Source organism: Pelobates fuscus, chromosome 6 (assembly GCF_036172605.1).
Source record: "Pelobates fuscus isolate aPelFus1 chromosome 6, aPelFus1.pri, whole genome shotgun sequence".
Classification (NCBI taxonomy): Eukaryota; Metazoa; Chordata; class Amphibia; order Anura; family Pelobatidae; genus Pelobates; species Pelobates fuscus.
Window position 1 is genome coordinate 306,569,159 of NC_086322.1, and position 72,089 is coordinate 306,641,247.

Consider the following 72,089-nt stretch of genomic DNA (forward strand, 5'->3'; position numbering starts at 1 on the left):
GAACATTATAGGCCAGGGGTGTCTAAAAGTTAGATCCTCAGATGCTGTAGAACTACAACTCCCATGATGCTTTGTGTCTTGTCTTTGCATGCCTTTAGAATGGCAAGGCATCATGGAAGTTGTAGTTTTAAAACATCTGGAGATCTACCTTTTGTGCACCCCTGCTGTAGGCACTCTCAATGTATCACGATGAAGTAGTCAGGGTGCCAAGAATGTAAATTCTCACTTCCTTAGTTTTAAATGAACACTAATAAACAAACATGTATTCCTGACATCATAGTGTTTAACTAGTTAAGTGACCAACCCTCTCCGATCGCATGGGGAAGGTGAGGTTTCTTACCTTTTCTCCCCCTCCGCACCAGTCTCCCCACGGCTGGCCAATCTTAAGGACTAAATGGTTAATACATTTAATAAAAATCTCCCAGCATGCAACTGTAACTAGTAAATTTGTATCGTTCAATGTCTGCAATATTGGTAGCTGACTGCAGAGCTCGCAGAGGAAGTCAGGTGTCTCAGATTTCTTCTTTGTTTTGTTTTTTTCATTCCCCCCTTTGTAGGCAGCTCTTCTTCCCCCTATATCGAGACGTGTAGAATAGCGTGACTCGTTTTCTGTCTATTTACCATCATCACTTTATTTGGAGACACTCGTTTTCTATGTACTGTTAGACAATTACAATCCTCGACATCACAGGATTTATCTTGTACTCTAGCGCCACCTAGCTGTATAACTGTGGCAGAACAAAACCAGTACTTCCCGGCTGCAGTATTTTTAGGAAACCTGCTAATTTTATTATATGTTATAATTGGGAAACTAAAACATTTCTTAATTGTATGCTTCACTGCAAAAGCCATTTCTTGATGTGTTCCCAACTTCATGCAATAAAAAGTAGCCCGTCTATCTATTTATAGCTTCAAATTGTAGGTTTGTTTTACCGCCAGCAGTAATCTGTAATACATGGGGAACAGAACAAAAATATTAAAATGTTACCAAGATAAAATGTCATTTTCACTGCCTTTAACATAAATAATGTTTGACCACTGTATACACATTTTTTGTGAATAAAAAAATAAAATCAGAGGGATATTTACTAAAGTCATAATTCAAAGTTAATTTCATATTTACGGCCAGGGGAGTAAAACGGGAAGCATAACGGACTGCGAGAATTGTTTCTGCTTTATTTTGGCCGTAACGAGACATAGTCACCAAAACATCTTTATCTTAATGGAGCAGTTTTGGTGTATTGATCATGCCTCTGCAGTCTCGCTGCTCAATTCTCTGTTACTTAAGAGTTTAATTCACTTTTGTTTCTATTTTATGCAGCCTTAGCTACACCTCCCCTGGCTGCGACTGACACAGCCTGCATGAAAACAAAATGGTTTCATTTTCAATCAGACGTAACTTTCTCTTAAAAGTGTGTATGTCCTGCAGGGTCTTGCAAGCTATTAACAGAACAAGAGATATGAAATTCTAAATTAAACAGAATTTGCAATAAAGGAAGTGTAAACATTAGATCTCACTTTACAGGAAGTGTTTAGGAAGGCTGTGAAAGTCACATGCAGGGAGGTGTGACTGCGGCTGTATAAACAAAGTGATTTAACTCCTAAATGGCAGAGAATTGAGCAGTGGGACTGCAGGGGCATGATCTATGCACCAAAACTGCTTCATTAAGCTAAAGTTGTTTTGGTGAATATAGTGTCCCTTTAAATTTATAATTCACTTTGATTTCTCACTCTAGTAAATAACCCTGTAAATAGGGGGAGTGGATTTCGGTGTATTCTAATTCCCGTCCTGTCTAAGAATGTCTGCACAATCACCTCACTCTTCCTGTAAGGCTTTCAGAGTCAAGTATGTTGCACGGAAAACAGAAAGTGAAACTAATTATTCATGCAAGTGATTTGTTTTCGCTCCAAACAGATACAGTCTGAAACTGCCCCTTCTTGGTGTATTCTGACGGATCTTTACTCCTCCACAATCTTTCCCCAAGTATTTCTACAAGAAGACAAATGTAAGAGATACATCTCTGGTCCAAAAAAAAAGAGCAGAAATATATCTAAAAGTAACCGTTTATGCACAGGCAAAACCAAAACAAAATAAAAATTATATATATTAGAAAAAAAAAAAAAAGAGTTTCAAAAGTAATAAATAGTGTAAACAATTATATATAAAGAAAAGGCACAGACTATTGACCAACTCTTTTGGTAAATCTCCACCAATATATCAAAGTATTTTTGTAAATAATTGGATAAAGCGACAGTCTTGGGTATGGCCTGTTGTGCTATTTCAGCAGTTGGATGCCAATCCCTCTCGCCATCGTGGTCAACCAACAAACCAGAAGTTTGTGCAGAGAGCTCCAATTCTCCCAGGGTTAAACTAGGGCAGGAAGCTACAGTGTATCTACCATCTGGTTACACTTGTCACTCATACCATTATTAAGTCGCATGGAGATTAGTAGTGTCATAAAATAAAATGGGAATTGTAGAAACCGACAAGTTCTCTCTGTAATGGCAAAAGGTGAGCTAAAACCAGCTTGAGATCTGAGCGGGAACCCACCAAAGGGTAAGTTATTTGAAATGTCCGTTCTCAGTACTCTCTTGCACCTTCTGTTTGCTCACCCCCAGTTTAAAGGGTAATCCCGAAGATGAGCCATTGCTCACTGTGCATAGAGGGGGGATATTGGCTAACCAGGGGAGGGCTGGCAGCCTCAGGTCTGGGGGGCAAATCCAGTCAAGTCATTGCACCCCTGAATCAGCTCACCATCCATGGCCACCTTTTCCTGGTTTTATAACGGATATTGATATTATGCTAATTAGTAGCTCTTTGCCATACCCACTCCTTCGCGGCTCCGACTTTCAATGTTGTTAGAGCGCAGGCTGAGAATCTCTGAGCCTGTGCTCTGACTCACTAACTGAGCACCGGAACCACAAGGGATATGATCTGACTGCACCTACTGCTGGTGCGCACCAATGGACCACCAGGGAATCGTTTAAATTAAATATGCTGGTGTCCAAAACTTGTGAGCTGTGTTGGCCGCCGGGTGCCTCTGTTGTTATTGCGCCCTACATGACCCCACAGCTTGCATACCTCAAAGGCTGGCCCTGCTGACAGACACACTGGCACTCACTCTCAATAACATACACACACAAACCCTGACAAACACTCACTGACAGGCAGACATATACACACACACACTGACAGGCAGACACACACACACATTCACTGACAGACACTTACTTGACAGACACACTTGCTGACACACACACACACACACACACACTGTGTGTGTCATCTTAACAACATTATGGGCCCCCAGGCAAAGCAGTGCACTGGGGCCCTGCCTACACAACTTACAGGAATAAAAATGTAAATTATAGATACAACAAAGATTATATTTAGAAGTACCTCCAACAAATGCAATTCATACATTCAATACATACACACAGACTGTTGAATGCAGTCACACACCGACTGCTGAATGCATACACACGACGACTGATGAATACACGCATACAGACTGACGGACACACACACACACACACAGACTGCTGAGTACACATAGAGAGTGCTGAATACATACACAGTCCGCTGAATACAAACATACACACAGACGGCTGAATACATACACAGACGGCTGAATACATACACAGATGGCTGAACACACACACAGACTGCTGAATACACACACACTGCAGTGAGGGGGTGCAGTGTATGTGTGTACGGGTGCGGTGTGTGTGGGGTGCTGTGTGTGTGGAATGCTATGTGAGTGTGGGGTTCTTTGTGTGTGTGTGGAGTGCTATGTGAGTGGGGTGCTGCGTGTGTGTGGAGTGCTATATGTGTGTTGGGTGCTGTGTGTGTGTTTGAGGGGTGCAAGTAGCAAATGTTTTTTGGCTTTCTTTTAATACTACTATACGTTAAATAAAATCTATATGTCCCCCCCACCCTTTGGTGAAAGAGGCTGGGACACAGCCAGCCCTGGTGGTCCAGTTGTGAATTCTGTACAGCCTGCAGCTTGTCTGGCTGCAGGCTGTCTCCTGTCCTCCTGCCCGCAGAATGCTGTGTGGAGCATTGCAATGGTAATGAGCTGCAACGCTCCACACAGCCTGCTTGCGGGAGGAACGATCTGCCTTACAGGTCGGCCTCTCCTGCAGCCCTGGGTCCTAGGCAGCTACCTCTCTCCCCGATTGAATTAAGATCTCCCTCACCGGCACAAGGCCAGAAAACAAGGCCACCTCTCCGTTGGCTGGCAGGGGAGTTCAAAGGATCTCCCCTGTCGGCCGGGCATGCTGGGCAGCGCGGTAGGGCCCCATGCGGAAAGACGGCCCTGACAGACACACACACACACTTCCACACACACACACACACTTCCAGACACACACACTCTTCCAGACACACACACACACACACTTCCACACACACACTTCCACACACACACACACACACACACACACTTCCAGACACACACACACACACACACTTCCAGACACACACACACACACACACTCTTCCAGACACACACACACACACACACTCTTCCAGACACACACACACACACTTCCAGACACACACACACACACTTCCAGACACACACACACACTCTTCCAGACACACACACACACTCTTCCAGACACACACACACTTACACACACACACACACACTTACACACACACACACACTTACACACTTCCACACACACACACTTCCACACACACACACACTTCCACACACACACACACACTTCCACACACACACACACACACTTCCACACACACACACACACTTCCACACACTTCCACACACACACACACTTCCACACACACACACACACACTTCCACACACACACACACACTTCCACACACACACACACACACACTTCCACACACACACACACACACACACTTCCACACACACACACACACACTTCCAGACACACACACCACACACTTCCACACACACACACAAACTTCCACACACACACACACACACACACTTCCACACACACACACACACACACTTCCACACACACACTTCCACACACACACACACACACACACACACACACTTCCACACACAAACACACTTCCACACACACACACACTTCCACACACACACACACTTCCACACACACACACACACACTTCCACACACAAACACACTTCCACACACACACTTCCACACACACACACTTCCACACACACACACACACACACACACTTCCACACACACACACTTCCAGACACACACACACTTCCAGACACACACACTTACTTACTTTCAGACACACACTCACAAATGTATTTTATTTCTTGTTGCTCCTACCTTTAGGAGTCCTCTGGGTCCTTTCCCCGGAGTCCAGTGACTTCCATCATATTCCTGCTCCTCTCTGCTCCCTCGCGCAGTTTAGTGATGCGGGGCCAGAATTACGTCATATTCCGGCTCCCGGCATCACCAGAGAGGGCGCGCGAGGGAGCATGAAGATCATCAGCAGAGCTCAAAGATCATCAGCAGAGCTCCCTCGCCGCCGCTTGCCTGAACACCGGCCGGTATATTGCTGCAGAGTAGGCACCTGCCATCTGGGACAAGCAGGTGCCTACTCTGCCTTGCTACTGGGGCACCGTAAGTGGCCAGCTGGCCACCTGCTGGGCTCCATGTGACATGCTATCAGCCTGCTCCGCGCGGCACCCCCTCCTCCTGGCGCCCAGGACCGGCCCTGCAGTGGCCATTTTTCTAATTATTTAGGGCGGCCTAGGGGGCAATTGCCTCCCTGCCCCCCGGCCCAGCCCGCCCCTGTGGCTAACTGATGTCCAAGTATTGGCTATACTTAACTGACGGCCCAAAAAGGATAAAACAATCATCTACGGTAGCTGTATCTCTCGTGCAGAGACGGCCGGCTTGCTTTTGGATTTGTGCCGCTATTTTGGGTGGGATCAGTCTGATCAACAAACGGTTTAGGTTCTCTTTGTAATGGCCCAAGATGAGCTAAAACCAGCTTGAGATTTGAGCGGGGACCCACCGAAGGGCAAATTACTTAAGTTGTTGTCCGTTCTCGATATTCTCTTGTATACTGTTTTTTTTTTTTTTGAGAACCCACAGGTTGGAACTGAAATTTAGGTAAAAAGCAACCAAAGTGTAAGAACTCTCAAACTTCGACTAAAATTTTCAAACTGGAAAAATAGCTAAAGTTTTCATAATTCCCAGGTTAATGAATAAATCTAACTGCTTCCGAAACAGAGAAGGCTAAAACATATATTACTAGAACGACACACCATAAAGAAGAGGGTAATATAGTTAAGCGCCAAACTCTCTTGATCTTATTGTAGTGGTAGTGTTGATAGCAATTTGTCTTTTTTTTTTTTTTTTTTTAAGTTTAATTACCTCACATTTTTATTTTTTTAAACCTCGATTGCTCAAACTCAAAATTTTCCAAAAATATCTCACAGGAAAATCTATATACAAACTATGAAATTACCCAAAAGATGCAAGATTGTAGTTCAATTCTCCTTTAGTAGGGGGAGCTGTGCTGCAAGCTCTGTGCTCTCACAGCTCAGTCTGTGAAAGTGAAGGACACCGACTCGCAATGTGTGAACATGATATACAGATATAACGACTGCTTAATGGACAATCTCTGTGCTGCAGATTCAATCATAGGAAAATGAGCCGGAACCAGAATTGATTTAGGGTCACATCCTCTAAAATGGAGTTTGCATGTTAATACCTCGCAAAGGAGAACACTATCTTACAAACAAACAAAATAAAAAGTGAGCTTTATTGCCAAAAAAAAACAACCTGTAAGCGGAGAATTCTATTTGGGCACTTTTACAGCCCTAACTTGCATGATCCTCAGAAAAAGTACCCAGAAAGAACACGCGTTTACTATTTTGTATATAATATACCGGTAACTTTTTTTTTTTTTTAACCAAAAACAAACACTGCTGTATGTTGAGGCAAATAAGAGCTTTTAGATTTAAGGAAAAAAGAAAACAAAAAAAAAACTGCTTATATTAAAAGCAGTCACTTTCAATTTTCTGACAACAGCAAAGTGCTTTAAATAACCAAAAACTTATAATTAACATATAAGTTACAAGACCATTTTTCACAAATTCTAAATGTCAAAGTATAGAAGTAATAAAGTGCTTGGCTTTTTCGACAGACTACACTTTAACAGGGACCATTACTAGGAGGTAACGGGCTGTGCAGCGGCTTTGAAACCCAGAAAGTGTCTGCCATATTGGTTCTATCCATAATCATTTTTAACAGGCTCAATAGTCCTATAAGGTCAGTCTGGAATACAGTCTGCTGGACACAGAATAGAATCTGCTTCACTCTGGTCAAGGTTGTAATTTTGCTTTGATGCATCGGGTTGAGGGGACGATGAAAAGACTGGAGAAGATTGTGCAGACTCTCCGCCAGTGTCCCCATCTTCACTAATTACAGTCACTTCTGTGTAATCCTCTTGTATTATAGCTTCAAAGTCCGTGCATGTCATGCCTGTGCTGGAGATGAATGTTACATGATCCGGAGAATCCTGACCATCCACAGTTCCATTAGATATGATCTCCTCGTGTAGATCAGTACTGCAATTGTGATCAGGAGTACTAGGGAGAACTGTGTGAGGAGTGGGCCCTGGAGATCTCATTGGTTGTGGCGATGCCATTAAGTTGACCTGACTCAACATCTCAAGTTGGTTGCTGGCAACATGCTTTGAAAGGTTTGCGATCAGGTTACAAGATACAGGTGAAGTCTCTACATCGTTCTTTTCTGACCCTTGAACCATAATTTTTACTCTTTGGTCACTGAATGGCAAAACTTCAGTGTCCCTAAGAGGAACCTTGAGCTGTCTGTTATTGGCTTGCCTTGGACCTTCCGTTGGAATCTGAACCACAGAGATTTCCGATGGCTTCTGGAGTATAAATGTGTTGTGTTGTTTCTTATGACTCCGGAGAGAGTCTTCTCTAACAAAGGATGCGTCACAAAGATCGCATTTAAAAGCTTTTTTTGCATCCACTTTATTACTCTTGCGCGGCTTAAATGGCCTTGGTAGGCCTTCTTCTCTCTTGGACAAATCGACCTTCTGAGATTTTACTTCTTCATTGTGACATTTTTTGATGTGTGTGGTCAGGTTGCTTCGCTGTTTTGTATCAAAATTACAGAAATGGCATTTGAAGGGGCGATCCTTGGAGTGAATTATTTCGTGGACTTTCAGAGCGGCCTTATTAGCACAAGAGTAGGTGCATTCCGGACACTTCACTGGCTGTTCCGGTAGATGGGATCGTAAGTGCTGTCGCAAATCGGCTTTACTCCCACACTGGAAATCGCACTCCGCACACTTATAAGTGGTGTCAGCATTGTGTTTCATCTTGATGTGGGATTTCAAATTCCCTTTCATGGCACAGAAAAAGTCACAAAAGTCACATCTGTAGGGCTTTTCCCCAGTATGGACGCGCATATGCCTCTTCAAATCAGAGTTGATTTTGAACTTGGCGTTACAGAGGATACATTGGAAAGGTGCATCGCCTGGAATAAAAATGATAAAGTGTTAAAGTAAAAGTTAAACATGCAGATTATATAATTATCTAGAGCTAGAAATTAATGGACAAAGCAAGGATGGAACAAGTGGATCCATCACTCATTACCAATTGAAAAGCATAAAGGTATCAAACACTCGACATTCCAACAGTCAGAGTTATTGTGGCACATCATAGAACATGGGGCAAAGAGCCCAATGGAATGGAGATCTGGCAACATTAAAGATACACGGAGACAAACTAGAACAATGCAATTTCTATATGGTTACACCAGGAAGAACATCTACCTCGTCACTAAATTCAGGAGACACAAACAGGGGGGTTGCTGGCTTCTCTTTCCTCCTATTTACAATGAATTAATACAGACAATCTGAATTATCATACACGTTCCTAGTATTGCGAGTTTGTAGAAAAATTAGATATATAAAAATGGTGTAGAAAACTATAGGAATAAAAAGATGAAAGAGTATAAGGATAGCAAAATAATAAATCAATAAATGGCTACTGTTAAAAAGAAGTAAAGAATGAACGTGGAAAGAGAAAGGAAATGTATCTAAAGGTGAGGAAAAGAGAAATAAGGGAATGTGAAAGTGGATTAAACGTTAATGGGTTTAGCTATAAATCGGAGCCAGTGAGCAGCACTGGGCAAAGACCACAAAACCGAAAAAAAACACAATGCGTCAACTACAGAGGGCACAGAATAGACACCTATTAATAGATTGAATAAAGTTAAAGGAGGAAATATAGAAAATAAAACAGGAAACCATAACTGCAATGAACGTATTCAGCCTTCACGAACGTGGAATTACAGAGCGATTCTGGCAGGAAGTCTCTTCAGTTTACACATTCTTCATTTTTTCAGCACAATATAATCTTAACCTCGTAGCATGAAACGCAGTTTCCAAAATGATTGCAGCACTCAGTGTATACAATCTCTGCAGTACGTTAAGAGTATTTTAATTAAAATAACAGTAGGAGAGCAATTTGTTGCCTCGCATTATATTGAAAAAACAAAACAAAAACAAGAAAAAAATAAAAACAACCAAAAAACTGATTTTTACTTTCTATGTATTCTGCTCATATCATGAATGTTTGACCTTTGTAAATAAAGATGTAACTTGCGCACATAAATATCACACTTAGTGGCACTAAAATCCTTAGTAAACATATCGAGCTCTCCATCAGCATTTCTTATTTTTAGGTTAAATGCACACTCTGTCAGGGTTGTGTCTGCCTTACCTGTGTCCCCCGGCATTCTCTGCGATGCTGCAGACTCTCACGGTGCCGGTTTTATGGGTCCAAATCTCACTGATTGAATTTGGGTCCAAATGGCGATTTCGCTGGACCGAATTTAGTGCATAATTAACATAGAAACATAGAATGTGACGGCAGATAAGAACCATTCGGCCCATCTAGTCTGCCCAATTTTCTAAATACTTTCATTAGTCCCTGGCCTTATCTTATAGTTAGGATAGCCTTATGCCTATCCCACGCATGCTTAAACTCCTTTACTGTGTTAACATCTACCACTTCAGCTGGAAGGCTATTCCATGCATCCACTAACCTCTCTGTAAAGTAATACTTCCTGATATTATTTTTAAACCTTTGCCTCTCTAGGACTAAAACTCGCGTATCCTTTTCCTGGTATCCGATTTTTCCTGTTCATACGTTTCTCCTGTTCTCTGTACTCTTTTGACCTTGGTTTGTTTAGTCGTTTATCCTCTACGTTAGTACGGCCACTATAAGGACCGCTACACGGAAAGCCTCTTTGTTATGTAATAGGTCTGTACGTTTAGGATCCACACAGATACTAACCCTATGTACAAACAAACTAAAGAACAATACAAAAAAGGAGGACCACACTATAATCATTATTGATTATCCGATTTACGATATTTTAAAGAGCGGATTGTGCTGAAACCCTGCATTTCACAGTGTCAATGTGACTTATTTTCACAGTGTCACACGCGTCCTAGTTTATATAACAGTGACATTCAAATGCCCAGATCGAAGCCGCAGCACCGAGACTATGCTCAGCACTTTCAAAGACAACAAGTAGGAAAATAAAGATAGACATCGAGGTGTCAGACACGTCCTAGTCAGGGTAACGCAAACAGCAGGCAGGACACCTGGTAATGCTGAGGATTTTTAATACATTACTTGTGATCATCAAGTAATCCGACCCCCATTCCAATTTGTTAGTCTCACTTCACAAATGTCAGATTTGAAATTATAGGGAGAGAAATAATTAAGAAATGCAGATAGTATACAATGTCTATCCAGGCTATTTAGATCCTTTAGCCAGTCAGCACAGTGCCACCTGCTGGCAACACAGTGCACGCAACTGAACTTTTTGTAAGTGAAACTGGCTATGGCTAAACTTCAAATTGCTGAGAATTTAGAAATCAAGGGGATTTTAGCTTTACCAGAATAAATGATTTTTTTTTTTGCCGTGATATTAAGTCCTACATTCACAAAGCGCGAACTTGGTAAAGGGTATCAGGAAATGGTAAATAATATGATATAACTGCAATTTCTTCCCACGATGGTTCATCTGGCGCTTAATAGCACTCAAGAGGACAAAACATTATAGGAAAGAAATTTACATAAATATAATCTCTTTGGAGTCTGACAGCCAAAGTCAATGAGATCCTATAGCCCTTATTATGCAGCACAACCTTAGCAGCTTACCCCTTGCAGTGAGGCAGCCGAGAGGCGCATATTGCTTGGCCCCTGTGCAGTTATTGCAAGCTTCAAAATCTAATTCCTATGCTACAAAGACAGGTCTAAAAGCTACCGGTCACCACAATTCTCCTACAATGGCAGAGCTCCAGGAATGGACAGGAGAGCAGCACATGCAATCACAGAGCATTCAGTAACTCAAAGTATTGGGCTACACATTAGCCGTGAACTCCATTTTCGCCCATGCACAGATCTACATGTATGAGGAAGAGAGAGAAATTTAGGTCTCAATTAATATTTTTGGATAAATGAAAAAAAAAAAATTAAAAATTATATATATATTTTTTTATAGATTATATATTTTTGAAAAAAAAAATCAGTTTACAATCTTACCAAAAATATTAAATTGAGTCCTTACTTGTGATCTCCCTCTCATATAACATAAAAAAGCCCAGAGTAATAAATCACAATGTAACATACACCCTAATGTGTGTCTTAAATGACTAAAAATACTTATAAGCAAAAATATTGCAAGTTCTGGACAATTGCCGATGTAAAGCCTATGGAAACAAACATATGTAACACATAGTGTACACTGTATGTACAAAGAAAAGTACTGTATTAAACAAGGGTTGCACTCACAGATTACAGAGCCACAGCCAGGCTCTGTATAAAATGCCCAATGGTGCCCTTAGGGCAATTGGAGAACACCCGTGGATAGCTCACAATGTAGGGTCTGTAATAGGACCAACTTCAGCTGCAACAGGAATCGATAAAATAGATTTATTGGCAAAAGGACAAGTATGAAAACAATATATTTTAAATAATCCGTATGGGAAAGTTTGTAGTCCTGTAAGCAGAGAACAGACACGCTTCAATTCTAAGTAAGTCTTTCTCAATGTCTCTCTCATATACGCCTGTAGTCCATCTGTAACATTGCTGCTATGAAACAGAGGATTAAATAATCAGCGACGGGGTGGGAGCGGCGGTCCATGGCGCACTAACCAACGGCTAGTGGGCAGGTGGAAATCGTGAGCCTTGATTATTGACCTCTGCACACGGGTTAGAGGAAGAAAGTAAAGCAGCAATTTGTTGAAGCGACTCGCTTTGGAGACTCACTATCGCCCGGCTACTTAATAGCAGTTTAACAAACAATGTGTGGGGATTTTTTTTTGTTTCAGAACTCAAAATGTTTACGTTAGGCCTCGCAAACGAAGTCATGGCTGCGTAGTGAGAGCTTTGCAACGAACTCCAATACATTCTACATTAGTAAAAATAACCGGGATAACTTTCACTTTTGATTAGGTTGCAGAGAATAATGGGACGCAAATAGCTGGACAGTCACAGACAGCAATAGCTGGACAGTCACAGATAGCAATAGCTGGACAGTAACAGACAGCAATAGCTGGACAGTCACAGACAGCAATAGCTGGACAGTCACAGACAGCAATAGCTGGACAGTTACAGACAGCAATAGCTGGACAGTCACAGACAGCAATAGCTGGACAGTCACAGACAGCAATAGCTGGACAGTCAAAGACAGCAATAGCTGGACAGTCACAGATAGCAATAGATGGACAGTCTCAGATAGCAATAGCTGGACAGTCACAGACAGCAATAGCTGGACAGTCACAGACAGCAATAGCTGGACAGTCACAGACAGCAATAGCTGGATGTAACGGACCGTTTCAGCATAAAAGGGGAAAATTTGTTTAGGCGATAATCCCCTTTAGATAGACCAGCAGCTACTATAAGCACCAAGTTCCCGAACTCCCAAACTGCACGGATTCACCAACTCTCGAACAGCAGACACACGAACCCTGGAAGCAGCCGAACAGGAAAAGCAATACAAACAGCTTACACTCCTGGCAGTCGGCATACAGTCCCCTTTCCCCCAAGAAAGAGACACACTACAGCTTCAGGGTTAAACAGCAACAACACTGATTTATTCACACACAGGCTTATATGAGATTCTCCCATGCAAGGGAGGGGTTTACAGTACACCAATCCAGTTTAAGGTACAACCCACACATCTCCTCCCTCCAACATATCTGTTAACACAATTAACAGGGACATAGTTTTACCCAAGTTTTGGATGTACCCTAAATACTTGGGGTACATCCACAAATCCAATATCTCCAGATAGCCCTAGTCTGGGGGAACAACATACGTTAAAATCAGCCCATTCGGATAAACGGTTCGGGAGTTATGGGACTTTAAAGTATTGACCGACCGCATGGGTAAAGTATCCGAAAACAGTTCCATGCATTTTGGCCCTGCGGTCGGTCACAAACAAGTGAATGAAACAGACGAATTACTGGTGTTATAGAGACTAAGGGGGATTCGCATGAATCCCCTAGTTCGTGAGTTTCTTTCTACCGAACGGCGGGCCGTTCGGTAGTTTCCCCACGAAATCCTGGAAGTCTGGAGGTCTCAGCGGTGTTTGCCTAGTCGAGTGTCCGATTTTAGTTCCAGACGCTCGACGGCAAAACACCGCTGTTCGGTAGTTAAAGATGGCCGCCGCCACGTGTTAGTTTCCTGAATGGCGGCCACCCAGAGGACAAAGACCACACTGCACTGATTGCCAATTACCCATTTGCAACATTGTTGCAAACGGTAATTGGAGGCACACTTAGTCCTGGGTGGTCTGGTTGTTCGGTAGTTTCCTCAATACAATGAATGGAGTGATTCTACCGAACAATCAGATGAATGCTGCATATATATAACCCAGGTTAACTGCACACATAAATACATACATGACATTAAAGGATTAAAGGCAGGATTACTGTACTACGCTCCACAGTCTTAAAGGTACAGTATCCCAAAAGTCCCAATAGGTCCACGGATGGCCCGTAAAGGCCCAGTAGCAGTAATATAGATTATTACATGCCCAAATATAGTTTTTATAGTACAATATGTCCAGGGGCCATAGTCGCAGGGCAGGAGGCTAGCAACCCGGCTTCTCCAGTTCACAGTGGCGAAGTTGGTTTCGCCACAATTCTCCTTTACCAATTAGACTAACAGGGTACCTGACCTCCTGCCGGTCAGTGCCCTGGTTAGTCCAGCAACCCACCCACAAAACAGAAACAGCAGGGCAGCCTACCCACAATAAACAGTTACCACACCTGGGTGAGGGAGAATTTTGTCCAAGTTCAGGCGCCTCACCACGGCTGTGTGGGTGACTGATAGGCTGCCTTGGTGGGTTGCTGAGGGGGCAGAGACCAGCGGTACTCTGTCCTGTTGCCAGCACTACCACAGGGGTAGTCTGGTTGGAGCCTGGTTGCTGGAGACCGATTGTCTCCCCTTTGGATATATGGCTCTGTGGCTGGGGGACAGGACCGACCGTCCCTACCCCGGGTGTTGTAAGTGCAGAGACTACGGTCCCATCTGCACAGATGTGGGGCTTAACATCTCCCCTTGGTAGGTTAGGCTGCCGCTGGAGAGAGGGTGTCACAAGCTCCTCTCTCTGGACGGTAAACTGCTGCTGGGGAGAGGGGTTAGCAGGCTCCTCTCCCTGCCACTCTCTCTGCTGGTGGAAAGGGGGACCAGCTGTCTCCCCTTTCATTCTCTTGTCCGGCTGCTGGGGTGCGAGACTGACTGTCTCTGCTCCCTGCAGGACACACTGCCGCTGGGGAGGATGTACGACACCATCAGCTCCCTGGGGTACACACTGCCGCTGGGGAGGAAGGACGGCACCTTCGGCTCCCTGGGACACACACTGCCGCTGGGGAGGATGGACGACACCATCAGCTCCCTGGTGTACACACTGCCGCTGGGAAGGATGGACGACACCATCAGCTCCCTGGGGTACACACTGCCGCTGGGGAGGGAGGACGCTGCTCTCCTCTCCCTTCACTTCACACTGCCTTCTTGGCATATCACTTTGCTGCTGGGGGGCAGGAACAACTACCTCTGCCCCCTGTAACTCAGCCTGCCGCTGGGGAGGAAGGACTGCACCTTTGGCTCCCTGGGACACACACGGCCGCTGGGGAGGATGGACGACACCATCAGCTCCCTGGGGTACACACTGCCGCTGGGGAGGGAGGACGCTGCTCTCCTCTCCCTTCACTTCACACTGCCTTCTTGGCATATCACTTTGCTGCTGGGGGGCAGGAACAACTACCTCTGCCCCCTGTAACTCAGCCTTCCGCTGGGGAGGAAGGACTGCACCTTTGGCTCCCTGGGACACACACGGCCGCTGGGGAGGATGGACGACACCATCAGCTCCCTGGGGTACACACTGCTGCTGGGGAGGGAGGACGCTGCTCTCCTCTCCCTTCACTTCACACTGCCTTCTTGGCATATCACTTTGCTGCTGGGGGGCAGGAACAACTATCTCTGCCCCCTGTAACTCAGCCTGCCGCTGGGGAGGAAGGACTGCACCTTTGGCTCCCTGGGACACACACGGCCGCTGGGGAGGATGGACGACACCATCAGCTCCCTGGGGTACACACTGCCGCTGGGGAGGGAGGACGCTGCTCTCCTCTCCCTTCACTTCACACTGCCTTCTTGGCATATCACTTTGCTGCTGGGGGGCAGGAACAACTACCTCTGCCCCCTGTAACACAGCCTGCCGCTGGGGAGGAAGGACGGCACCTTCTGCTCCCTGGGACACACACGGCCGCTGGGGAGGATGGACGACACCATCAGCTCCCTGGGGTACACACTGCCGCTGGGGAGGAAGGACTGTACCTTCTGCTCCCTGGGACACACACTGCCGCTGGGGAGGATGGACGACACCATCAGCTCCCTGGGGTACACACTGTCGCTGGGGAGGAAGGACTGTACCTTCTGCTCCCTGGGGCACACACTGCCGCTGGGGAGGATGGACGACACCATCAGCTCCCTGGGGCACACACTGCCGCTGGGGAGGGAGGACTGCAAACCCCCTGGCCCTCTCTGATTCCCACGGCAAGTATCCTCGCACTACTTTCTTCACACGCTGTACTATATCCTCTGAGAGGTTGGGTCTGCATAAAGCCAGCACCGCGGTGACCTCTCTGTCAAACTCCTCCTGAGTGTAGCTGGGTGCCATGCTTGCTCTGCTGCAGTTGGTTCCTTGTAGATAGGGGCGCTGTACGGGTACTGGCGTTGCCCTCACTTTGTAATCCAGGAATGGTGTTGTCTGTAGCTGTCCCTCTGGTTGTAGGAATGATCCCGCCGCTTGCCACCAATTGTAACGGACCGTTTCAGCATAAAAGGGGAAAATTCGTTTAGGCAATAATCCCCTTTAGATAGACCAGCAGCTACTATAAGCACCAAGTTCCCGAACTCCCAAACTGCACGGATTCACCAACTCTCGAACAGCAGACACACGAACCCTGGAAGCAGCCGAACAGGAAAAGCAATACAAACAGCTTACACTCCTGGCAGTCGGCATACAGTCCCCTTTCCCCCAAGAAAGAGACACACTACAGCTTCAGGGTTAAACAGCAACAACACTGATTTATTCACACACAGGCTTATATGAGATCCTCCCATGCAAGGGAGGGGTTTACAGTACACCAATCCAGTTTAAGGTACAACCCACACATCTCCTCCCTCCAACATATCTGTTAACACAATTAACAGGGACATAGTTTTACCCAAGTTTTGGATGTACCCTAAATACTTGGGGTACATCCACAAATCCAATATCTCCAGATAGCCCTAGTCTGGGGGAACAACATACGTTAAAATCAGCCCATTCGGATAAACGGTTCGGGAGTTATGGGACTTTAAAGTATTGGCCGACCGCATGGGTAAAGTTTCCGAAAACAGTTCCATGCATTTTGGCCCTGCGGTCGGTCACAAACAAGTGAATGAAACAGACGAATTACTGGTGTTATAGAGACTAAGGGGGATTCGCATGAATCCCCTAGTTCGTGAGATTCTTTCTACCGAACGGCGGGCCGTTCGGTAGTTTCCCCACGAAATCCTGGAAGTCTGGAGGTCTCAGCGGTGTTTGCCTAGTCGAGTGTCCGATTTTAGTTCCAGACGCTCGACGGCAAAACACCGCTGTTCGGTAGTTAAAGATGGCCGCCGCCACGTGTTAGTTTCCTGAATGGCGGCCACCCAGAGGACAAAGACCACACTGCACTGATTGCCAATTACCCATTTGCAACATTGTTGCAAACGGTAATTGGAGGCACACTTAGTCCTGGGTGGTCTGGTTGTTCGGTAGTTTCCTCAATACAATGAATGGAGTGATTCTACCGAACAATCAGATGAATGCTGCATATATATAACCCAGGTTAACTGCACACATAAATACATACATGACATTAAAGGATTAAAGGCAGGATTACTGTACTACGCTCCACAGTCTTAAAGGTACAGTATCCCAAAAGTCCCAATAGGTCCACGGATGGCCCGTAAAGGCCCAGTAGCAGTAATATAGATTATTACATGCCCAAATATAGTTTTTATAGTACAATATGTCCAGGGGCCATAGTCGCAGGGCAGGAGGCTAGCAACCCGGCTTCTCCAGTTCACAGTGGCGAAGTTGGTTTCGCCACACTGGACAGTTACAGACAGCAATAGCTGGACAGTTACAGACAGCAATAGCTGGACAGTTACATACAGCAAATAGCTGGACAGTTACAGATAGCAAATAGCTGGCCAGTTACAGATAGCAAATAGCTGGACAGTTACAGATAGCAAATAGCTGGACAGTTACAGACAGCAATAGCTGGACAGTTACAGACAGCAATAGCTGGACAGTTACAGACAGCAATAGCTGGACAGTTCCAGATAGCAATAGCTGGACAGTTCCAGATAGCAATAGCTGGACAGTCACAGACAGCAATAGCTGGACAGTTACAGACAGCAATAGCTGGACAGTTACAGATAGCAATAGCTGGACAGTCACAGACAGCAATAGCTGGCCAGTAACAGATAGCAATAGCTGGACAGTAACAGACAGCAATAGCTGGGCAGTTACAGACAGCAAATAGCTGGGCAGTTACAGACAGCAAATAGCTGGGCAGTTACAGACAGCAAATAGCTGGGCAGTTACAGACAGCAAATAGCTGGGCAGTTGCAGATAGCAAATAGCTGGACAGTTACATATAGCAAATAGCTGGACAGTTACAGACAGCAATAGCTGGACAGTTACAGACAGCAATAGCTGGACAGTTACAGACAGCAATAGCTGGACAGTCACAGACAGCAATAGCTGGACAGTTACAGACAGCAAATAGCTGGACAGTTACAGACAGCAAATAGCTGGACAGTTACAGACAGCAAATAGCTGGACAGTTACAGACAGCAAATAGCTGGACAGTCACAGACAGCAAATAGCTGTACAGTCACAGACAGCAAATAGCTGGACAGTCACAGATAGCAATAGCTGGACAATAACAGATAGCAATAGCTGGACAGTAACAGATAGCAATAGCTGGACAGTAACAGACAGCAATAGCTGGACAGTCACAGATAGCAATAGCTGGACAGTTACAGATAGCAATAGCTGGACAGTTACAGATAGCAATAGCTGGACAGTCACAGACAGCAATAGCTGGACAGTTACAGACAGCAATAGCTGGACGGTAACAGACAGCAATAGCTGGACAGTTACAGACAGCAATAGCTGGACAGTTACAGACAGCAATAGCTGGACAGTTACAGACAGCAATAGCTGGACAGTTACAGACAGCAATTGCTGGACAGTCACAGATAGCAATAGCTGGACAGTTACAGACAGCAATAGCTGGACAGTCACAGACAGCAATAGCTGGAAAGTCACAGACAGCAATAGCTGGGCAGTTATAGATAGCAAATAGCTGGACAGTTACAGATAGCAATAGCTGGACAGTCACAGACAGCAATAGCTGGACAGTAACAGACAGCAAAAGCTGGACAGTTACAGATAGCAATAGCTGGACAGTTGCAGATAGCAAATAGCTGGGCAGTTGCAGATAGCAAATAGCTGGGCAGTTGCAGATAGCAAATAGCTGGACAGTTACATATAGCAAATAGCTGGACAGTTACAGACAGCAATAGCTGGACAGTTACAGACAGCAATAGCTGGACAGTAACAGACAGCAATAGCTGGACAGTTACAGACAGCAATAGCTGGACAGTTACAGACAGCAATAGCTGGACAGTTACAGACAGCAATAGCTGGACAGTTACAGACAGCAATAGCTGGACAGTCACAGACAGCAATAGCTGGACAGTTACAGACAACAATAGCTGGACAGTCACAGACAGCAATAGCTGGGCAGTTACAGATAGCAAATAGCTGGACAGTTACAGATAGCAATAGCTGGACAGTCACAGACAGCAATAGCTGGACAGTAACAGACAGCAATAGCTGGACAGTTACAGATAGCAATAGCTGGACAGTAACAGATAGCAATAGCGGGACAGTCACAGACAGCAATAGCTGGACAGTTACAGACAGAAATAGCTGGACAGTAACAGACAGCAATAGCTGGACAGTTACAGATAGCAATAGCTGGACAGTCACAGATAGCAATAGCTGGACAGTCACAGACAGCAATAGCTTGACAGTTACAGACAGCAATAGCTGGACAGTTACAGATAGCAATAGCTGGACAGTCACAGATAGCAATAGCTGGACAGTTACAGACAGCAATAGCTGGACAGTCACAGACAGCAATAGCTGGACAGTCACAGACAGCAATAGCTGGACAGTCAAAGACAGCAATAGCTGGACAGTCAAAGACAGCAATAGCTGGACAGTCACAGATAGCAATAGCTGGACAGTCACAGACAGCAATAGCTGGACAGTTACAGATATCAATAGCTGGACAGTTAAAAATAGCAATAGCTGGACAGTTACAGACAGCAATAGCTGGACAGTTACAGATAGCAATAGCTGGACAGTTACAGACAGCAATAGCTGGACAGTCACAGACAGCAATAGCTGGACAGTTACAGATAGCAATAGCTGGACAGTTACAGATAGCAATAGCTGGACAGTTACAGATAGCAATAGCTGGACAGTCACAGACAGCAATAGCTGGTCAGTCACAGATAGCAATAGCTGGACAGTTACAGATAGCAATAGCTGGGCAGTTACAGACAGCAATAGCTGGACAGTTACAGATAGCAATATCGGGACAGTCACAGACAGCAATAGCTGGACAGTTACAGACAGCAATAGCTGGGCAGTTACAGACAGCAATAGCTGGACAGTTACAGACAGCAATAGCTGGACAGTTACAGACAGCAATAGCTGGACAGTTACAGACAACAATAGCTGGACAGTCACAGATAGCAATAGCTGGACAGTTACAGACAGCAATAGCTGGACAGTCACAGACAGCAATAGCTGGACAGTCACAGACAGCAATAGCTGGACAGTCAAAGACAGCAATAGCTGGACAGTCACAGATAGCAATAGCTGGACAGTCACAGACAGCAATAGCTGGACAGTTACAGATATCAATAGCTGGACAGTTAAAAATAGCAATAGCTGGACAGTTACAGACAGCAATAGCTGGACAGTTACAGATAGCAATAGCTGGGCAGTTACAGACAGCAATAGCTGGGCAGTTACAGACAGCAATAGCTGGACAGTTAATGATAGCAATATCTGGACAGTCACAGACAGCAATAGCTGGACAGTTACAGACAGCAATAGCTGGACAGTCACAGATAGCAATAGCTGGACAGTTACAGACAGCAATAGCTGGACAGTTACAGATAGCAATAGCTGGACAGTCACAGACAGCAATAGCTGGACAGTTACAGATAGCAATAGCTGGACAGTTACAGATAGCAATAGCTGGACAGTTACAGATAGCAGTAGCTGGACAGTTACAGATAGCAATAGCTGGGCAGTTACAGACAGCAAATAGCTGGACAGTTACAGACAGCAATAGCTGGACAGTCACAGACAGCAATAGCTGGACAGTTACAGATAGCAAATAGCTGGACAGTCACAGACAGCAATAGCTGGACAGTTACAGATAGCAATAGCTGGAAAGTTACAGATGTGTCCAAATGTAGCCGTCCGACTCCAGGTACTACAAGGCAGCTCCTAAAACGTTCAGGGGAGCATAGGTTGCCCGTGATGGGCGTTTTAGCCCAACAGCTACAATTTGCAACAGGGGCCTCAAAAAATGTAAGAGATCTCATAAAACCGTTTGGTCCATTACTGAATGGACACTCGATTTACACTCAGAGATGCAAAAATGGAGAAAGTTACGATAATCAACTCTAACCCCCTGGTGCAGAGAACGGGACTGGCAGGACTTACCTGTGTGGGAGCGCAGGTGCACTGTAAGCTGGCTGGAGTTCCGGCTCGCGTAGGGGCAGATCTGACACTTGAAAGGACGTTCGTTGGTGTGGATGCGCTGGTGCTTACACAGGCTGCTGCTGTCGGCTGCACAGTAGTCGCATTCTTTACACTTGTATGGTTTTTCTCCTGTGTGAGATCGCATGTGTGTCTTTAACTTGTCTTTCCGGCTGAAACACTTCCCACACGTCTCACACTTGTGAGGTTTGTCACCTGAACGTATAGAAGGTTTATGGAGAATATGAGTGAGCAGTTTGGGAAAAACAAAACAAAAAGGACCCAGAATTATCCTGGTGCCCAACACAAACAGTCCATGTGGAAGTGAACAAAATACATTGTATCTAAATGCAAAGTTACCCGTGTGCGTCCTTAGATGGCGCTCCATGTCTTTCATGCCGTACGCAGTCTTGAAGGGACAACCTAGCAGAAAAACAAAGATTTTATTTTTTTCCAATTGTTCTAAAGCAGAAAGTAAAAATGAAGCCTTTGCATTTGCATTCCAGCTGCTGAAGACAATTTAGTGCAAATGATTTAAGATCTCGTTTGTATCATTTTAGGTGAAAGGAATCAGTATTTCTGTAGAATCCATGATTTATCTTGGCATTCTTATTAGAATATAACCCCAGCGACCCATTTTACAATAACAGGTATGATATACGGAGGTAAATTCTGCAAAATACCTTCATTAAACGCTTCCAGTATCAGAGCTTTCTCTACCGCACTGGGAAAGGCTACAGTAAACTGTCCAATGGGGAAGGACCTGGCGTCTGAGGAATATCATGTTTCAATCAAAGGGAGGAACCCACTAAAATACATTGGGATCCTAGTTAAGGGTCCTGACCCAGTGGGTTAAGAAATTATGCTCTAGAGCAGTGGTTCCCAAACTTTTTAGGTACAAGGTACCGTTAATATTTCAGTATTTTTTCAAGACGCCCCAAGTCAAAATTTCTAGGTTGTATATCTGTACAGCGCTGCCGCATTTAATGGCGCTATAGTGTAATGTACAGTGTTGGTGTTTGAAGGGGTGCTTGTATATAATTAATGTGTTTTAATACGGGGTGTGTTTGTATGTAATGTTTGTGTTTGATTGCAGGGGTGTGTCTGAATGTAATATTCACTTTTAAATGCGGATGTTCATTTGTGTGAAGTATTTGTGTTTGAGTGAAGGAGTGTGTTTGTATGTAACATTTGAGTTCGATTGCAAGAGTGTGCTTGTATGTTGTGCTGGTGTTTTACTGCTTGGATGTATGCACATACACTACCACATACATACTTACACGGATATTCATGCACATTAACACACAGATGCATATAAATACACCGACACATACACACAGGCTGTCACTTCCTCCCTGCCGGCCGACATTACAGGGGCCCGGTCGCGGTCTAAAAAGGACCACGGCACTCGACCAGGCTCCTGTTGATCAGTAATGTTTCCCCAGCACCCCTGTGTGCACGTCAGTTTGGGAACCGCTGCTCTAGAGAATAACACAACAGGAAATTAATATACATCAAAAATATTTTCTCAGGTGGCATCTAACAAAAAAAAAAAACTTAACAATTAAGTTAGGTACTATTCATGCATAGTTTCATCATTAACAACAACAACAAAGAAATAGATAAAACAAAGTGCAGCATCCACAAGAAAGATATGCAACCGCTTATCTAACTTAGTAGCTATTTTAATCTAGTCCTGCTTCACTAGAATAAATGAATTAATAAACACACCATACGACCATGTGGCTTTGCACGTCGAGATACATGTCATTTTAAGGCAGCTTCAATGGTTTTCTGTTAAATCATACAGGTGTGCCTGGGCCACAGAAAAATGTAAATAAATAAATAGTCAAAAAAAAAATCATCGCTTCTGCAATTACCAGATTATTTTTAGGTGCCGATCAATAGAGAGAACAGCAACCGATTATCTTGTCCACATTTCCTATAAGATCGAGTATTTCACTACCGTGGCAGTAAGAGGTCTCCTAAAAATGGAATCGTCTCTGACAATGTCGGCCCATTGGCGGGGACACGTGCGGATTATTTAGATTTTTTTATTTTATTGAATTTAAAACTAAAAGTAAAAAAACACCTTGTGGAGAAAAAACAAAAACAAACAAACAAAAGAAAAAGATAAGTAAACCATGTATTCCCCTTCCTTCACCTTCGTAGCTGCAGCTCTGCTTCCTCTGCGAGCGTGGGACGGGGATCTTCCTGGAATGACATTTTGTAGCTATTGTGACTGCGCTCGTACCCTGAGCCTCTGAACCGTCACTCGGCAAAAAGGTTTGATATCCGTGCTCGAAAACAAATTCTGGAGCAGAGACTAGAGAACAGAAAAAGGAAAGTACAGATCAACCTCTACCACTTCAGCTGGGTCACCATGCCAAGTAATGCCAACCAAATCCTTCCTCGGAATGTTTCCGTTTAAAGGGACTCTATAGCCAACATATAAAAGCAAGAAAGACAGGTCCCCCAGCCTTCTTTCTTGCTTTTATATGAACTTGTCATAAAAAAAAAAGAAATCCGAGTAAGTTTTAATAATAAAACTTACCTCTGTTCCAGCACCGACCTCCCCGCAAGGCCATGCCCCCTTTTTCATCAAAATGACGAAATCGCGGGGCTCAATCAGACGCTTCTCTCAGAGAAGCGTCATCGCGATGTGGTGCGCATGCGCGGCTTCGCGCTGCACCAATCGCGTTCTTCATAGAGCAGCATTGAATGCCGCCCTATAAGGACACTCAGCGCTATACTGCGCGGAATGTGCGTTCGCTCGCTGAGCTGAGTGACAGCTCAGCTCGCTGTGTGCCCGCCCCCCTCCTACTCCATACTTTGCAAACACACATATTGTTAAGCATACACACACTCTATTTCTACTTCTATTCATCTATATTTCTTTCAATCTTTTTCTAATTCTTTCTATCTATCCCTTTCTATCTATCTAATTCTTTCTATCTATCCCTTTCTATCTATCTAATTCTTTCTATCTATTTCTATCTATATCTATCTATTCCTTTCTATCTATCTAATTCTTTCTTTCTATCTATATCTATCTATCTAATTCTTTCTATCTATCTATTTCTTTCTATCTATATCTATCTATCTAATTCTTTCTATCCATCTATTTCGATCTAATTCTTTCTATTTCTATCTATTTCTTTCTATCTATATCTATCTCTTTCTATCTAATTCTTTCTATCTATCTATATCTATCTCTTTCTATCTAATTATTTCTAACTATTTCTTTCTATATCTATCTATTTCTAACTATTTCTTTCTATATCTATCTATTTCTATCTATTCCTTTCTATCTATCTAATTCTTTCTTTCTATCTATATCTATCTATCTAATTCTTTCTATCTATCTATTTCTTTCTATCTATATCTATCTATCTAATTCTTTCTATCCATCTATATCTATCTATTTCGATCTAATTCTTTCTATTTCTTTCTATCTATATCTATCTAATTCTTTCTATCTATCTATATCTATCTCTTTCTATCTAATTTTTTCTAACTATTTCTTTCTATATCTATCTATTTCTAACTATTTCTTTCTATATCTATCTATTTCTATCTATTCCTTTCTATCTATCTATCTATCTATCTATCTCTTTATATCTAATTCTTTCTATCTATATCTATTCCTTTCTATCTCATTCTTTCTATCTATCTAATTCTTCTATCTATATCTACCTAATTCTTTCTATCTATATCTATCTAATTTTTCTATCTATATCTATCTATTTCTTCTATCTATCCCTTTCTATCTACCTAATTCTTTCTATCTATATCTATCTATTTCTATCTATTCATTTCTATCTATTCCTTTCTATCTACCTAATTCTTTCTATCTATCTATCTATCTATCTATCACTTTCTATCTAATTATTTCTATTTATTTCTATCTAATTATTTTTATTTATATCTATCTTTCTATTTATCTAATTCTTTCTATCTATATCTATCTATTCCTTTATATCTAATTCTATCTATCTCTTTCTATCTAATTATTTATATTTCTTTCTTTCTATCTATTCCTTGCTATCTACCTAATTCTTTCTATCTATCTATCTATATCTATTTCTATCTAATTATATTTTTATCCATCTCTTTCTATCTATCTATATCTATCTATTCCTTTCTATCTATAGCTATCTATTCCTATCTAATTCTATCTATTTCTTTCTATCTATATCTATTTCTAACTATCTATATTTCTATCTATATCTATTTCTAACTATCTATATTTCTATCTCTCTTTCTATCTATCTATCTAATTCATTCTCTCTCTCTCTTTCGATCTATCTATATCTAATTCTTTCTATTTCTATCTATCTATTTCTTTCTATCTATCTATATTTAAATCTATCCACTCCCATCATCCAAATCCATCCACTCCCATCATCCATCCATTCCCATCCCCAAATCCATCCACTCCCATCATCCATCCACTGCCATCATCCATCCACTGCCATCATCCAAATCCATCCACTCCCATCATCCATCCACTGCCATCATCCAAATCCATTCACTTCCATCATCCATCCACTCCCATCATCCAAATCCATCCCCAAGTCCATCCACTCCCATCATCCATCCATCCTCACCCACTCACCCTTAGTCATCCACCCACACTCACTAAATAAGTTTACTGACTGTTTGAATCCTCTCCTCCTCCTCCTCCTCCTCTTCGGTCTTCAGCCTGTCCGCTCAAGCCACTCCCACGCAGTGCTGACAGCCTCAGCACACAAAGCGCGTGCACAGTGCTCAGGGTGCGTGCGTGAATACGTCAGACGTGAATGAGGCCTTTTTAGGGCTTCTAAACTCGGAAGTCCCTCTGGTGGCCGTCTGAGTGACTGTGTAACGGACCGTTTCACTTACAAGAGGATAAAACCCAGTTTAGGCGATAATCCCCTTTCCAGATGCACAGACAGCTACTGCAAACACCATTCTCCCGACTGGAACCACACGAACACTGGAACAGCTGAACAAGAAAAGCAGACATCGGCTTACACTCTTGGCAGTCAGCCTACAATCCCATTCCCCCAAAGACCGAGACGACACATCGCTTTGAGGGTTAAGCAGAACTCAAGACTGGGACACCCAGTCTGGCTTTTATTACCAACAAGTACATACAGGACACTCCCAGGGGGAGGATGAAATTAACCAATCACATGGATGTACCTCCCACACATTTCCTCCCCTTAGATTAACACTTAACACAATTATACTGTACACCTTTTTCCCCAATTCCTGGATGTACCCCAAATACATATGCTACACCTCCAAAACAGGTATCCCCTGATAGCCCTTATTCAGGGGGACAACATATGCAAGAATCAGCCCATTCGGATAAATGGTTCAGGAGTTATGGGACTTTAAAGTATTGACCGACCGCATGGGTAAAGTATCCGAAAACAGTTCCATGCATTTTGGCCCTGCGGTCGGTCACAAACAGGTGAATGAAACATACGAATTGTCTGTGTTATAGAGACTAAGGGGGATTCGTATGAATCCCCTAGTTCATACGTTTCTTTCTACCGAACGGCGGGCCGTTCGGTAGTTTCCCCACGAAATCCTGGAAGTCTGGAGGTCTCAGCGGTGTTTGCCTAGTCGAGTGTCCGATTTCAGTTCCAGACACTCGACGGCAAAACACAGCTGTTCGGTAGTTAAAGATGGCCGCCGCCACGTGGTTGTTTCCTGAATGGCGGCCACCCAGAGGACACAGAACACATTACATGATTGCCAATTACCCGTTTGCAACATTGTTGCAAACTGTAATTGGAGGCACACTTATTCCTGGGTGGTCTGGTTGTTCGGTAGTTTCCTCAATACAATGAATGGAGTGGTTCTACCGAACAATCAGATGAAGGCTGCATATATATATATATAACCCAGGTTAACTGCATACATAAATACATATACAATATACAGGCAGTACAATAGGATATGCTTCACAGTCTTAAAGGGACAGTAGTCCCAAAATGTCCCTTGCTGATTTTAAAGGGCCAGTAGCAGCAATATAAATTAGTACATGCCCAAATATAGTCTTTAAAGTGCAATATGTCCAGGGGCCATAGTCAGCGGGCAGGAGGCTAGCAGCCAGGCCTCTCCAGTTCACAGTGGCGAAGCTGGTTTCGCCACATTTCTCCCCTTGGCCAATTAGACTAACAGGGTACCTGACTTTCTGCCGGTCAGTGCCCTGGTTAGTCCAGCAACCCACCCACAAAACAGAAATAACAGAGCAGCCCACCCACACTAACCGGTTACTACATCTGGGTGAGGAAGGATTTTGTCCAAGTTCTGGTGTTTCACCACTGCTGGGTGGGAGACGGGTAGGCTGCCTTGGTGGGTTGCTGAGGGGGCAGAGACCAGCGGTACTCTGTCCTGTTGCCAGCACTACCACGGGAGTAGTCTGGTGGGCGTCTGGTTGCTGGAGACTGGCTGTCTCCCCTTTAGGTGCGCAGCTCGACTGCCGGAGGGGGAGACCGACTGTCTCCCCTTTGGATCCATCACATTGAGGCTGGGGAACAGGACCGACCGTCCCTATCCCTTGTGCTGTAAGTGCAGAGACTACGGTCCCATCTGCACAGTTGTGGGGCTTAACATCTCCCCTTGGTGAGTTAGGCTGCCGCTGGAGAGAGGGTGTAACAAGCTCCTCTCTCTGGACGGTAAACTGCCGCTGGGGAGGGGGGTTAGCAGGCTCCTCTCCCTGCCACTCTCTCTGCTGGTGGAAAGGGGGACCAGCTGTCTCCCCTTTCATTCTCTTGTCCGGCTGCTGGGGTGCGAGACTGACTGTCTCTGCTCCCTGCAGGACACACTGCCGCTGGGGAGGATGGACGACACCCTCAGCTCCCTGGGGCACACACTGCCGCTGGGGGGGGGAGGACGCTGCTCTCCTCTCCCTTCGCTTCACACTGCCGTTTTGGCATCTCACTTTGCTGCTGGGGGGCAGGAACAACAACCTCTGCCCCCTGTAACTCAGCCTGCCGCTGGGGAGGAAGGACTGCAACTTCGGCTCCCTTGGACACACACGGCTGCTGGGGAGGACGGACGACACCATCAGCTCCCTGGGGCACACATTGCCGCTGGGGAGGGAGGACGCTGTTCTCCTCTCCCTTCCCTTCACACTGCCTTCTTGGCATATCACTTTGCTGCTGGGGGGCAGGAACAACAACCTCTGCCCCCTGTAACTCAGCCTGCCGCTGGGGAGGAAGGACTGCACCTTCTGCTCCCTGGGGTGTACGCTGCCACTGGGGAGGAAGGACGACACCTTCATCTCCCTGGGGTACACACTGCCGCTGGGGAGGGAGGACGCTGCTCTCCTCTCCCTTCACTTCACACTGCCCTCCCGGCACATCACTTTGCTGCTGGGGGGCAGGAACAACAACCTCTGCCCCCTGTAACTCAGCCTGCCGCTGGGGAGGAAGGACGACACCTTCATCTCCCTGGGGTGTACGCTGCCACTGGGGAGGAAGGACGACACCTTCATCTCCCTGGGGTACACACTGCCGCTGGGGAGGGAGGACGCTGCTCTCCTCTCCCTTCACTTCACACTGCCCTCCCGGCACATCACTTTGCTGCTGGGGGGCAGGAACAACAACCTCTGCCCCCTGTAACACAGCCTGCCGCTGGGGAGGAAGGACTGCACCTTCGGCTCCCTGGGTTACACACTGCCGCTGGGGAGGAAGGACGACACCTTCATCTCCCTGGGGTTGCTCACAGGACCAGTCTAGGAACTCTGCTACCTCGGGTACTGCTGGTTGCTGTTGGGTGGGAGGACCGGTTGTCTCTTCCCAGGCCTCATTGATGAGTCGCCGGTAATCCCCCTCCAGGTTCCATTCCTGGGTAACTAAATATCGTAGGTCTGCCTCGAGGTCAATAGCGCCAAAGAGACCCAGCATGTTCTCTCGGATGCCGTACAGGTCCCAAAAACGATAGTCGGTATCTTCCCCAAAGTCCTCGTCACCACTATTATCCCAAAATAGACCGGGGCCAGTGTAATCTCCGCCTTCTGGGAACTCATACTCTGCCATCCTGGGGACACACTGAGCCGCGTACCACTGTAGCGCCTGGTATGCGTCGTCGAGCACCAGTTCTGCGTATACTAGAATCTCGAGTCTAGTCACCCACTTTTCTGTGGTCTGTTTTCTCAGGAGGGGCATCCGCTCTGCCATTCTAGCCAGAATTCGCTGCCTTCTGCTGCGGCGTTGATCCCCTCGTGAATACTGTACTTCCTCTAGGGCTTCGTCCCACAATCCGGCTCTGGCAGTCTCTCTGTACATCAACATGTCCTCTTCTGACACTGCTCCAGACCTCCGGAATACGGAACCGTACAATCTATCCTGCAACTTCTCCTCCATTTTCTGAGTTCCTTTGTAGATAGGGTCGCTGTACGGATACTAGCGTTGCCCTCAATTTGTAATCCAGAAATGGTGTTGTCTGTAGCTGTCCCTCTGGTTGTAGGAACGATCCCACCGCTGCCACCAATTGTAACGGACCGTTTCACTTACAAGAGGATAAAACCCAGTTTAGGCGATAATCCCCTTTCCAGATGCACAGACAGCTACTGCAAACACCATTCTCCCGACTGGAACCACACGAACACTGGAACAGCTGAACAAGAAAAGCAGACATCGGCTTACACTCTTGGCAGTCAGCCTACAATCCCATTCCCCCAAAGACCGAGACGACACATCGCTTTGAGGGTTAAGCAGAACTCAAGACTGGGACACCCAGTCTGGCTTTTATTACCAACAAGTACATACAGGACACTCCCAGGGGGAGGATGAAATTAACCAATCACATGGATGTACCTCCCACACATTTCCTCCCCTTAGATTAACACTTAACACAATTATACTGTACACCTTTTTCCCCAATTCCTGGATGTACCCCAAATACATATGCTACACCTCCAAAACAGGTATCCCCTGATAGCCCTTATTCAGGGGGACAACATATGCAAGAATCAGCCCATTCGGATAAATGGTTCAGGAGTTATGGGACTTTAAAGTATTGACCGACCGCATGGGTAAAGTATCCGAAAACAGTTCCATGCATTTTGGCCCTGCGGTCGGTCACAAACAGGTGAATGAAACATACGAATTGTCTGTGTTATAGAGACTAAGGGGGATTCGTATGAATCCCCTAGTTCATACGTTTCTTTCTACCGAACGGCGGGCCGTTCGGTAGTTTCCCCACGAAATCCTGGAAGTCTGGAGGTCTCAGCGGTGTTTGCCTAGTCGAGTGTCCGATTTCAGTTCCAGACACTCGACGGCAAAACACCGCTGTTCGGTAGTTAAAGATGGCCGCCGCCACGTGGTTGTTTCCTGAATGGCGGCCACCCAGAGGACACAGAACACATTACATGATTGCCAATTACCCGTTTGCAACATTGTTGCAAACTGTAATTGGAGGCACACTTATTCCTGGGTGGTCTGGTTGTTCGGTAGTTTCCTCAATACAATGAATGGAGTGGTTCTACCGAACAATCAGATGAAGGCTGCATATATATATATAACCCAGGTTAACTGCATACATAAATACATATACAATATACAGGCAGTACAATAGGATATGCTTCACAGTCTTAAAGGGACAGTAGTCCCAAAATGTCCCTTGCTGATTTTAAAGGGCAAGTAGCAGCAATATAAATTAGTACATGCCCAAATATAGTCTTTAAAGTGCAATATGTCCAGGGGCCATAGTCAGCGGGCAGGAGGCTAGCAGCCAGGCCTCTCCAGTTCACAGTGGCGAAGCTGGTTTCGCCACAGACTGCAACAAGAGGTGTTCCAAGCTTCCAATGTAAACACTGCATTTTCTCAGAAAATACAGTGCTTACAAGAAAAAGGCTGCAGGGAGCTGTAGCACTCACCTGAACAACCTCATTAAGCTGAAGTTGTTCAGGTGACTATAGTGTCCCTTTAATATATTGGTTAGTTTATTTAAAAGTTTGTCTCGGTGCAAAGCTGAAAATGGAAGCCCCGATTTACCGGTGATGGTCTGAGTCTCTGATGTAATGGTTCGATTAACGGTGGATACTGGTGGTGGGGTGTCCTCGGAGACAAACTGGACACTGCTGGTGGCTCCCGTGGCTGCATTGGAGAGCTGACAGCCACGTTGTTTGTGAGCAACAAATGCATCAAAATTGTTATACTGCTGCTTGCAGAGGCCACAGATGTGGATGTCGGCACTGATCTCTACAAGGACAGTCGTACCTCCAGGAACTACACACAAAAGAGAACAAGAAATGTTAAACATACATTATTATTATTATTATTATTTATATAGCGTCAACGTATACAGCAGCACTTTACAATTATAAAATGGATAATTAACAACAACAAGAGGTCCTTGCTCAAAAGAGCTTACAATCTACATTCAATGGTCCAAAAAGATAGCGGTTCTGTTTTTATATGTGTATTGGGACCCATCCATTGGATCTTTGTAGTTGTACATTTACACATGTGGCCCCAGCGGCTTCAACTAGCAGGAGCTGAAGAGAAAGAGCATATCAGGGATTTCAATCACCCCTCCTCCCCTTAGAAGTTCCCCTGCTATGGATATGTCACGGATCTAGGGATACGAAGTAGTGGGCACAGCACAATCAAAATCCTTTCACTTTGTACCTAAAGGGAAACTTTAATCACCTGAACAACTACAGCTTAATGTACAGCAAGCATGTCAATCTCAAAGGCTAACACGGACCAAATAAACAAGGTTTCCGTTTATGTGGGCCGCTAAAAAAAAAAGTTTGCCTTAGACCAACACAAACTAAAATTACTTGTATCATTCTCATGCAAACAATATGTAATCCTGGGTACAGATATATAATTTACTCAAAAAGATCACTATAGGATCAGGAACACAAACATGTATTCCTGACCCTATAATGTTAACACCACCATCCAGCCCCCCTAGACCCTCCCATGCCTCCATAAATATAGCAAAATCCTACTGTATTAAAGCCAGAAGCTGTAACTCTGCATGCTGTTAGACATCATCAGAAGTGGTAGCCTGATCCAATCACAGTGCTTCTCCATAGGATTGGCTGAGACTGACAAAGAGTCAGATCAGGGGCAGAGCCAGCATGATTCAAACACAGCCCTGGCCAATCAGCATATCCTCATAAAGATGAATTGAATCAATGAATCTCTATGAGGAAAGTTCAGTGTCTGCATGCAGAGGGAGGAGATACTGAATGTTTGGATGCATTTTAGGCAGCCATGACCCAGGAAGAATCTCTAACAGCCATCTGAGGAGTGACCAGTGAAGTTATCACTGGGCTGTAATGTAAACACTGCATTTTCTCTGAAAAGACAGTGTTTACAGCAAAAAGCCTGAAGGGAATGATTCTACTCACCAGAACAAATTCAATAAGCTGTAGTTGTTCTGGTGACTATAGTGTCCCTTTAATTTAAAGTTACTTACTGTGCCCCCCATTCTAATACACAGTCTCCCGCGGCCCACTCTACACTGCCTCCTCCACCCGATCTACTACACTGCCCCCTCCCACCACTCAAATTTAATACATTGCCTCCTCTCCCTCCCACCACTCTAATACACTTCTCCCTCCCCTAATTTAATACACTGCCCTCCCCCTGCGTTTGCCCAGTTTAACACACTCCCCCCTCCCTACGCCCAAATTAGCACACAGCCCACACTCCCCCTCTAATACACTGCCCCCTCCCACCACTCTAATACACTGCCCCCTCCCTCCCTCAAATTAACACACTACATTCCCTCACCTAATACACTGCCTCTCCTCCCACCACTCTAATACACTGTCCCCTCCCTCCCTCAAATTAACACACTACCTTCCCTCACCTAATACACTGCCTCTCCTCCCACCACTCTAATACACTGCCCCCTCCCTCCCCCAAATTAACACACTACCTTCCCTCACCTAATACACTGCCTCTCCTCCCACCACTCTAATACACTGTCCCACCTCTCTACCCCCAAATTAACACACTGCCCACCCCACCACCACTCTAGTACACTGCTCCCTCCCCCCACCATTCTAATACACTGCCCCCTCCCACCATTTGGTGGTGGCTAGGTCTTTCGTAATGCAGAATATGAAAAATTCATAGTGCAGGGCTGACATTAAACTTTCATAAACATCCTGTAATAAGGCATGGGACTGGCCACTAAGCAGAAAGAGGCTAAGCAAGTTATAAGAGCTTCCAAATCACACACAGAAGAGAAAATAGCACAGTCAGTAAAAAAGGGGGACAAAACTTTTTTTAGATACATAAATGAGAATAGAAAAGTAAAACAAGGATTAGTTAGATTAAAAACAAAAGAAGGAAGGTATGTAGATGAGGATAAAGGTCTAGCTGACTGCCTCAATGAATATTTTTGTTCGGTATTTACAGCTGAAAATGAAGGAAAGGGACCTCTGTTAAAAAAAGGATAAATGAGTCATTTATTACATGTGAGTTTACAGAGGAAGAGGTTCTATTTCAACTGTCAAAAGTAAAGACAAATAAGTCAATGGGACCTGATGGAATACACCCAAAGCTATTAAAAGAGCTTAGTGGTGTACTAGCAAAACCATTAACAGATTTATTTAACCAATCATTGTTAACAGGAGTAGTCCCAGAAGATTGGAAGTTAGCGAATGTTGTGCCCATTCACAAGAAAGGTAATAAGGAGGAGTCGGGCAACTATAGGCCAGTAAGCCTTACTTCAGTAGTGGGGAAAGTGATGGAAACCATGTTAAAGGATAGGATTGTTGAACATCTAAAAACACATGGATTTCAAGATCAGAGACAACATGGGTTTACTTCAGGGAGATCATGCCAAACTAATCTTATTGATTTTTTTGATTGGGTAACTAAAATTATAGATCAGGGTGGTGCAGTAGACATTGCTTACCTAGATTTCAGTAAGGCTTTTGACACTGTTGCACATAGAAGGCTTATCAATAAACTGCAATCTTTGAGTTTGGATTCCAATATTGTTGAATGGGTAAGGCAGTGGCTGAGTGACAGGCAACAGAGGGTTGTAGTCAATGGAATATATTCGAAACTTGGGCTTGTCACCAGTGGGGTACCTCAGGGATCTGTACTTGGACCCATTCTCTTTAATATTTTTATTAGTGATATTGCAGAAGGTCTTGATGGTAAGGTGTGTCTTTTTGCGGATGATACTAAGATATGTAACAGGGTTGATGTTCCAGGAGGGATAAGCCAAATGGCAAATGATTTAGGTAAACTAGAAAAATGGTCAGAGTTGTGGCAACTGACATTTAATGTGGATAAGTGCAAGATAATGCATCTTGGACGTAAAAACCCAAGTGCAGAGTACAGAATATTTGATGGAGTCCTAACCTCAACATCTGAGGAAAGGGATTTAGGGGTGATTATTTCTGAGGACTTAAAGGTAGGCAGACAATGTAATAGAGCAGCAGGAAATGCTAGCAGAATGCTTGGTTGTATAGGGAGAGGTATTAGCAGTAGAAAGAGGGAAGTGCTCATGCCATTGTACAGAACACTGGTGAGACCTCACTTGGAGTATTGTACGCAGTACTGGAGACCATATCTTCAGAAGGATATTGATACCTTAGAGAGAGTTCAAAGAAGGGCTACTAAACTGGTTCATGGATTGCAGGATAAAACTTACCAGGAAAGGTTAAAGGATCTTAACATGTATAGCTTGGAGGAAAGACGAGACAGGGGGGATATGATAGAAACATTTAAATACATAAAGGGAATCAACACAGTAAAGGAGGAGACTATATTTAAAAGAAGAAAAACTACCACAACCAGAGGACATAGTCTTAAATTAGAGGGACAAAGGTTTAAAAATAATATCAGGAAGTATTACTTTACTGAGAGGGTAGTGGATGCATGGAATAGCCTTCCAGCTGAAGTGGTAGATGTTAACACAGTGAGGGAGTTTAAGCATGTGTGGGATAGGCATAAGGCTATCCTAACTATAAGATAAGGCCAGGGACTAATGAAAGTATTTAGAAAACTGGGCAGACTAGATGGGCCGAATGGTTCTTATCTGCCGTCACATTCTATGTTTCTATGTTTCTATACACCAGCAGTGTGTGAATTATTTATACACTGCCACGATTGTATCAGAAGGATACACACTCACACAGAAACACACAATGTATCCCTACACACACACACACAGAAACACACAATGTATCCCTACACACACACACAGAAACACACAATGTATCCCTACACACACACACACACAAACACAGAAACACACAATGTATCCTTACACACACACACACAGAAACACACAATGTATCCCTACACACACACACACAAACACACAATGCGTCCCTTACACAAACATGCAGAATCACACAATCCCTACACACACACACAGAAACACACAATGTATCCCTACACACACACAGAAACACACAATGCTTCCCTTACACAAACATGCAGAATCACACAACCCCTACACACACACACAGAAACACACAATGTATCCCTACACATACACACACACACACAAACACACAATGTATCCCCACACACAAAAACACACAATGTATCCCTACACACACACAAAAACACACAATGTATCCCTACACACACACAAAAACACACAATGTATCCCTACACACACACACACAATGTATCCCTACACACAAAAACACACACAATGTATCCCTACACACACACACACACACACACACACAATGCGTCCCTTACACAAACATGCAGAATCACACAATCCCTACACACACACACAGAAACACACAATGTATCCCTACACACACGCACAGAAACACACAATGTATCCCTACACACACACACACACAAAAACACACAATGTATCCCTACACACACACAGAAACACACAATGTATCCCTACACACACACACAAAACCACACAATGTATCCCTACACACACACACACACACAAAAACACACAATGTATCCCTACACAGACACACACACGCACTCAATGTATCCCTACACACACACACACACACAGAAACACACAATGTATCCCTACACACACACACAAACACAATGTATCCCTACACACACACACAGAAACACACAATGTATCCCTACACACACACACACACAATATATCCCTACACACACACACACACAGAAACACACAATGTATCCCTACACACATACACACACAATGTATCCCTACACACACACACAGAAACACACACACAATGTATCCCTACACACACACACAGAAACACACACAAACACACAATGCTTCCCTTACACAAACATGCAGAATCACACAACCCCTACACACACACACACAGAAACACACAATGTATCCCTACACACACACACAAAAACACACAATGTATCCCTACACACACACACAAAGTATCCCTACACACACACACAGAAACACACAATGTATCCCTACACACACACACAAAAACACACAATGTATCCCTACACACACACAGAAACACACAATGTATCCCTACACAACCACACAAAAACACACATTGTATCCCTACACACACACACACACAGAAACACACAATGTATCCCTACACACACACACACAGAAACACACAATGTATCCCTACACACACACACACACAGAAACACACAATGTATCCCTACACACACACACACACACACACAGAAACACACAATGTACCCCTACACACACACAAAAAAAACACACAATGTACCCCTACACACACACAAAAAACACACAATGTATCCCTACACACACACACAAAAACACACAATGTATCCCTACACACACACACACACAGAAACACACAATGTATCCCTACACACACACACACACACACACAGAAACACACAATGTATCCCTACACACACACACACAAACACACAATGCTTCCCTTACACAAACATGCAGAAACACACAATCCCTACACACACACATGCAGAAATACACCATGCTTCCCTTACACACAGAAACTCAATGACCCCACACACTGTATAACGGGTCCCAGTAATGTCCCCACACACTGTATAACGGGTCCCAGTAATGACCCCACACACTGTATAACGGGTCCCAGTAATGACCCCACACACTGTATAACGGGTCCCAGTAATGACCCCACGCACTGTATAACGGGTCCCAGTAAAGACCCCACACACTGTATAACGGGTCCCAGTAATGACCCCACACACTGTATAACGGGTCCCAGTAATGACCCCACACACTGTATAACGGGTCCCAGTAATGACCCCACACACTGTATAACGGGTCCCAGTAAAGACCCCACGCACTGTATAACGGGTCCCAGTAATGATCCCACGCACTGTATAACGGGCCGCAGTAATGACCCCACGCACTGTATAACGAGTCCCAGTAATGACCCCACGCACTGTATAACGGGTCCCAGTAATGACCCCACGCAATGTATAACGGGTCCCAGTAATGACCCCACGCACTGTATAACGGGTCCCAGTAATGACCCCACGCACTGTATAACGGGTCCCAGTAATGACCCCACACACTGTATAATGGGTCCCTGTAATGACCCCACACACTGTATAACAGGTCCCAGTAATGACCCCACGCACTGTATAACGGGTCCCAGTAATGACCCCACACACTGTATAACAGGTCCCAGTAATGATCCCACACACTGTATAACGGGTCCCCAGTAATGTCCCCACACACTGTATAACGGGTCCCAGTAAAGACCCCACGCACTGTATAACGGGTCCCAGTAATGACCCCACGCACTGTATAACGGGTCCCAGTAATGTCCCCACACACTGTATAATGGGTCCCAGTAATGACCCCACACACTGTATAACGGGTCCCAGTAATGACCCCACACACTGTATAACGGGTCCCAGTAATGACCCCACACACTGTATAACGGGTCCCAGTAATGACCCCACGCACTGTATAACGGGTCCCAGTAAAGACCCCACACACTGTATAACGGGTCCCAGTAATGACCCCACACACTGTATAACGGGTCCCAGTAATGACCCCACACACTGTATAACGGGTCCCAGTAATGACCCCACACACTGTATAACGGGTCCCAGTAAAGACCCCACGCACTGTATAACGGGTCCCAGTAATGATCCCACGCACTGTATAACGGGCCGCAGTAATGACCCCACGCACTGTATAACGAGTCCCAGTAATGACCCCACGCACTGTATAACGGGTCCCAGTAATGACCCCACGCAATGTATAACGGGTCCCAGTAATGACCCCACGCACTGTATAACGGGTCCCAGTAATGACCCCACGCACTGTATAACGGGTCCCAGTAATGACCCCACACACTGTATAATGGGTCCCTGTAATGATCCCACACACTGTATAACGGGTCCCAGTAATGACCCCACACACTGTATAACAGGTCCCAGTAATGACCCCACGCACTGTATAACGGGTCCCAGTAATGACCCCACACACTGTATAACAGGTCCCAGTAATGATCCCACACACTGTATAACGGGTCCCCAGTAATGTCCCCACACACTGTATAACGGGTCCCAGTAAAGACCCCACGCACTGTATAACGGGTCCCAGTAATGACCCCACGCACTGTATAACGGGTCCCAGTAATGTCCCCACACACTGTATAATGGGTCCCAGTAATGACCCCACACACTGTATAACGGGTCCCAGTAATGACCCCACACACTGTCTAACGGGTCCCAGTAATGACCCCACACACTGTATAACGGGTCCCAGTAATGACCCCACGCACTGTATAACGGGTAGCAGTAATGACCCCACGCACTGTATAACGAGTCCCAGTAATGACCCCACACACTGTATAACGGGTCCCAGTAATGACCCCACGCACTGTATAACAGGTCCCAGTAATGACCCCACACACTGTATAACAGGTCCCAGTAATGACCCCACACACTGTATAAAGGGTCCCAGTAATGACCCCACACACTGTATAACGGGTCCCAGTAATGACCCCACACACTGTATAACGGGTCCCAGTAACGACCCCAAACACTGTATAACGGGTCCCAGTAATGACCGCACGCACTGTATAACGGGTCCCAGTAATGACCCCACACACTGTATAACGGGTCCCAGTAATGACCCCACACACTGTATAACGGGTCCCAGTAATGACCCCACGCACTGTATAACGGGTCCCAGTAATGACCCCACGCACTGTATAACGGGTCTCAGTAATGACCCCACGCACTGTATAACGGGTCGCAGTAATGACCCCACGCACTGTATAACGGGTCGCAGTAATGACCCCACGCACTGTATAACGAGTCCCAGTAATGACCCCACGCACTGTATAACGGGTCCCAGTAATGACCCCACACACTGTATAACGGGTCCCAGTAATGACCCCATGTAACGGATCGCCTGGCACCCCGACTTGGTACCTCCGTTAATGGATGCTCCTAGTGCTTCCTGAGGACTCCAAGCACTCTGGCAGACACCACAATCACCGAACCGATGCAGCATATGAACCTTCTCAAGCATAGGACTGCTGTAGACCATTGAATAGGAACCATACGAATAGGCTTGTACTCCTAGCAGTCAACTGGAACAGCATGCAATAAATCCTTCCCCCCAATAATGAGACGACACATCACTTTGAGGGTAAAACAGGAACTCTGGACTGGTTCATCCAGCCTGGCTTTTATTTCCAACTTACACATACAGGCCACACCCAGGGGGAGGCATAAAAGAACCAATGACATAGATGTTACCTCCCACACATCCCCTCCCCTTAGTGTGACACATAATCCCATTATTCATACAGTTTAAAATATACTTTTTACACAATATTTATAACTTCAAAACCATACATCACATTCACATAAAAATGCATATCCACAATCAATCCATTCAGGGGAACAACATATTAAAAAATGGCATGGATCAGACCAGGGGTTCAAAAGTTACTAAAAGTATCTTTTAAAACCCCTAGCTTTCCAGGGCCTTCTCTGTGCTGGAGAAGTAATCCAATTATCTCCCAGCACAGAGACAGACTCCATTAAGCACATGGGGACACAAAGACAGTAAAACACTTTAAAATACATAAATTCACCTTTTACACATAACACACAGACATTTCACATATCCCCAGATAGCTGTGATCTGCGCGCACAAAACTACCGAATAGCGCGCAGATCCTACTCACACAGTACAATTGCCATGGAGCTAAAGTCTTTCCCATAGTCTTTCATTATGAATAGGCTCCATGGTATAGCTTTCTGGGGTATCACATTCCCATAAAGTCTGGTCCATAGTCCAAAGGCCAGAGGCGGGCAATCGGCCCCCTCCCAGGACACGTGGCGAGGTCGGTTTCGCCACAATCCCCAAAAGTCCCAATATGTCCATCGATGATTTTAAAAGGGCCAGTTGCAGCAATATAAGGTACAATATGCCCCAAACAACCCAGGGGCCATAGTCATCAGGTAGGAGGCTAGCAAACAGGCTTCTCCAGGGCCCAGTGGCGAGGTTGGTTTCGCCACATTTCTCCCCTTTTCCAAACAGACTAACAGGGTACCTGGAATATACAACAGATAAATGCAAATACACCTGTGTGCAGATCAAAACACACACAGTGGGTAATAAGTGAGGGAGAACACACAAAAATTACCCTTAATTAGAAAGTATTGTAGATGAAAGGACTCCTCTCATGTCCTCATAGCAAATACAAAAAATACCAAAACGGCAATCTACAATACAACAATGAGAATATACATAGGGCAATATTGTTTGCAAAAGTTATGGGTTAATGGATAAGAATGATTTGCACTCACAAACCCAATTTGATTGTAGGCATATCACTAGAATCAATGTAGCGACTTCAGGACCTTGGAACCTCAGTAGCATGCATAGGAAGAATAGAAAATAATAATAGTGCAGAGTATCTCAGTAAAAAATATACATTTTATTAATATCGCACTTACAGAAACGAAGTGTCAAATAGGCACATCAGGTGGAAACACTTTGATCCGAAATCCACAAGAACAGAACAGCCAAATAAAACAACATAAAAAAATATATAAATAGCTAAATACTCTGTACACTAAAAAAAGCCCTACGCGTTTCGTTCAGGGTTGAACTTCCTCAGGGGCAAATATCCAGATGCTATCCTTTGCAAGCATAATATGGAGTGCCAAATTTCTCCTTTTTAAGTTCGTTTTCGGCGCGAAGTAAACAGCCGTGCGCCATACTTCCGGGTTCGGTGCACTTCCGGTTACGCTTGCGTTGCGTTCCGGAATTGGTAACCAAGCCTCGTTTTGGTTTTCATCAGTAAGGACGGCCAGCCTTGCGTTCCATATGCGTTCCAATGCTCGAAAACGAGCAGAAAGTCCCCAAAGTAAAAAACCACAATAAATAAACAAATTAAATAATCAAACAAGAAAAAGATATCCCAAAGGTAAAATACCAGTATAAAAGAATAAATAGGAATAGACAAACAAACCAAAATGCAATAAAATTAAGTGAATATAATAAATAAAATCACAAAAAACAAACCAAATCAAAATCTACATTTAACCCATTCGGTTTCAAGGTTTTTAACGTGTGTATCCAATACCCCTCTCTCTTCCTTAAAGCCATCATGAGGTCACCACCTCTTTCATTTAAAGTAACTTGTTCTATACCTATACAACTTAAGGTGTTAAATTTAAAAGAGGGGCAATTGTTGCAGTGTACTTTTTGGAGTCATACCTCAAGGAGGGATTGATTCCAAGAGGTTTAAGGTTGGATAAAAGACCTGCCAATGGATTAGAAAAATCTAAACATATTGAACGCTGGGACATAGCACTGGAAAGATGCTCTATGACGCTTATGGAAATTATTATCGATTTTGAAAGAGACAACCTGAATGTGGTTTCTGATGAAATGGGGAAATTAGCTGATATTAATACCTTTGATAAAAATACCTCTGATTTCAAGAGGAAAGAAAAAGTTCTGTTCGAAAGGATAGAGAAACTTGATGATAATATCGCACAAACTAAGAATAAGAAATATCTTAGAGATAAACGAGATAAAATCAATAATACCCATTCAACATTAAACAAAATCGATAGAAAATCTAGATTTAAGGATCATGGTAAATTTAATTTAAATAGAGAAAGATCTAATCAAAGAAAGGGTGACCATATGGGGGCTAAACCCAAATGGACTACACCTTTAAGAAATCAAACCAATCCGAGAAAACGGAATGAAAGTTCATCTAATGTGCATCTTTTGCCTAGACCACAAAGGGATACATTTGCTAGTGTGGTGAATACCACCTGATCTACCGCTCAGAACTCCAATTCTGACAGGAAATTTTTAGGGAAGGGGCAAGACCGAAAAAAGGGGGAAATTACAGAATTTTTTCCACCAAGGTCTCAAGAATTGCCCCTAACCAATCGGTTTGTGCCCCTCAGAGAACAACATATCCCGGGGAAGAAGAGGAGATTGAGCGGAGAAAGGGTGGGAATTTAACTAAAAAGCAAGAAGAAAGCCTAGGAGTTTTTAATTTATCTGGATGTAACCTGACACTACAAGAAATCCTCCTTCTGAGTAAGGGTTTGAAATTCGTCCCGGAAGAACCCCCAAATTGCTTTCAACTTTTTATTGACGCCCAGAAATTTATTAGGAAAATGTCGATTAAGAGATTTTTTATTAAGAAAGCTAGTGAAGGTTTCTCAAATACCTCCTCCAATCCTACTAAAGATAGGGAGATTCAGAGATTTAAACCTAGATCTAAATTTTGTCCTAATGACCGAGGAAGCCAGATTGAAGCCTTCAATAAGATGATTATTAGGGATTTCGAGAAACTGGGGAGAGATCAGGCTAGGAGAGTTAAACATAAGAATCTCACTTCGAGAGAAAGTAATATCCTTATTAATTTAAGTAAAAGAAGTGAATTGACTATAAAGAGTGCAGACAAGGGAGGAGGAGTGGTTGTTATGTCGACAAAATATTATGTTGAAGAATCTTTAAGACTTCTAAATGATCATCTTACATACACCAAACTCAACTCCAATCCAAATCATGAATTTAATCAAGATCTTAAAAACATGCTATGTAGTGCTAGAACAGCAGGCACTATAGATGAATCCACCTATTCCTTCATTTTTACGGAATTCCCTAGGGTACCTACTTTTTATTTTCTCCCAAAGCTTCACAAGTGTAAGGATAAGCCCCCAGGGAGACCGATTATAAGTGGCATTGATTCCTTGACTTCAAAGCTCTCTGAGTATATCGATTTCCATCTTCAGAAATATGCTCAGGGTGCTTTGTCATATCTAAAAGGACACAAAACATCTCATTCAAGAACTGGAAAGTATTGAATGGGGTGATGACTATGTCTGGGCCACTTTGGATGTGACTTCACTCTACACCGTGATTGATCACAATCTTGGTGTAGAGGCGGTCAAGAGTAATCTGATACAAGACATCGAATTAGAGCCTTCTTTTTGTTCTTTCCTGGAGGAGGCTATTCGTTTCATCCTTACACATAACTTTTTTAGCTTTGATGGGGAATATTTTCTCCAGATTAAGGGTACAGCCATGGGCACCAAGTTTGCACCGAGCTATGCCAACATTTTTATGGATTGTTGGGAAAGGTCGTTTATCTGGTCTAACAACCCGTTCGGTGCAAACTTGGTGCTCTGGAGAAGGTACATCGATGATGTCCTGATGATCTGGCGGGGCCCCTTGGATCTCCTTTATGACTTTTTTGAATATGTCAACTGCAACTCTCTTTCTTTGGTTTTTACCCCCAAAATAGGTGTCAATAGTATTGATTTTCTTGACCTTTCAATATATATTGAGGAGCGGGAGATCAAGACTAAAACATTCTTTAAGACCATCGATTCCAATAGTTTTATTGACACCACAAGCGGACACCATCCAAATTGGTTAAAAGGTGTCCCTAAAAGTCAATTCGTGAGGTTACGGAGGAATTGTAGTGATCTTGATTCCTTTTTCGAACAATCTGAGATTCTCAAAAAACGTTTTTTGGAGAAGGGCTATTCCCCTGAATTTTTAGACACAGAAATCGATCGAGTCGGGAAGATTAGCCGCAGCAATCTACTCCAAGATAAAAATAAAGATGTAACCACCAGAAATCCAATTTTCGACTTTTCTTTTAACACCAAATATAACGGAAGGGCTTTCGATATACAAAGGATTATTAAAAAACATTGGGGTTTACTCATCGAGGACGAATTTCTAGGTCAACAAATCCCACAAGCTCCCAAAGTTATTTTTAGAAAGGGCAATAATCTAAAACAAATTCTGGCCCCTAGTACTTTTTGATCTGGGAAAACTTCAACTAACCATATGGGAGGCTTTTTCACCTGTGGGAAGTGCAAAAGCTGCAGCCATCAATTTAATACATTTAAAGATTTTGTTAGTACACAGACGAAAGTCAAATTCAAAATTAAAAATAAGGTGTCTTGCTCCTCCACCCACGTGGTATATTTACTTACCTGTGGGTGTGGGATGCAGTACGTAGGCAGAACTGGGAGAAAATTAAAAATAAGACTTCAAGAACATAGAAACAACATAAAAAATGGTTTGTTAACACACTCAGTGCCAGTACACTGCAACAATTGCCCCTCTTTTAAATTTAACACCTTAAGTTGTATAGGTATAGAACAAGTTACTTTAAATGAAAGAGGTGGTGACCTCATGATGGCTTTAAGGAAGAGAGAGGGGTATTGGATACACACGTTAAAAACCTTGAAACTGAATGGGTTAAATGTAGATTTTGATTTGGTTTGTTTTTTGTGATTTTATTTATTATATTCACTTAATTTTATTGCATTTTGGTTTGTTTGTCTATTCCTATTTATTCTTTTATACTGGTATTTTACCTTTGGGATATCTTTTTCTTGTTTGATTATTTAATTTGTTTATTTATTGTGGTTTTTTACTTTGGGGACTTTCTGCTCGTTTTCGAGCATTGGAACGCATATGGAACGCAAGGCTGGCCGTCCTTACTGATGAAAACCAAAACGAGGCTTGGTTACCAATTCCGGAACGCAACGCAAGCGTAACCGGAAGTGCACCGAACCCGGAAGTATGGCGCACGGCTGTTTACTTCGCGCCGAAAATGAACTTAAAAAGGAGAAATTTGGCACTCCATATTATGCTTGCAAAGGATAGCATCTGGATATTTGCCCCTGAGGAAGTTCAACCCTGAACGAAACGCGTAGGGCTTTTTTTAGTGTACAGAGTATTTAGCTATTTATATATTTTTTTATGTTGTTTTATTTGGCTGTTCTGTTCTTGTGGATTTCGGATCAAAGTGTTTCCACCTGATGTGCCTATTTGACACTTCGTTTCTGTAAGTGCGATATTAATAAAATGTATATTTTTTACTGAGATACTCTGCACTATTATTATTTTCTATTCTTCCTATGCATGCTACTGAGGTTCCAAGGTCCTGAAGTCGCTACATTGATTCTAGTGATATGCCTACAATCAAATTGGGTTTGTGAGTGCAAATCATTCTTATCCATTAACCCATAACTTTTGCAAACAATATTGCCCTATGTATATTCTCATTGTTGTATTGTAGATTGCCGTTTTGGTATTTTTTGTAACAGGGTACCTGACCTCTTGCCGGTCAGTGCCCTTGTTAGTCTAGCAGCCCACCCACAAGACAGAAACAGCAGTACAGCCCACCCGCAATAAATGGTTACTACACCTGGGTAAGGGAGAATCTTGTCCATGTCCAGGTGCCTTACCACGGCTGTGTGGGGGACTGGTAGGCTGCCTTGGTGGGTTGCTGAGGGGGCAGAGACCAGCGGTACTCTGTCCTGGTGCCAGCACTACCACGGGAGTAGTCTGGTTGGAGCCTGGTTGCTGGAGAACGACTGTCTCCCCTTTGGATACATAGCTCCGCTGTTGGAGGGGGAGACCGACTGTCTCCCCTTTGGCTAAGCAGCCTTGTTGCTGGGGGACAGGACTGACTGTCCTTACCCCCTGTGCTGTAGGTGCAGAGACCACAGTCCCATCTGCACAGTTGTGGGGCTTACAGTCTCCCCCTGGTACATTAAGCTGCCGCTGGGGAGAGGTGGTAACCAGCTCCTCTCCCATTAGAACACTCTGCCGCTGGGGAGAGGTGGTAACAATCTCCTCTCCCATGCATACTTTCAGTCTTTGTGGAGGGAGACCGACTGTCTCTCCTCCCAATGCAGTGTCCTGCTGCTGGGGAAAGGAGACTGGGCTCTCTATTCCCTGCTGGACACTCTGCCGCTGGGGAAAGGAGACTGGGCTCCCAATTCCCAACAAATCACACTGCCGCTGGGGAGGGAGGACGGCCCCTTCAGCTCCCTGTAACTTGGGCGCAGAGACCACGGTCCCATCTGCGCTGGTGTGGGGCTTACTGTCTCCCCTTGGTGCACTAAGCTGCCACTGGGGAGAGGGGGTAACAAACTCCTCTCCGTTACACACTTTCAGCCGCTGGGGAGCAGGGCTGACCCTCTGTACTCCCTGTAGGCAGGGCGCAGAGACCACGGTCCCATCTGCGCTGGTGTGGGGCTTACTGTCTCCCCTTGGTGTGCTAAGCTGCCGCTGGGGAGAGGGGGTAACAAACTCCTCTCCCTTACACACTTTCAGCCGCTGGGGAGAGGGGATAACAGGCTCCTCTCCCTGCACTGTAGACTGCCGCTGGGGAGCAAGAACGGCACCTTCAGCTCCCTGTAACGCACACTGCCGCTGGGGATCTGGGCCGACTGCCCAGCATCCCTGTAGGGCCGGTAGAGAGACCGCAGTCCCATCTCCATCTGCCATCTGTGGGTCTTCCCAGGACCAATCCGTGAGGCCCCTCAACATTTGTGAGTAAGGGCCACCTGCTTCCCCACCTGGCAACTCTGGCTGCTGCTGGGGATCTGGGCCGGCTGCCCAGCATCCCGGTGGGCCCGGTGGAGAGACCTTGGTCCCATCTCTACCTGCCTGTTGTGGTTCCTCACAGGACCAGTCTATGAGGACCCCCACTTCGGGTTCCTCCCGCCGCCTCAGGGAAAGACGGCTAACCTCCTCGGATGCAGCCTCTACTCGGCTGCTGTAATGCTCCTGCTGCTGAGCATACTTCCTCTCTTTTGCCAACCGGAATTCTCGGTCCAGCCTTGTGTTTCGCTCAGCCATGACCTGGTTCCAGATCACCCGGCGTGTCTCCATGGGTATATCATCCCCATACTCGGCCACTCGCTGCCTCACCTCGGCCAGCCAATCATCTCCAGAGCCAGAACCTTCCATACTTGTCTGCTCCCAGGGGCGCTGCACGACTGCTAGCGTTGCCCTCAATTTGTAAATCCAAAGAGTGTCTCTGAGCTGCTTTACCTCACACTAGGACGCCATCCCACCGCTTGCCACCAATGTAACGGATCGCCTGGCACCCCGACTTGGTACCTCCGTTAATGGATGCTCCTAGTGCTTCCTGAGGACTCCAAGCACTCTGGCAGACACCACAATCACCGAACCGATGCAGCATATGAACCTTCTCGAGCATAGGACTGCTGTAGACCATTGAATAGGAACCATACGAATAGGCTTGTACTCCTAGCAGTCAACTGGAACAGCATGCAATAAATCCTTCCCCCCAATAATGAGACGACACATCACTTTGAGGGTAAAACAGGAACTCTGGACTGGCTCATCCAGCCTGGCTTTTATTTCCAACTCACACATACAGGCCACACCCAGGGGGAGGCATAAAAGAACCAATGACATAGATGTTACCTCCCACACATCCCCTCCCCTTAGTGTGACACATAATCCCATTATTCATACAGTTTAAAATATACTTTTTACACAACTTTCATAACTTTAAAACCATACATCACATTCACACAAAATTACATATCCACAATCAATCCATTCAGGGGAACAACATATTAAAAAATGGCATGGATCAGACCAGGGGTTCAAAAGTTACTAAAAGTATCTTTTAAAACCCCTAGCTTTCCAGGGCCTTCTCTGTGCTGGAGAAGTAATCCAATTATCTCCCAGCACAGAGACAGACTCCATTAAGCACATGGGGACACAAAGACAGTAAAACACTTTAAAATACATAAATTCACCTTTTACACATAACACACAGAGATTTCACATATCCCCAGATAGCTGTGATCTGCGCGCACAAAACTACCGAATAGCGCGCAGATCCTACTCACACAGTACAATTGCCATGGAGCTAAAGTCTTTCCCATAGTCTTTCATTATGAATAGGCTCCATGGTATAGCTATCTGGGGTATCACATTACCATAAAGTCTGGTCCATAGTCCAAAGGCAAGAGGCGGGCAATCGGCCCCCTCCAAGGACACGTGGCGAGGTCAGTTTCGCCACAATCCCAAAAAGTCCCAATATGTCCATCGATGATTTTAAAAGGGCCAGTTGCAGCAATATAAAGTACAATATGCCCCAAATAACCCAGGGGCCATAGTCATCAGGTAGGAGGCTAGCAAACAGGCTTCTCCAGGGCCCAGTGGCGAGGTTGGTTTCGCCACACCCCACACACTGTATAACAAGTCTCAGTAATGACCCCACACACTATATAACGGGTCCCCAGTAATGACCCCACGCACTGTATAACGGGTCCCAGGTAATGACCCCACGCACTGTATAACGGGTCCCAGTAATGTCCCCACACACTGTATAACGGGTCTCAGTAATGACCCCACACACTGTATAACGGGTCCCAGTAAAGACCCCACGCACTGTATAACGGGTCTCAGTAATGACCCCACGCACTGTATAACGGGTCCCAGTAATGTCCCCACACACTGTATAACGGGTCTCAGTAAAGACCCCACGCACTGTATAACGGGTCTCAGTAATGACCCCACGCACTGTATAACGGGTCCCAGTAATGTCCCCACACACTGTATAACGGGTCTCAGTAATGACCCCACACACTGTATAACAGGTCCCAGTAATGACCCCACGCACTGTATAACGGGTCCCAGTAATGACCCCACGCACTGTATAACAGGTCCCAGTAATGACCCCACACACTGTATAACGGGTCCCCAGTAATGTCCCCACGCACTGTATAACGGGTCCCCAGTAATGTCCCCACGCACTGTATAACGGGTCTCAGTAATGACCCCACGCACTGTATAACGGGTCCCAGTAATGTCCCCACACACTGTATAACAGGTCTCAGTAATGACCCCACACACTGTATAACGGGTCCCAGTAAAGACCCCACGCACTGTATAACGGGTCCCAGTATTGACCCCACGCACTGTATAACGGGTCCCAGTAATGAGCCCACACACTGTATAACGGGTCCCAGTAATGTCAAGCAGAATCTGAGGTCTGGAACACCCAGCCTGCTTTTTATTACAGTTGTGCACATACAGGACACACCCAGGGGGAGGCATAAAACAACCAATCAAGTAACAGTACAACCCACACATCCCCTCCCCTCAGATAAGCAATTAACATAATTACTACATACAGTAAAAATACAGTTTCCACACATACTCTGTAACTTTAAAACCATACATTACATTCACATAAAAATTCAGGGGAACAACATATTAAAAAATGGCATGAATCAGACCAGGGGTTCAAAAGTTACTAAAAGTATCTTTTGTCCCTTACTAGCCACATGGCAAACCGGTTTAGACAGGTTTTACATAGGCCTCTATCCTGGAGACAAAGATGAAAGTAATCCAATTATCCAGGGCTAGAAGCAGACTCCATTAACCACATGGTTACAGAAAGACATAAAACACTTTAAAATACAGAAAGTTGAGGGCGGAGCCTAGCTTCCAGGCTGAACAGACGTGCAGAAAACAAGCTCCTGACCAAAACTGCCATTTGGGCACAAAAAGAACCAAATCTCGAGCACGTCTTCGATCTGGGGGAAATCAAACATAGAGGGGACACCCGGGGGAACATTTTGACACCCGAATCAAGTTTGTCACTAACCGGGAACCCTGAAATCCTGCCGAGGCCTACCTGGGACCGAAACGGGGAGAGGCGGCCGCTCTCCTCGCTAGAGAACAGGCCTACAAACTGCTCTCACCTCCCAACTCCTACCCCCCCCCTCTGGACCGGTGGGGGTCATCCCGGTCCAAACAGGGCGACTGGACCACAAGCTACTAAACTAGAGCCAAGAGGCCAGACCGGGAAAACCTGGTGAGCCACGCGGCACCTCAAGATGGCCGCCGTGACACAATCCCAGTGCATCCCTGCAAGCCAGACAGACCAGAGCTGGAAGGAGGCCTTTGAGGCTCGCTTCAACGCTATTTGCCAAGCCTTCTGGGACCGCATTGCCCAGCGTGAATCCCTGACTACACCGTCCGAGATGGAACCCACCTGCCAGGTAGCAGCGGACTCCTGTCCATTTTCTGGGCTGGGAGCCCAACTGGAGAAACCTTCAGGCCGCAGTCCAACCACCCGCGGGGCAGACCACGAGTCGGAAACCCCGGGGACCCACGATCCAACCTCACGTCGAAGGCGGATCCACGGACAGAGGGCGCTAGCTCCCATAACAGCCCGGAGCCGTAAGGACGGGGACCCGTTCCGCTACACACAGCATCTGTACTACGAGCAGGGCAACCCACACTCCCGCATACCGGAGAAAGGCATCGATATGGCCGACCGGGAACCAGATCCTCCACGGTGGCATGCACAGGGCATTGGCTGAGGACGGCTAATTATATACTTAATGGCCCATCTACTAAAGCCTAACACTGGTCTGGACTCTGACAAACCTAATGTGGACACTGTTAACCTATGTAAAGTATGGCTTACACACGCTCACCCACACCATAGGCGGCGAGGATAACCTCCCACCATAGCTTTAGCTTTGTTATTATTACTGTTTAAGCTGACGCCCAAACCAGCTTGCTCTTAAAGCCTGAGAACACTACCTTACCTTACCTTACATGACACTAAGCTGCATACAACGTGAATAATCTTATACACATTTAAATGTAAAAATTCGTGCTAACCCCTCAAATGATGCAAAGTAATATCTTTTTTTTTTTTTTTCAAATTTCACTACTACTCCACATGTATCATTAAATGTACTGCAACCCTCGCATTCGCTGTTGTGGCGATGCGAGATCCACTGTAACTTTATGCACGAGCAAAAATAAAGAATTTAAAAAAAAAAAAAAAAATACAGAAAGTTACTTTTTATCCATAACACACAGACATTTCACATATCCCCAGATAGCTGGGATCTGAGCGCACAAAACTACCGAATAGTGCGCAGATCCTACTCACACAGTACAATTGCCATGGAGCTAAAGTCTTTCCCATAGTCTTTCATTATATGAATAGGCTCCATGGTATAGCTATCTGGGGTATCACATTCCCATAAAGTCTGGTCCATAGTCCAAAGGCAAGAGGCGGGCAATCAGCCCCCTCCAAGGACACGTGGCGAGGTCGGTTTCGCCACATTGGGGTCACCATGCAAACACTGTATATTGGGGGACACCATGCACACACTGTATATTGAGGGTCACCATACACACACTGTATATTGGGGGTCACCATGCACACACTGTATATTGGGGGTCACCAAGCACACACTGTATATTGGGGGTCACCAAGCACACACTGTATACTGGGGGTCACCATGCACACACTGTATATTGGGGGTCACCATGCACACACTGTATATTGGGGGTCACCATGCACACACTGTATATTGGGGGATACCAAGCACGCACTGTATATTGGTAATGCCTATGATATTGCACACTTTATATTGGGGTCACCATGCACACACTGTATATTGGGGGTCAACATGCACACAATATATATTGGGGGTTACCATGCACACAATATATATTGGGGGTTACCATGCACACAATATATATTGGGGGTTACCATGCACACAATATATATTGGGGGTTACCATGCACACTCTGTATATTGTGGTCACCATGCACACACTATATATTGGGGGTCCCTATGATAATGCACACTATATATTGGGGGTCACCATGCACACACTATATATTGGGGTCACCATGCACACTGTATATTGGGGGTCCCTATAATAATGCACACACTGTATATTGGGGGTCCCTATGATAATGCACACACTGTATATCGGGGGTCCCTGTAATAAAGCACACTGTATATTAGGGGGCACTATGATAATGCACACTGTATATTGGGGATTACCATGCACACACTTTATATTGGGGTCACCATGCACACACTGTATATTGGGGGTCCCTATGATAATGCACACTGTATTTTGGGGGTCCCTATGATAATGCACACACTATATATTGGGGGTCACCATGCACACACTATATGTTGGGGTCACCATGCACACTCTGTATATTGGGGGTCCCTATGATAATGCACACACTGTATATTGGGGGTCCCTGTAATAAAGCACACTATATTAGGGGGCCCTATGATAATGCACACTGTATATTGGGGTCACCATGCACACTCTATATATTGGGGGTGCCTATGATAATGCACGCTGTATATTGGGGTCACCATGCACACACTGTATATTGGGGTCACTATGCACACACTGTAGATTGGGGGTCACCATGCACACTCTGTAGATTGGGGGTCCCTATGATAATGCACACACTGTATATTGGGGGTCACCATGCACACACTGTATATTGGGGTCACCATGCACACACTGTATATTGGGGGACCCTATGATAATGCACACTCTGTATATTGGGGGTCCCTATGATAATGCACACACTGTATATTGGGGTCACCATGCACACACTGTATATTGGGGGTCCCTATGATAATGCACACACGGTATATTGGGGTCACCATGCACACTCTGTATATTGGGGGTCCCTATGATAATGCACACTGTATATTGGGGGTCCCTATGATAATGCACACACTGTATATTGGGGTCCCTATGATAATGCACACTCTGTATATTGGGGTCCCTATGATAATGCACACTGTATATTTGGGGTCCCTATGATAATGCATACTCTGTATATTGGGGGTCACTATGATAATGCACACTGTATATTGGGGTCCCTATGATAATGCACACTCTGTATATTGGGGGTCCCTATGATAATGCACACTCTGTATATTGGGGTCACCATACACACTCTGTATATTGGGGGTCCCTATGATAATGCACACACTATATATTGGGGGTCACCATGCACACTCTGTATATTGGGGGTCCCTATGATAATGCACACTGTATATTGGGATTCCCTATGATAATGCACACTCTGTATATTGGGGGTCCTTATCATAATGCACACTCTGTATATTGGGGGTCCCTATGATAATGCACACTCTGTATATTGGGGGTCCCTATCACAATGCACACTGTATATTGGGATTCCCTATGATAATGCACACTCTGTATATTGGGGGTCCCTATGATAATGCACACTCTGTATATTGGGGGTCCCTATGATAATGCACACTCTGTATATTGGGGGTCCCTATGATAATGCACACTCTGTATATTGGGGGTCCCTATGATAATGCACACTCGGTATATTGGGGGTCACTATGATAATGCACACTGTATATTGGGGTCCCTATGATAATGCACACTCTGTATATTGGGGGTCACTATGATAATGCACACTGTATATTGGGGTCCCTATGATAATGCACACTCTGTATATTGGGGGTCCCTATGATAATGCACACTCTGTATATTGGGGTCACCATGCACACTTTCTATATTGGGGGTCCCTATGATAATGCACACTCTGTATATTGGGGTCCCTATGATAATGCACAATCTGTATATTGGGGGGTCCCTATGATAATGCACACTCTGTATATTGGGGGTCCCTATGATAATGCACACAATGTATATTGGGGGTCCCTAGGATAATGCACACTCTGTATATTGGGGGTCCCTATGATAATGCACACACTGTATATTGGGGGTCTCTATGATAATGCATACTCTGTATATTGGGGGTCCCTATGATAATGCACACTGTATATTGGGGGTCCCTATGATAATGCACACTCTGTATATTGGGGGTCCCTATGATAATGCACACTGTATATTGGGGGTCTCTATGATAATGCACACTCTGTATATTGGGGGTCCCTATGATAATGCACACTCTGTATATTGGGGGTCTCTATGATAATGCGCTCTCTGTATATTGGGGGTCCCTATGATAATGCACACTCTGTATATTGGGGGTCCCTATGATAATGCACACTCTGTATATTGGGGGTCCCTATGATAATGCACACTCTGTATATTGGGGGTCTCTATGATAATGCACACTCTGTATATTGGGGGTCCCTATGATAATGCACACTCTGTATATTGGGGGTCCCTATGATAATGCACACACTGTATATCGGGGTCCCTATGATAATGCACACTCTGTATATTGGGGGTCCCTATGATAATGCACACTCTGTATATTGGGGGTCCCTATGATAATGCACACTCTGTATATTGGGGGTCACTATGATAATGCACACTCTGTATATTGGGGGTCCCTATGATAATGCACACTCTGTATATTGGGGGTCCCTATGATAATGCACACACTGTATATCAGGGTCCCTATGATAATGCACACTCTGTATATTGGGGGTCCCTATGATAATGCACACTCTGTATATTGGGGGTCCCTATGATAATGCACACTCTGTATATTGGGGGTCCCTATGATAATGCACACTCTGTATATTGGGGGTCCCTATGATAATGCACACTCTGTATATTGGGGGTCCCTATGATAATGCACACTGTATATTGGGGGTCACTATGATAATGCACACTCTGTATATTGGGGGTCCCTAGGATAATGCACACTCTGTATATTGGGGGTCCCTATGATAATGCACACTGTATACCAGGTGTCCCCAGTGATGTCTCTCCCTCCCTCCCCCCTCCCTGCCGGGGTGCATGCCGGGAGCTGCCCGCTGTCTGAACGTTCCATGCATTGTTACATTGTATCCGCTGATAGAACACTCAGATTCCGGGGCGCTGGGGGCCGGGAACCTGCTCTACTCACACTGCACGGCGGCCATGGCGGGGCCCGGGGCTCTCAGCTCCTGGAGGATGGCGGATGTTTGGGGAGACACCGAGCCAGACTTCCGCCGCCTGGAGGGCAGGGAGGGGGAGACAGAGCCCGGGCTACCCTCCTCCTAATATAATATTCACCCTGTAACATGGATATATCATAAGCAGGGGGAGGGGGGGCTATCCCCCTCCTAATATAATATTCACCCTGTAACATGGATATATCATAACCACGGGGAGGGGGGCTATCCTCCTCCTAAAATAATATTCACCCTGTAACATGGATATATCATAACCAGGGGGAGGGGGGGGGGCTATCCTCCTCCTAATATAATATTCACCCTGTAACATGGATATATCATAACCAGGGGGGGGGGCTATCCTCCTCCTAATATAATATTCACCCTGTAACATGGATATATCATAACCAGGGGGAGGGGGGGGGGGGGGGCTATCCTCCTCCTCCTAATATAATATTCACCCTGTAACATGCATATATCATAACCAGGGGAAGGGGGGCTATCCTCCTCCTAATATAATATTCACCCTGTAACATGGATATATCATAACCAGGGGGAGGGGGGCTATCCTCCTCCTAATATAATATTCACCCTGTAACATGGATATATCATAACCAGGGGGAGGGGGGCTATCCTCCTCCTAACATAATATTCACACTGTAACATGGATATATCATAACCAGGGGGAGGGGGGCTATCCTCCTCCTAACATAATATTCACAATGTAACATGGATATATCATAACCAGGGGGGGGGGGGGGGGCTATCCTCCTCATAATATAATATTCACCCTGTAACATGGATATATCATAACCACGGGGAGGGGGGCTATCCTCCTCCTAATATAATATTCACCCTGTAACATGGATATATCATAACCAGGGGGAGGGGGCTATCCTCCTCCTAATATAATATTCACCCTGTAACATGGATATATCATAACCAGGGGGAGGGGGCTATCCTCCTCCTAATATAATATACACCCTGTAACATGGATATATCATAACCAGGGGGAGGGGGCTATCCTCCTCCTAATATAATATTCACCCTGTAACATGGATATATCATAACCAGGGGGATGGGGGGGCTATCCTCCTCCTAATATAATATTCACCCTGTAACATGGATATATCATAACCAGGGGGAGGGGGCTATCCTACTCCTAATATAATATTCACCCTGTAACATGGATATATCATAACCAGGGGGAGGGGGGCTATCCTCCTCCTAATATAATATTCACCCTGTAACATGGATATATCATAACCAGGGGGGGGGGGGGGCTATCCTCCTCCTAATATAATATTCACCCTGTAACATGGATATATCATAACCACGGGGAGGGGGGCTATCCTCCTCCTAATATAATATTCACCCTGTAACATGGATATATCATAACCAGGGGGAGGGGGCTATCCTCCTCCTAATATAATATTCACCCTGTAACATGGATATATCATAACCAGGGGGAGGGGGCTATCCTCCTCCTAATATAATATTCACCCTGTAACATGGATATATCATAACCAGGGGGATGGGTGGCTATCCTCCTCCTAATATAATATTCACCCTTTAACATGGATATATCATAACCAGGGGGAGAGGGCTATCCTCCTCCTAATATAATATTCACCCTGTAACATGGATATATCATAACCGGGGGGGGGGGGGGTATCCTCCTCCTAATATAATATTCACCCTGTAACATGGATATATCATAACCGGGTGGGAGGGGGGCTATCCTCCTCCTAATATAATATTCACCCTGTAACATGGATATATCATAACCAGGGGATGGGGGGGCTATCCTCCTCCTAATATAATATTCACCCTGTAACATGGATATATCATAACCAGGGGGATGGGGGGGCTATCCTCCTCCTAATATAATATTCACCCTGTAACATGGATATATCATAACCACGGGGAGGGGGGCTATCCTCCTCCTAATATAATATTCACCCTGTAACATGGATATATCATAACCGGGGGGGGGGGGCTATCCTCCTCCTAATATAATATTCACCCTGTAACATGGATATATCATAACCAGGGGGAGGGGGCTATCCTCCTCCTAATATAATATTCACCCTGTAACATGGATATATCATAACCAGGGGGAGGGGGCTATCCTCCTCCTAATATAATATTCACCCTGTAACATGGATATATCATAACCAGGGGGATGGGTGGCTATCCTCCTCCTAATATAATATTCACCCTTTAACATGGATATATCATAACCAGGGGGAGAGGGCTATCCTCCTCCTAATATAATATTCACCCTGTAACATGGATATATCATAACGCGGGGGGGGGGGGGTATCCTCCTCCTAATATAATATTCACCCTGTAACATGGATATATCATAACCGGGTGGGAGGGGGGCTATCCTCCTCCTAATATAATATTCACCCTGTAACATGGATATATCATAACCAGGGGATGGGGGGGGCTATCCTCCTCCTAATATAATATTCACCCTGTAACATGGATATATCATAACCAGGGGGATGGGGGGGCTATCCTCCTCCTAATATAATATTCACCCTGTAACATGGATATATCATAACCAGGGGGAGGGGGGGCTATCCTCCTCCTAATATAATATTCACCCTGTAACATGGATATATCATAACCGGGGGGCTATCCTCCTCCTAATATAATATTCACCCTGTAACATGGATATATCATAACCAGGGGGGGGGGGCTATCCTCCTCCTAATATAATATTCACCCTGTAACATTGATATATCATAACCGGGTGGGAGGGGGGCTATCCTCCTCCTAATATAATATTCACCCTGTAACATGGATATATCATAACCAGGGGGAGGGGGCTATCCTCCTCCTAATATAATATTCACCCTGTAACATGGATATATCATAACCAGGGGGAGGGGGGCTATCCTCCTCCTAATATAATATTCACCCTGTAACATGGATATATCATAACCAGGGGGGGGGGGGGGCTATCCTCCTCCTAATATAATATTCACCCTGTAACATGGATATATCATAACCACGGGGAGGGGGGCTATCCTCCTCCTAATATAATATTCACCCTGTAACATGGATATATCATAACCGGGGGGGGGGGGGGGGGGCTATCCTCCTCCTAATATAATATTCACCCTGTAACATGGATATATCATAACCAGGGGGAGGGGGCTATCCTCCTCCTAATATAATATTCACCCTGTAACATGGATATATCATAACCAGGGGGAGGGGGCTATCCTCCTCCTAATATAATATTCACCCTGTAACATGGATATATCATAACCAGGGGGATGGGTGGCTATCCTCCTCCTAATATAATATTCACCCTTTAACATGGATATATCATAACCAGGGGGAGAGGGCTATCCTCCTCCTAATATAATATTCACCCTGTAACATGGATATATCATAACCGGGGGGGGGGGGGTATCCTCCTCCTAATATAATATTCACCCTGTAACATGGATATATCATAACCGGGTGGGAGGGGGGCTATCCTCCTCCTAATATAATATTCACCCTGTAACATGGATATATCATAACCAGGGGATGGGGGGGCTATCCTCCTCCTAATATAATATTCACCCTGTAACATGGATATATCATAACCAGGGGGATGGGGGGGCTATCCTCCTCCTAATATAATATTCACCCTGTAACATGGATATATCATAACCAGGGGGAGGGGGCTATCCTCCTCCTAATATAATATTCACCCTGTAACATGGATATATCATAACCAGGGGGATGGGGGGGCTATCCTCCTCCTAATATAATATTCACCCTGTAACATGGATATATCATAACCAGGGGGAGGGGGCTATCCTCCTCCTAATATAATATTCACCCTGTAACATGGATATATCATAACCGGGGGGGGGGGGGGGGGCTATCCTCCTCCTAATATAATATTCACCCTGTAACATGGATATATCATAACCAGGGGGATGGGGGGGCTATCCTCCTCCTAATATAATATTCACCCTGTAACATGGATATATCATAACCAGGGGGAGGGGGGGCTATCCTCCTCCTAATATAATATTCACCCTGTAACATGGATATATCATAACCGGGGGGCTATCCTCCTCCTAATATAATATTCACCCTGTAACATGGATATATCATAACCAGGGGGATGGGGGGCTATCCTCCTCCTAATATAATATTCACCCTGTAACATGGATATATCATAACCAGGGGGAGGGGGGGGGGGGGCTATCCTCCTAATATAATATTCACCCTGTAACATGGATATATCATAACCAGGGGGGGGGGCTATCCTCCTCCTAATATAATATTCACCCTGTAACATGGATAGATCATCTGGAGCATTTTATTAAAAGTTTCCTTTGCGGTTTCACACTTGATACTTAGTGTTCCACATTCTAATGGGGTGCTGGGGTGATCCTCGTTCAGGAACCGAGTGGGCATAGATATGGGGCAGTGGGTGTGGTAAAAGTTCAAGTAAGTAATTGATGGCTGTGCTGCATCTATACACATATATTGCCTAATACATACACCCATACACACACACTGCCTAATACATACATCCATACACACACACTGCCTAATACACACACCCATACACACACACTGCCTAATACATACACCCATACACACATACTGCCTAATACATACACCCATACACACACACTGCCTAATACATACATCCATACACACACACTGCCTAATACATACACCCATACACACACACTGCCTAATACACACACCCATACACACACACTGCCTAATACATACATCCATACACACACACTGCCTAATACATACACCCATACACACACACTGCCTAATACACACACCCATACACACACACTGCCTAATACATACATCCATACACACACACTGCCTAATACATACACCCATACACACATACTGCCTAATACATACACCCATACACACACACACTGCCTAATACATACATCCATACACACACACTGCCTAATACATACACCCATACACACACACTGCCTAATACACACACCCATACACACACACTGCCTAATACATACACCCATACACACACACTGCCTAATACATACACCCATACACACACACTGCCTAATACATACACCCATACACACACACTGCCTAATACACACACCCATACACACACACTGCCTAATACATACATCCATACACACACACTGCCTAATACATACACCCATACACACACACTGCCTAATACATACACCCATACACACACACTGCCTAATACATACATCCATACACACACACTGCTTAATACATACACCCATACACACACACTGCCTAATACATACATCCATACACACACACTGCCTAATACACACACCCATACACACACACTGCCTAATACATACATCCATACACACACACTGCCTAATACATACATCCATACACACACACTGCCTAATACACACACCCATACACACACACTGCCTAATACATACACCCATACACACACACTGCCTAATACATACACCCATACACACACACTGCCCAATACATACACCCATACACACACACTGCCTAATACATACACCCATACACACACACTGCCTAATACATACATCCATACACACACACTGCCTAATACACACACCCATACACACCCACTGCCTAATACATAATCCATACACACACACTGCCTAATACACACACCCATACACACACACTGCCTAATACATACACTCATACACACACACTGCCTAATACATACACCCATACACACACACTGCCTAATACATACATCCATACACACACACTGCCTAATACATACATCCATACACACACACTGCCTAATACACACATCCATACACACACACTGCCTAATACACACACCCATACACACACACTGCCTAATACATACACCCATACACACACACTGCCTAATACATACATCCATACACACACACTGCCTAATACATACATCCATACACACACACTGCCTAATACATACACCATACACACACACTGCCTAATACACACACCCATACACACACACTGCCTAATACATACATCCATACACACACACTGCCTAATACATACACCCACACACACACACTGCCTAATACACACACCCATACACACATTGCCTAATACATACACCTATACACACACACTGCCTAATACATACACCCATACACACACACTGCCTAATACACACACCCATACACACACACTGCCTAATACATACATCCATACACACACACTGCCTAATACACACACCCATACACACACACTGCCTAATACATACACCCATACACACACACTGCCTAATACATACACCCATACACACACACTGCCTAATACATACATCCATACACACACACTGCCTAATACATACACCCATACACACACACTGCCTAATACATACATCCATACACACACACTGCCTAATACACACACCCATACACACACACTGCCTAATACATACATCCATACACACACACTGCCTAATACATACATCCATACACACACACTGCCTAATACACACACCCATACACACACACTGCCTAATACATACACCCATACACACACACTGCCTAATACATACATCCATACACACACTGCCTAATACATACATCCATACACACACACTGCCTAATACATACACCATACACACACACTGCCTAATACACACACCCATACACACACACTGCCTAATACATACATCCATACACACACACTGCCTAATACATACATCCATACACACACACTGCCTAATACACACACCCATACACACACACTGCCTAATACATACACCCATACACACACACACACTGCCTAATACATACATCCATACACACACACTGCCTAATACATACATCCATACACACACACTGCCTAATACATACACCCATACACACACACTGCCTAATACATACATCCATACACACACACTGCCTAATACATACACCCATACACACACACTGCCTAATACATACATCCATACACACACACTGCCTAATACACACACCCATACACACACACTGCCTAATACATACACCCATACACACACACTGCCTAATACATACACCCATACACACACACTGCCCAATACATACACCCATACACACACACTGCCTAATACATACACCCATACACACACACTGCCTAATACATACATCCATACACACACACTGCCTAATACACACACCCATACACACCCACTGCCTAATACATAATCCATACACACACACTGCCTAATACACACACCCATACACACACACTGCCTAATACATACACTCATACACACACACTGCCTAATACATACACCCATACACACACACTGCCTAATACATACATCCATACACACACACTGCCTAATACATACATCCATACACACACACTGCCTAATACACACATCCATACACACACACTGCCTAATACATACACCCATACACACACACTGCCTAATACATACATCCATACACACACACTGCCTAATACATACATCCATACACACACACTGCCTAATACATACACCATACACACACACTGCCTAATACACACACCCATACACACACACTGCCTAATACATACATCCATACACACACACTGCCTAATACATACACCCACACACACACACACTGCCTAATACACACACCCATACACACATTGCCTAATACATACACCTATACACACACACTGCCTAATACATACACCCATACACACATACTGCCTAATACACACACCCATACACACACACTGCCTAATACATACATCCATACACACACACTGCCTAATACACACACCCATACACACACACTGCCTAATACATACACCCATACACACACACTGCCTAATACATACACCCATACACACACACTGCCTAATACATACATCCATACACACACACTGCCTAATACATACACCCATACACACACACTGCCTAATACATACATCCATACACACACACTGCCTAATACACACACCCATACACACACACTGCCTAATACATACATCCATACACACACACTGCCTAATACATACATCCATACACACACACTGCCTAATACACACACCCATACACACACACTGCCTAATACATACACCCATACACACACACTGCCTAATACATACATCCATACACACACTGCCTAATACATACATCCATACACACACACTGCCTAATACATACACCATACACACACACTGCCTAATACACACACCCATACACACACACTGCCTAATACATACATCCATACACACACACTGCCTAATACATACATCCATACACACACACTGCCTAATACACACACCCATACACACACACTGCCTAATACATACACCCATACACACACACACACTGCCTAATACATACATCCATACACACACACTGCCTAATACATACATCCATACACACACACTGCCTAATACATACACCCATACACACACACTGCCTAATACATACATCCATACACACACACTGCCTAATACATACACCCATACACACACACTGCCTAATACATACATCCATACACACACACTGCCTAATACATACACCCATACACACAGCCTAATACACACACCCATACACACACACTGCCTAATACATACACCCATACACACACACTGCCTAATACATACACCATACACACACTGCCTAATACACACACCCATACACACACACTGCCTAATACATACATCCATACACACACACTGCCTAATACATACATCCATACACACACACTGCCTAATACACACACCCATACACACACACTGCCTAATACATACACCCATACACACACACACTGCCTAATACATACATCCATACACACACACTGCCTAATACATACATCCATACACACACACTGCCTAATACATACATCCATACACACACACTGCCTAATACACACACCCATACACACACACTGCCTAATACATACACCCATACACACACACACTGCCTAATACATACATCCATACACACACACTGCCTAATACATACATCCATACACACACACTGCCTAATACATACACCCATACACACACACTGCCTAATACATACATCCATACACACACACTGCCTAATACATACACCCATACACACACACTGCCTAATACATACATCCATACACACACACTGCCTAATACATACACCATACACACACACTGCCTAATACACACACCCATACACACACACTGCCTAATACATACATCCATACACACACACTGCCTAATACATACATCCATACACACACACTGCCTAATACATACACCCATACACACACACTGCCTAATACACACACCCATACACACACACTGCCTAATACATACATCCATACACACACACTGCCTAATACATACATCCATACACACACACTGCCTAATACATACACCATACACACACACTGCCTAATACACACACCCATACACACACACTGCCTAATACATACACCCATACACACACACTGCCTAATACATACACCCATACACACACACTGCCTAATACATACACCCATACACACACACTGCCTAATACATACATCCATACACACACACTGCCTAATACATACACCCATACACACACACTGCCTAATACATACATCCATACACACACTGCCTAATACATACATCCATACACACACACTGCCTAATACATGCATCCATACACACACACTGCCTAATACATACATCCATACACACACACTGCATAATACACACACCCATACACACACACTGCCTAATACATACATCCATACACACACACAGAAATACTGCCTAATACCAGACATCCCAAGTCTCCCGGTAGTCCTGGGAGACTCCCGCATGTTGAAAGCAGCTCCCTGGCACCCGCAGATCATACAAAATATACCGGAAATCATGATTTCACTAGGCCCCCGAGGTTTGCTGGCCCATTAAGAGCCGGGCCCCTGTGATATCAGCTGGCAGGGAGGAAGTGATTAAAGCCTATCACTTTCTCCCTGCTTCACACTGAGCTGCCGCCCGGGTGGAGGCAGCAGCATGGAGGCAGAGCAAAAGGCTGGAGTGAGCTGCTGCTGCATGCTCACTCCCATCAGCCTCAGCCAGCAACAGAACTCTCAGCAAGCCACCCTGGCTGGACACAAAGGTAAGCTAACAGGAAGGTGGCTGCAAATCAATAAAGTATGACTTGTGTGCATGTCAATATCAATATGTGCGTGTATCTGAGTGTATGCATCAGTGTGTGTATCTCAGTGCCAGTGTGTGTGTGTGTGTATCTGAGTGTATGTGCCAGTTTACGTTTCAATGTCTGTATCTGTGTGTCAGTGTGTATGTGCCAGAGTGTGTGTGTATATACAGTACGTGTATCTGTGTGTGTTGATGGAGCGGGGGTGGCGCTGTAGCTTGTGAGGCCACCGCCCTGAAATGCATTTTTGCATGTTGGGATGTCTGCAATACATACATTTTACATTGAATATATAATTTATAGCTGTGATAATGGTTTCATTCATTTGGTGGGATTTTATTTATAATATTGTGGGATTTACGTAATTTATGGGTTTAATTTAAATAAAGGATCACTATAGTGTCAGGAAAACAAACCTGTTTTCCTGACACTATACAATCCTAAGGGTCCCCCTCCCTCTGGGCTGAAGGGCTTACTTTAATCCAGGGCTGGGCTCCCTCTGTGCTGGTGGCCTCTCCTTCCCCCGCCGACGACAGCTCCCGAGTGGAGCCGCGTGCGCATTCAAACAGTCCATAGGAAAGCATTTCTCAATGCTTTGCTTATGGACGTTCTGCACGCTGGATGCGATTTTCGCATCCAGCGTCGCAGAAGCGCCTCTAGCGGCTGTCAGGAAGACAGCCACTAGAGGTTGAATTAACCCTGCGATATAAACATAGTTTCTCTGAAACTGCTATGTTGACATCTGAAGGGTTAAAACCTGAGGGACCTGGCACCCAGACCACTTCATTGAGCTGAAGTGGTCTGGGTGACTATAGCGTCCCTTTAATGTTACAGTGAACCTGTCTGACAGGTTCACTATAAGTAAAACATTTTTTTCCTTATAATCTATAAAATGTATTATGAATATAATGGGTTGCATGGTCACTCACACACTCTTCAGTAAGCGCACATTGTCACTTACACACTCTCACTAAGACACACTCTTACTGAAGTATACACACAATGTCACACACTCTCACTAACACACACTATTATTAAGTATACACACAATGCGACTCACTAACACACACTATTATTAAGTATACACACAACGTCACTGACACACACTATTACTTATACACACAATGTCACAAACTCTCACTAATACACACTATTGTTAAATATACACACAATGTGACACACTCTAACTAACACACACTGTTAAGTATACACACAACGTCACTGACACACACTAACACACACTACTATTAAGTATATGTAGCGGAGAGCTGATTTCTCACAGTTATTCTCCACTTTAGATCCAAGGAAGGCTCAGGAACAAGTCATTAGTAAATCCACAGCAGAGTTTCCAGCAGGTAAAAAGGTACAGCAATATCCCCACAGCACTCCCAATAACTGGACGACACACAGTTTCAGGAGTAGAACTGACAATCGTTTATTCCAAGGTTTCTTATAAAGCCTGCTCCCATGCAAGGGAGGGAACTACAGTAATTAGGACAGTAACCAATACAGTGCTTGTTACCTCCCACACATCTCCTCCCCTCAGAGTGAGTCATAATCCCCTTAACTTGTACAGTACTTTACCCCAAACTTGGATGTACCCCTAAACCATCACATATCCTTAATATTAGGGTACCGCTAGATAGCCCTGATCTGGGTGAATATAATATCCAAAATTCACCCAGATCGGACCAGTGGTTCGGTAGTTACAGGAAGGTGAAGTTTGACCGACCGCACACGAGTTGGTATCCGAAAAGGGTTCCATGAGAATGGGCCCTGCGGTCGGTCTCCGTTCAGCCGTTAAAACAGACATTTATAATTGCCATCCATACTTTAATTCACCTAGATAGTGATTCCCTCATTCGGTACTTTGTTACTACCGAATGGGGATTCGTTAGGTCTCTCCGTTCGGCAGTTACGGAGCTCTGGAGGTCTCAGCGGTGTTCGGTTGTTTGAGTGTCCGATTTGAGTTCCAGACACTCGACGACCAAACACCGCTGAGATTTTCATGCGTAAGATGGCCGCCGCCACGTGTACGCATGCCGAATGGCGGCCACCCAGATACAATGTTAATGAGCCGGTTAACTTGCGGTTTGGAAAGAATGTGAACCTTAATTGCTGGCACACTTCTCTCCGGGGTGGTCCCTCTATTCGGTAGTTTCCATAAGCATATAGTACGGATGGAAACTACCGAATAACATACAATTCACATTTTAAATATACGAATAGCAATTCAACACAGGCAAAATTATAACGAATATAGTCACACAGGCATTTTGCAGGACAGGCTTACTGCGTTCCGCTACACTGCTCCCCCTTGTCCACAAGCCGGCATACACAGTCTGATCCCACACGGATCGGCTTGGGGATGACCGGGGTGCTCACGGATCATTTCTCCAGATCAGTTTGTCGTGACAACCCGTCGGCGTTTCCATTTTGCTTACCCGGGCGGTATTGAATGTTAAAGTCAAAGGGCTGCAGCGCCAAACTCCAGCGCAGCAGCCTGGCATTGTCCCCAGCCACCCGGTTCAGCCAGACTAATGGGTTGTGATCCGTGAGCAGAGAAAAAGCCTGTCCATACAAATAGGGTTGCAATTTCTTCAAGGCCCACACCACAGCCAGGCATTCCTTCTCGATGGCGGCGTAGCTTACTTCCCGGGGTAAAAGTTTGCGACTGATGTAAGCCACTGGATGTTCTCCGCCATCGGCCCCGACTTGGCTCAGTACTGCCCCCAATCCAAACATAGAAGCGTCTGTGTGAACAAGAAAACATTTAGTTGGATTGGGAGCGGCCAAGACAGGGGCATTAACAAGTGCATCTTTCAAGTGTTGGAATGCCTGCTCACACTCCAGGGTCCAGGTTACTTGGCGGGGAAGGTTTTTACGTGTCAGGTCAGTGAGGGGTTTGGCCAGGGCACTATAATTGGGAACAAACTTCCGGTAATACCCTGCTGTCCCTAGGAAGGCTAACACCTGGGTTTTGGTTTTCGGGGTAGGCCACTGTGATACCGCCTCTACTTTGGCTGGTTCCGGCTTTTGCTTACCACAGCCCACTCTGTGGCCCAGGTACTGTACCTCGGCCATTCCAATGCTACATTTCGCTGGTTTTAGGGTCAAACCAGCCTCTCTGATCCTGTCTAGAACCGCTCCTACATGGGCCAAGTGTTCCTGACAGGTATTGCTAAATATGGCAATATCATCGAGATATGCGCAGGTATAGTCTTGGAACCCATCCAGGAGGCGGTCCACCATCCGCTGGAAGGTAGCCGGCGCGTTTTTCATCCCAAACGGCATGACCTTAAATTGGTACAGGCCGAATGGGGTGACAAAGGCGAACTTAGGGATGGCGTCCGGGGCCAAGGGAATCTGCCAATATCCTTTACACAAATCAATAGTGGTAAGGTATTGACCCCTGGCCATCCGGTCCAGTAACTCATCTATCCTAGGCATCGGGTATGCGTCGGATACGGTCTTCTCATTCAATCTCCTGTAGTCTACGCAAAAGCGGGTCGTGCCGTCCCGCTTTGGTACGAGGACCACTGGAGAGGCCCAGGGGCTATCTGAGGGCTCAATTACTCCTAACTGTATCATCTCCTCAATCTCTTTGCGCATATTCTCCCGTACCGCTTCAGGGATGCGGTACGGGGTCTGGCGCATGGTAAGTTGACCTGGGGTTTCTACTCGGTGGGTAGCCAGAGGGGTGTATCCAGGTACGTTAGAAAAGGTCTCCTGCTTTTCTTGCAGTAGTTGTTGTACCTCGATACGCTCCTGTGGGCTCAACCGATCCCCCAATACAACTGCTCCTAAATCCCCAGCCAGCTGTCCGTCCTCTAACAGATCGGGTAGGGGTAGGCTGTCGCCTTCTTCAGAGGTGGGGGCGCAGATAGCTGTCACCTCCTCTGAACGCTCCTGGTAAGGCTTCAGCATGTTCACATGGATCATGCGTCGCCCCCCATTCCCTGCGCAGTGGCCAATTATATAAGTGGTGTCACATCGTTGTTCTACCACTTTATAAGGGCCTTGCCAGGCGGCCTGTAGCTTATCGTGTCGGACAGGTTTTAAAATTAAAACTTTCTGTCCGACCTGAAAGCTGCGGTCCCTGGCGCCCCTATCGTACCAGGTGCGCTGACGCGTCTGAGCTGCCTGTAGGTTTTCCTTTACCGTCTTTGTGAGTGCTTCCAGGCGATCTCGGAGGGCCAACACATAGGGTACAATAGGGGTGCCGTCAGCGCTACGGTCTCCCTCCCAGTGTTCTCTAATCAGGTCTAGGGGTCCCCTTACTCTCCTCCCAAATAGCAGTTCAAAGGGAGAAAATCCCGTAGATTCCTGCGGCACCTCCCTGTAAGCAAACAGTAAGTGCGGCAGGAATTTTTCCCAGTCTCGGTGGGTCTCTGCGAAGGTTCGGAGCATCTGTTTTAAGGTGCCATTGAACCGTTCGCAGAGCCCATTAGTCTGGGGGTGGTACGGAGCACTAATTATGGGCTTAATTTTACAGAACTTCCAGAGCTGTTGGGTGACCTCTGCCGTGAACTGAGTGCCCTGATCCGAGATGATCTCCCTGGGTAACCCCATCTGGGAGAACACCTGCATCAGCGCCTCAGCCACCGTCTCTGCATGTATATTAGTTAAGGCTACCGCCTCGGGGTAGCGAGTGGCGTAGTCCACTACGGTCAAAATGTACCGTTTGCCCGATGGGCTAGGCTTCCGGAAGGGGCCTACAATATCTACGGCAACCCTATGAAAGGGTTCCTCAATTATGGGTAGGGGGTGCAGCTTCGCCTTACGCTTATCCCCCCTCTTTCCCACCCTCTGGCACGTATCGCAGGTATTACAATACCTGCGCACCTCCTGGCTAATCCCTGGCAAGAAGAAACTTTGGGTCAGCCGATATCTGGTACGGCTGACCCCCAAATGTCCGGATAGCGGAATATCGTGCGCTATCCGGAGTAATTCGGTTCGGTACCTCTGAGGTACCACCAGCTGTCTTGTAGCAATGGGGTCTGACCCAGCTATCTGTTTACTCGTTTCCCGGTATAATAACTGTCTGTCCCATACAAATCTTTCCCCCTCCGCCCCCGGTTGGATAGAGGTGACCTTGTCTCGGTATACTTGTAAGGTAGGGTCAGTGATCACCTCGGCTACAAACTCATCAGGAGGGGCCCAAGGGATACAGTCTAGGGAAGGGGAGGAATCTCTTACCTGGACCTCCGGCAGTGCGTTGTTGTGTTGGGTGCGGGCCTGTTGCCTGGTGACTACTGGGTGTGCTTCCTTAGTAGTTTGTGGTTCAAATGCGGAGGTGAGTTTGCCCAGATCATTCCCCAGGACCACCTCAGCAGGTAATTGCGGCATTAGTCCCACTTCCACATTCCCGAACCCCGCACCCCAATGCAAGTGTACCCTGGCTGTGTCTAGCCGATACACGGCTCCCCCTGCAACCCTGACAGCCACAGTCTTATTCAGCTTGGCCTTGTCAGGAACCAAATGGCTTTGCACCAGGGTGATGGTGGCTCCCGAGTCTCTGAGCCCCTGCAGAGGCTTCCCTTCCAGATACACGGTCTGCCTATGGTGCTGTCGATTATCCGCCTGTGCTTGTAAGGGGTTGGCCTCATGTAGCACTTCCCACTGTTCCACAGTCGTGACTGGAACGGCAGAGCTGTAGGGAAGTGGTACCTCGTCCTGGTAGTGATGCGCTGCTGCTCTCGGTGGTGGTGGTGGAGGCCCTGGTCGGATCCAGGTGGTGCGGTCTCTAGACTGCGGACAATCTCGCTGGAAATGTCCCCACTTCTGGCATCGGTGGCATTGCACAGAAGCAGGTGTGCGGTATCTCTGCTGCGCTGCTGCTGGTGCTGGTGGGGGAAGTTGTCTTGGTGGGGGTTGAGGGTTAGGAGAGAAGGAATTTCCCCCTAGTGGTCGCATGGCAGGTTTGGTACTCACTGCCTTGGTTTGTCTGCGAGCATCCATAAAATCATCTGCCTTTTTGGCAGCCTCGGTGAGGGTGGTGGGGTTACGATCCCTCACCCATTCCTGTAGTTCTGAGGATATCCCCTCATAAAACTGCTCCAACAACAGCATTTGTAACAAGTCCTCCATGGACCGCGCTTTACTCGACTGCATCCACCCAAGAGCTGTCCTTTCTAGTCGGCGAGCCCACTCTGCGTGCGAATCTTTGTCCGCCTTTTTCAATTCCCTGAAGCGCCTCCGGTATGCCTCTAGTGTTATTGCATACCGGGCCAGGATAATCTCTTTTACCCGGCTATAGTTCCTAATTTCAACATCTGGTACAGTGCGGTAGGCTTCAGCTGCCCTTCCTGACAGCCGTCCTGCTAATATGGGTACCCACTCTTCCCTTGGTATGTTATGCAGCGTACACAGTCTCTCAAAGTCTTGGAGGAAGGCATCTATATCCTCCTCTGCTTCCACATACGTTTTAAAAGCTTGATAGGGAATTTTGGGCTTACCCTCTTGTGTCACAGCTCCTGCTGCACTTCTTTCCGGTGTTTGTGGTCTCCTGTTTCTCATCACAAACTCCTGCACCTCTGTCATTGTTTTAGAGATGATCTCTGTTGG

At 45.3% G+C, this 72,089-nt stretch overlaps 1 protein-coding gene across 1 annotated transcript; it reads right to left on the reverse strand.

Annotated features, from left to right (window-relative positions):
- Positions 1 to 6,998: 6,998 nt before the first annotated feature.
- LOC134565978 (zinc finger protein 64-like) lies at positions 6,999 to 55,466 on the reverse strand. The gene is made up of 6 exons (XM_063425685.1): positions 55,375 to 55,466; positions 31,449 to 31,682; positions 23,615 to 23,776; positions 21,811 to 21,873; positions 21,415 to 21,666; positions 6,999 to 8,511 (listed from the first exon to the last, which is right to left on the reverse strand). The coding sequence occupies exons 1-6, from the start codon at positions 55,388 to 55,390 to the stop codon at positions 7,274 to 7,276; spliced, it is 1,965 nt and encodes a 654-aa protein (XP_063281755.1). The 5' UTR covers positions 55,391 to 55,466; the 3' UTR covers positions 6,999 to 7,273.
- Positions 55,467 to 72,089: the final 16,623 nt, after the last annotated feature.

What these genes read in the sequence shown, in the direction of transcription:
- LOC134565978 (XM_063425685.1), bottom strand. An exon ending in GCAGAGCTGCAGCTACGAAG is followed by an intron (nt 21,874 to 23,614) that starts GTGAAGGAAGGG and finishes TTTTTCTGCTAG; the next exon opens with GTTGTCCCTTCAAGACTGCG. An exon ending in GCACCTGCGCTCCCACACAG is followed by an intron (nt 8,512 to 21,414) that starts GTAAGTCCTGCC and finishes TTTTTATTCCAG; the next exon opens with GCGATGCACCTTTCCAATGT.